At 41.0% G+C, this 58,635-nt stretch overlaps 7 protein-coding genes across 8 annotated transcripts; 2 read left to right on the plus strand and 5 right to left on the minus strand.

Moving 5' to 3' along the window:
- Window positions 1–5,207: 5,207 nt before the first annotated feature.
- On the minus strand, window positions 5,208–5,841 carry insl3 (insulin-like 3 (Leydig cell); the record flags this gene model as incomplete). Its single annotated transcript, XM_084547365.1, has 2 exons — window positions 5,532–5,841; window positions 5,208–5,410 (listed from the first exon to the last, which is right to left on the minus strand). The coding sequence occupies exons 1-2, from the start codon at window positions 5,722–5,724 to the stop codon at window positions 5,208–5,210; spliced, it is 396 nt and encodes a 131-aa protein (XP_084403491.1). The 5' UTR covers window positions 5,725–5,841.
- A 3,137-nt stretch (window positions 5,842–8,978) lies between these two features.
- Window positions 8,979–12,482, minus strand: LOC311488827 (potassium voltage-gated channel subfamily V member 2; the record flags this gene model as incomplete). The annotated part of the gene is made up of 4 exons (XM_084545678.1): window positions 8,979–9,546; window positions 10,839–10,964; window positions 11,185–11,818; window positions 11,944–12,482. 4 exons carry the CDS (start codon window positions 12,480–12,482, stop codon window positions 9,232–9,234), a joined length of 1,614 nt encoding a protein of 537 aa, XP_084401804.1. The 3' UTR covers window positions 8,979–9,231.
- A 1,148-nt stretch (window positions 12,483–13,630) lies between these two features.
- Window positions 13,631–15,571, plus strand: rps28 (ribosomal protein S28). Its single transcript, XM_084546102.1, has 4 exons — window positions 13,631–13,722; window positions 14,015–14,062; window positions 14,572–14,694; window positions 15,447–15,571. The coding sequence occupies exons 1-3, from the start codon at window positions 13,684–13,686 to the stop codon at window positions 14,692–14,694; spliced, it is 210 nt and encodes a 69-aa protein (XP_084402228.1). The 5' UTR covers window positions 13,631–13,683; the 3' UTR covers window positions 15,447–15,571.
- Window positions 15,572–28,793: 13,222 nt separating this feature from the next.
- On the plus strand, window positions 28,794–35,360 carry angptl4 (angiopoietin-like 4). Its single transcript, XM_084545711.1, has 7 exons — window positions 28,794–29,447; window positions 30,246–30,356; window positions 30,483–30,561; window positions 33,064–33,177; window positions 33,278–33,373; window positions 33,625–33,909; window positions 34,014–35,360. Exons 1-7 carry the CDS (start codon window positions 28,923–28,925, stop codon window positions 34,196–34,198), a joined length of 1,395 nt encoding a protein of 464 aa, XP_084401837.1. The 5' UTR covers window positions 28,794–28,922; the 3' UTR covers window positions 34,199–35,360.
- A 2,105-nt stretch (window positions 35,361–37,465) lies between these two features.
- Window positions 37,466–48,202, minus strand: LOC311489789 (dipeptidyl peptidase 9-like). 2 transcript variants are annotated; one of them, XM_084547057.1, is made up of 21 exons: window positions 47,802–48,202; window positions 46,358–46,448; window positions 46,008–46,246; window positions 45,677–45,789; window positions 45,322–45,495; window positions 44,691–44,859; window positions 44,351–44,461; window positions 44,132–44,260; window positions 43,982–44,043; window positions 43,787–43,887; window positions 43,420–43,597; window positions 43,176–43,335; window positions 42,964–43,043; window positions 42,225–42,377; window positions 41,604–41,739; window positions 40,576–40,721; window positions 40,190–40,336; window positions 39,943–40,095; window positions 39,414–39,556; window positions 38,804–38,915; window positions 37,466–38,594 (listed from the first exon to the last, which is right to left on the minus strand). In XM_084547057.1, exons 2-21 carry the CDS (start codon window positions 46,411–46,413, stop codon window positions 38,502–38,504), a joined length of 2,655 nt encoding a protein of 884 aa, XP_084403183.1. In that variant the 5' UTR covers window positions 46,414–46,448; window positions 47,802–48,202; the 3' UTR covers window positions 37,466–38,501. The 2 variants fall into 2 exon arrangements, with proteins under 2 accessions (XP_084403183.1, XP_084403182.1); XM_084547056.1 differs by having other exon boundaries at window positions 44,691–44,862; window positions 47,802–48,201.
- Window positions 48,203–48,431: 229 nt separating this feature from the next.
- Window positions 48,432–50,828, minus strand: rps15 (ribosomal protein S15). Its single transcript, XM_084546117.1, is given in 5 exon segments — window positions 48,432–48,590; window positions 49,497–49,731; window positions 50,179–50,264; window positions 50,671–50,757; window positions 50,760–50,828. Coding segments are annotated over 5 exon segments (576 nt in total). The 5' UTR covers window positions 50,814–50,828; the 3' UTR covers window positions 48,432–48,476.
- Window positions 50,829–52,752: 1,924 nt separating this feature from the next.
- On the minus strand, window positions 52,753–56,925 carry cnn2 (calponin 2; the record flags this gene model as incomplete). The annotated part of the gene is made up of 7 exons (XM_084547190.1): window positions 52,753–54,265; window positions 54,575–54,721; window positions 55,288–55,404; window positions 55,524–55,661; window positions 56,010–56,076; window positions 56,165–56,286; window positions 56,905–56,925. 7 exons carry the CDS (start codon window positions 56,923–56,925, stop codon window positions 53,960–53,962), a joined length of 918 nt encoding a protein of 305 aa, XP_084403316.1. The 3' UTR covers window positions 52,753–53,959.
- Window positions 56,926–58,635: the final 1,710 nt, after the last annotated feature.

Raw genomic sequence — 58,635 nt, forward strand, 5'->3', positions numbered from 1 at the left:
AAGTGCAATTTTCAAAATGAATGTCAGTAGCCTGCCAAAAGGCTCAAGGTTTTTGCTGTTATCCTTGTTGTTACTGATATACTACTATGGCTGTTATTGTCTTGATGATATCACCTTGGTGGCCATTTGTATTCTAGGCATTTATGCACTTTTAAAAATGTTTTTAATTTCTAGGTAGCAGAAGAAATTAAAGTGTTAAAGTAATGCACTACATGAAATGTTTGCCCTCTGCTGACTTTTTTCTGACACATATTAACAGAGTAACTACAGTAGATTGTATAATGGATTAGCATTTAGCAAACTAAAATTGTTCATAAATGTAGCTCATGTAATTAATAGTTCTTGTGTATAAGTCCAAATACAAAGTAATACAGTATACCATTCAAGTTGCCAGCCTGCAATTTATTGTTTATGCCTTAAAATGTCGTTTTGCTTAATAACCCTCAATGGTTACCTCATTCTGTTTGTACTTAAATTATCATAACAATAGTTAGCACCGCCCTCTCAAATGCATTGGCAGACAAGTTATCTCAGGAATATGTGCTCACCCACTGCCATCTATTGCATTTTAATTTCTTAAATTTTCGATCAAATAAAAGGGTTTTGTATTTTTGCTTAAGTTATGCTACCTATTTTGTCTACTTATCTACTTTAATTTATGATACAATGTGATACAAGGTGTTGATACAGCCTGCTAACTGGATTTAAATTTCCGCTACACATATAAGCTTAATTAAGTTGGTGTGAAAAGTGAGAAAAATTACGTACGACATATAAAATACAGTCGACAACAGACCTCGATACAATCTACAACAGACAGCTGAATATTTCAAAGTCCAGCGAACAGTTGATTCTACATTGTCCTTGTTACCCGGATCAATGGCCCAAAGAAACAGCCCATCACCCAGAGAGGAGTCTGCAATGATTCCTCAGAACGATGCCCCCACCCCCCACTATTCTTTGCCTTCACTGGGGACGGAACGCACCTCAACTTGTGTGTCTTGTGCGTCCGCAATCCGCAACATCAGCTAAAATCATTGCACAAGCAGAAAAATGAGCTTGTCTCTGAAAAGAACAAGCTCCACAATGACTGCAGCTCCATCAAGCGCGAGCATGACAAGGAACTGCTGGAGAAGTAGAAAACCACCGAATGAGCTGAAGGATAAGGCATCTTCAAAGAGTCCCAACAAGATGTTGAACAAGCTCCAGCTAGATGTCAATGACCTGAAGAAGGCACTCAGCCAGAGAGACCAAGAAATCCTGCAGCTCCAGAAAGAGAAGGAGAGTTTCTCTGCAAGGCTCAATTACAGCCTCAAAGAAAAGATAGAGGAAGATAAGAAGGCTCTGCTCTCTGGAAGAGCAGAAGAACCAGCTGATGAAGGAATGAGGAGAACTGCTTTACAATGAAGCAGGCAAGATGTATATAGAACAGGAAGAACCAGAGGAGAGGAACAAACAAATAAAATAAAGCTGGAAGACAAGAACAAAGAACTGGAGGAGAAAATGAAACAGCTGGAAGATACTAAGAAAGAAATGTCAATAATTAGAAGAGAACTGAGGCAGAAGAATATTGACATGGGGCTACAGATGAAACAAGTGGATAAGAGAAATAAATATCTGGATGAGACCAAGAGAAAAATGGTGTGGCAAGCTAAAGAACTAAAAGACAAGAATAATGTTGTGGAGCGAGAAAACAAAAAAATGGAGAAAAGGACTCTACGAAGAAACTGGAGAAAAAGAATGAACAAATGACAGAGAAGAATGAAGAGTTGGAGCAGGAGAAGAACAATCTGTAGACCAAAAATAAACACCTGGAGCAAAATAAAGTGATGATTGAGAGAAGTGAAGAACTGAAAAAGAAGTTTACGACTTAAAAAGAGGGAAGAAAAAACTGGAGGAGAAAAAGAACACAAACCTTAGGTTAATTGGACGCTCAGATTTCTCTCATCTGTCCAATCCTGCCTTACTGAGTTTTAATTTTTAAAAGAATGGTAACAATGAAATAAAAATGAAAGCAAGCAAGATTTTTGCGATGCACACAATGTAATAAATGTCTGTGAACATCAAAAAACTTCCATGAAAAAGTAATAATAATATTGATTTTCCATAAACATATTAATATGAAAATGAAAGAGCGGCTGAATTCATTATAAAGAGGTGTGTCTTCTTTGTCTAGTGTATTAGTATAATAGGGAATAAGTTTGGAATCACTGAGAAACCAAACTACCGTTAGCGTTTGAACAATGCAGAGGGGATGCGTCGTCCATATTTATATACAGTCTATGCATTTTTCATTGACAATCATTAAAAGGTGACTGTGAAGACAAGTAATGTTAAGAAGGAAAATATTTTCCCTATATAAGTGAAATAGGTGACTGCTTTATGGATCAGAAAATAATTTTTTTGTGAATGTAAGTTCATCAATGAATCTCTAATTAATAAGAGAGGGGCTTGAATACTTAAAAGGGCCTCCTCTAGAGTGGAGGGATGAGACTACACTACATAAAACTGAATTTTCCTCTCAGTTCTTGTGTAATTTCAAGTTGTTGCCTCATTTATTCCTCTCATTCACAGGCAGAGTGGACATGTCCAAGTTAAGACACAGACCCTGGAAAGTGAGGATTTCTGTGACACAACATCTGACAGTTTATGTGCCACAGAGATGCCTGAAGCCCTAACAATAATGGACACACAAAAACGGACGTGTCAGTCATCTTCCTGACTTCTCCCCCCTCCCTGCATCCACATGTGCTCACTGGTTCCAAAACATAACACGAATCACATGCAAAGAAAACATGAACGAGTAAAGCCTTCAGATAGGTTTGCTGATCTCTGCCCCCGCACTCATACCGCAACTCATGCGCACATAGAGTATGCAAACACATGAGCACATGAGATCAGTACACACACACATGAACATACACATGCACCACAAAAGGCATCTTTAGCCTTGACAATTTTACTGTTGGAGACAAGAGCATTGAGAGCCATTTCATTTACATGCAAATTAACACCCACCAGTCCACACACACACACTCTCCTGCCTGCCGTGTGTTTGTGTGTGTGCTGCTGGCACTCAGTAAAGGTGCTATTCCGCCCTGCTGCTTTTTCCTGCTCACTGAAACTAGACACAAAGAGATGGGAAGACAGAAAGAGAGATAGATGCTCTGATTTTGTTTTCCATATTTGGCTTAGCAGCTTTTCAGTTGACAAAACAGACACAGAGAGGAGCCCATCGGAGAGGCCCCACGCAGCCGCGCGTTTCTCATCTCATGCTGGCACTGAACGAGGACGGGCCGAGGCCTTCAAGTGTCCTCTGATCAGATTTCTCCTCTTGTCACAAGGAGGTGAAGGATCACTTGAGGTGATTGAGGATTTTACAGTAATGAGCTTCGAGAGACAGATCATCACAGCGGGAGAGGAAACGTGACGGAAATACAACTGAAATGACTCATGTTGATACGGTGACGGTGGAATCCAGAAGTAACACCCTCAATTTGGCAAAATTAAGAAGCTGATCCCGGTGTAGGCTGTGATAGATGAGTGTTCAGGCCAGGCAGGAGAAAAGCGATGCAGATATCTGTCTCTCTCTGCTGGTTAGCGTGAGGCACTGCAATAAACCTCTACATTCACTGTGCATGATTTAGATGCACTGGATCATGAACATATTTCAATTTCCTGAACATTTTGATGTTATCTGTTACATTTCTTATTTTTTTTTACTCTTTTTGTGTACTGGAAACTCTGTATTTATACATATATATATTTATATATATATATATATTCTTTCTTTATTTTACATTCTGTTGACTAAAAGATCTGAGCAATGATAATTGTAAATGGAAGTGTACAAGTGTCTCTATTTCCTCCTATAATTAATATCAAATTACGCATTTCTTTCCCAGAATTCCAGGGAAATTATTAGGACATCATATCCCTGTAAAGGAAAGAGGTGGACCATCTGCACTCTATTTTCTTACAGTTTTATTTTTTACACAAATACCCTTTCTCACCCTTTCACGTCAATGAACAGCATGCCCCAACAGGCTCGAGGAGACAAGCTCAGAAACAGGTTTGTTCAGAAAGTTTATTCAGAATCAATTCCACGGCCAGGAGCAGTTTGTTGGATTTAACCAACATTATCAGAGTTGTATCCTCTGAGTATCCATAGTCTTAAAACGAAAACCTCCAAACTAAATGATCTGCTAACAAGCTGTTCTAAATTTAAAGTTGTTCTTTGGGTATTTTGTCCGATACTGCAACAAATAAAACCAATTACGCAAAAACTAATTGTATGCTAATCGTATGTACAATGCAATCCATCTCTCCCCAGTTTCACCAAATTAACCAGTCAGTCACTGTGGGCTTATTCCATTTGCTATTAGGAGTCGTTTAGTGCAGGCTGCAGTACGGAGTGCAGATAATCAGCATCGCATTTGATTATCCATTGAGAGAATTATGCACTCCTCAGTGTGAGGAACTGGCCGGGTTACAGAGATTATTTCTGTTATTATGAAGCCAATAGCCTCAATCCGATTTAGCTATATCAGAGAGAGCAGCAGTGTTGGACTGCGCACACACTTCAGTCAAATGTGGGTCTTGTAGCTCATGTGTGTTTATGCTCACACATGTTTACACATTTATTTTTTTAGTTGTCACTGGTTTTTGAAAGGGAAAAATGTATTACAGACTGGGGCATGGAGTTTTAATGAAGTGGGAGGCAACGTCTCTGGTTTCATTCAAGGCCTGTGTGACCTTTCTAGGACAGTTATTTGTCTCTCTCTTCACTTCCTCTATTCCTCTTCTGTAGTGACTGTCCAATAAGGTGGAAAAAGCAATGAAAAAGAAAAAATATATAATTAGGCTACTCCTTTTATGAAGTTACACTGAAGAGTTTAGGTTCCCACAATGATCGAAAAGATGGGAAAACAGACAGTATATCCAAGTTTGTAATAATCATTAAAAGCTTTATTACAGTTAGGTTGCTAGTTAATGTAGCTCCTTTTTTCAACAGTTATGGAGATGAATAAATTATATTACCGCAATATAAACAATCATTTCAGTGGTATAATCCGGTATCTATAATTATTGCTGTGCAGTGTTTCCGAATCAATGCAAAATTATTTTAGCTTGAGACCTCAGAGCACCGAACAAAATCCGAATTATCTGCATTCATCTTGATGCCAGTTGTGTGAGAAGTGGAGCATCTAGCAAAACTGTATCAGCTCTTTCATGCTGCACCCTTTCTCACAGCAAATGTCAGACATTGTTTTAGCGCCTCGTCTGAGCCGGGAGGACATGCGGTACCAGTGAGGAGCCAAGGAGAAGGCATCAGCCTGCCCATCAGACTGTGGAGGGCTGTGGGCTCTCTCTGAAGCCCTGTGCTCTCCTGTGGAGGTGTACTGCTCCCCTGGGAAGAGGTGATGGAGAAGTCAGGAGTATGTTCTCAAGTTTGTCTCTAAACCTTTCAATTATGAAACTTATATTCATGGTGTAAATTATTTAAGCATGGTTAAACATAAAGTACTTACAGAGAGGAATGTGTTCAGGTTGGCCCAGCTGTGTGTCCGGGATGCTTCTCCTTAGCCGGGAGTTACCACAGGATGACACAGCCAGACGAATCAGCTCTCTCCCACACATTTTAATCCTCCCCTGCTCATGAGCCGCATACGGCGCAGCCAGCAGCACCACCATCAGAGACACCAAGCACTTAGCCACAGACATGGTACGATGTGTTACTGCTCCTTAGCCGGTCGGTGGAGGCCGAAAATTAGTGGGCACAGAGATGAGAGGTGAGGATGGGAGTGTGGTGACTTCAGAGGTGGACTTGAGGGGGTTTATATAGTCAGTGTGTGGTAGCCACAGCACAGCTTTCCAAAATGCTGAGGCCACAGACTGCTCAAAAAATGCATTCAGCCTTGGTGAGGGAAAAGCATGTTCTGATCTAGAGATCAGCATGAAAGTGGTGGGAAGTCTCAAGGTTGACAGATAAAATCTGTCCTGTCAGTGATCTACGGCTTAAATACTGCAATCTATCAACCGAGGCTCATGTCAGACAGTACATTAGATCTAAGTTTGAATATCTGAGGCTAATAAGCCTTGTTCTTAGATATCTTTATAGGATTTTAGGGTATATATATTTATTTATTTTCACATCTCCAACAATATGATTTGCCCACTCCACTGAAGTATGTCTGTTTGAAATTGTCAGAATGTCAGAATTTATGTTATTACAGTGAGTAAACAGTTTTCCTTGAATATTGGTTGATTTTGCACCTTATCTCAACACATCTTGGAGCTAATTGGAAGAGAACGTAACTGCAAAAGATGTCAAGGCTACTGACGCAACCATTCACACACATGGTCACCCCGGGCCGTGCTTTAATTACACAATCATGCCAGAGATGGCTGCTTCATATTTTCATACTTCTGGCTATGATTAGCATTTTAACCTCTAATGACGATATCAGTGACGAGCAGCGACTGGTTTATTGCTCTCAGCTGCTGAGAGCAAAACAGACCTGTTTGTTCTTTTTTTGCTTCACTGATTCTTTGTCTTTATTTCTTGTGGATGGTGTTAAAGTTGATGCTATTGAGTATTCACCATTTTCTAAGCACTCAGTTCATGTTCTTATTCATTTATTCTCCAAAATTATGTTTTAATATGATCTGTCATTCTCATCAAAGAAAGGAAACATGTTTCTAGCTGGTTGGTGTGCTTGGTGTAGTTGTGCTGCTGTAAAAATAAAGTTTAAAGCTTCACTGTTTCATATTTTTACACAAAAAAGGATCAAATGATCATGTGGATTACGAAAATAGTGGATCATAGTGATGAAAACGCAGAATGATCATTCAACTCGTAGTTTCTCCCAGTGTTTTTTGTGTCTTTCAGCTCATTGTTTTGGTTTAACAGCTCACACCTGGTTTGCAGCAACAGCTTTGATAAAATGGCTGCACCCAAAACCCAACAGACAAATATTTTTGAGACCAAACTAAAGGAGAAGGAAGGTTTGCCACAAATTCCAAATACATGCTCCACCAGACATTGCTTGGTGTCTGATGGCGCTGAGAGCAATCATGGGTTCACAAAATATCAGTGTTTACAGATTAATTCTGCTGCCTCTTATTGCTTTGCAATTGCATCTGTCTCCTTTGAGTGAAAGAAATGTCACATTAGTAGAGTTGTCAATACTGCATGTGAGCATCTGTCACATGCATTCAGTTTTCCTCGATGTCCCTCTTGACTCCATCTGTTCCTGTCATCCAGTCCCAGCTGAGTCATGTGACACAGCTAGAGCCTCTGAGCTGAGCGCTCTTGAGTTTTAATTGATGCTGACGACGCCATTAAACCATGGCATCTCTCCCATTACCTTATCCTGTAATACTATTAGACAAACAGCACCGCCCCTCGGAAATAAGTCTCCGCTAACAGATACAGGCTTTACGCTGTGGAGGACAGGAGAATAGTTTTGACAATACAGGCATGGTGCACAGAGGACAATATTTTTTATTGAACAAGAAACATCTGGAGAACATGTACATATTGTAAGATATCATACGATTTGTGTTTTGGTTTCGTACGGTTGTGTAGCGTTTCACAGTATTTGCAGAAGAAAACCCCTCATTTAATAATCAAAAATGTCTGTGCAATGAAATCCATACTATCAAGAGCCCTACTTTTGTCAACTTCTGTTTGCATGCTCATACATCTACATGCATGAAGTAGTTAAATTTAAAATGTTTTTGACATCATGTCATATTCTCTTTCCAGTCCCTTAACCTCTGAAATGATAATGACAATAAATTAATGTTTACAACTGTTGTGCAAATATGAGAAGAATGTCAACATAAATTGAAAAATATACCTCAAATGCTATTTCTGCGCTTCATCAATACAGTCAAACATGGGGTTAAGTCGTCATGATAAAAGACATACAGCTTATTTTTATTAGAATCAATCATTTTCCATTTGAAACTAGTGCAGCAAACAGAACAGTCTAGAGCAGATCAAAAGAAACATTTTCATGACAAATTTGTTGAGTGTGGTTGGGAGGAGCTTATACCTTTCTTAACAGGCTGCCACCCTGATGCCAACTGGTTTATTAATACCAACAGCTCAACACAGCTAGCAGCAGAGTGCAAGGACAGTTTGACTACAGGGCTGGACCATGTTTGATCTTGACATCTGAGAGTCATGAACAAAGAGCCTCATCCCTGCAGGGATCATGCCAAATACTGATTTGCTGGATAGCAATTATAAGCACATGTCAGACTAAGACTGAAAAATTGTCCTATTTGAGGGATGCATTGTATCTGAAAGCATCATTAAAGCTGCTCGTAATCGTCTTAGGATGACCTGATGGTGCACACCTGATCAGAATCTCTGCACCACCAAAATAGCTCAGTACATGGCTGACATTTACCCTTCTCTGACTGGACAGGCAGGAAGCATGTGCGCAAATCCCGGTAATCCTTGACAACAAAATTACACCATGGCTCTTGATCGCCACTGGCACACCTTATGTTGCACCTTTCGCCCTGCTTAGGTATCTTTGAGACTATACGCTGAGTAATTGGGCAAAAAACAAGAACGCCACTTTGCTGACACATAATGCATGGCACATGGAAGAGCGTTGCACTGATGATATTGAACTTCCTCTCAGATGCACAGTAAATGTTTTCATTGCTTATATTTCCTTAGCCTGCAAAAGTGGAACACACCGACTACACGGCATGTGACTGTCTTCTGTGCGGAGAATGTAAAATAAAATATAAGCAACCAGGTAGTTTTACAAAATAGTTCATTAATAGCACTTCCAATGAACACAGTTCTTTACAAGCATAACGCTCCTAAAGTGATTAAAGTGTAACATTGTTTTATTTATAATGTTGCTACTTGACCTTCTTGTGTCAAACCAAACTATTTTGGTTCGGTCAGATTTAGTTGCAGGCGGGTGCTATTCATGGTGACAGATAACGAGCTGTCCAGTGCGAGCGTCTTGTGCATTTGACAGAGGAATAGTCGCTCATAGCGTGCAAACACTAGTTTGTGTAAAGCTGAAGCTTAGAGCTTAACTCAACTTGCTGCTGCTTCCATCCCCCTGTTAGATTGTTGATCTTAAACCACGTAGTCTCAGGGTTGGAGGCGGAATGGGTCTTATACTTTCTCGAGACCCATGGGTGATAAGGCCATTTAGGGTTAGTGAGGTCACAACTAGGCGGTTTTTCCCACTACTCGATCTCATAGGTAGTTTGCCGTCCGCTGGGCCGATAATGTATCTCGTCATCTGAGTCCTCTGGCTGGGGGGCGAAGCAGCGGTCAAACTTGCGCCTGAGGCGTTTCTTTAGCTGGAAGGTGCGCTCTGTGTTTGAAAACGTGTATTCCTGTTCCTTTAGTTTGGCGTAGTAGTCGGAGAACTTGTTGAACAGGATGGAGATGGGCATGCCATTGAGGATGATCCCAAAGGAGATGCAGCCAAATGCCACACAGCGGCCCAGATAAGAGATAGGGACAACATCTCCATAGCCCACAGTGGAGATGCTCACCTATAGGAAGAAAAGAGTCAGCTTACATGCAATTCCTCAGAACATTGAATTTTGTTTTGTTTTTTTTTAGATTTTCCATGATTCCTATTTCCTATATTTTTATTTCATGGTGCCTGCTTTTCACGAGTCACAAAACACTGTGTGACGGTTTGTTTATAAGAATCCAATAATTTTGAAAGTTGAGAATGAAGGGGATCAAATAACAGCCCCCAGGAATGCACTGATACAACTTACATCTCCAGAACGCAATCACTGCGTCTGGGCACAAATGAGACGCATTACACCGTATTAGAGGGGATTAGACAGATATAAGTTAACAGCTGCCACCAGATAAATAGAAACCATGTCCTTAAATGAGAGTGAGAGAAACACTGAGAACCAGGCTGATGACACTGTGAAGTCATTAAAACGAATCCATTCTCAAAGAGAAATGTAAAAATGGCAAGTTGTGATTTTAATAGCTAAACAATCTTTGTAGCTTCTGCAATATGTCATGGGGCAAATGTTACTCATAAGAACGTTTTCTGTACATGTGCAGAGGTTTAATGGTTTTATTCATTGAGCTAAACAGAAGTTGGTGCTTAACAATATGAAACTCTCACTAGTCATGTCTCATAAAGACGATTCAGCCAACCATTTATTTGTCACACAGGACTGTATGTGGACCCCTGAATACATTTGTGGTGATGGGTTTGTCCGCTGCTTTGCGGAGCCAAAAAGGTAGAAGCAGAACATGACTTTGACTTGTGCTGTGCACTTTATCTGGGTCTGACAAGGCAGACAGCACAAATCCCGGCAGGCCTAATCCTCAACACCCGAAATGCACTGCCCTGCTTGATCATACTGACACACCCCAATCTGAGCTCCGCTTCAGCACTGTAAAGAGGAACAGCTTACCGGAATTCACAGCTGAGTTAATTGAGCCAGAAGAATCTGAGTGGCACCCATAAGAGCTGGCCACCAAACTGTATATAAAGTTCACTATTTCACTATTAATATCTTTGTTAATAATGACAAGATGTGAAACGTCTTAACCATCTTGGTTAGTCTCAGTAATGGACTTAATGATCTATTATAAGTCTGTTTTTCTTAATTCATTCCAACAAAGTCACAGATTCATTCTTAGCAAGCAAAAGCTAGCAGACTTTTGCATTAACTGAATCGTCAAAGTTGATGGCAATGACGCTGAAATACCAAGTTTTGGCGCAAAGGAAAACTAGAGCAGTCTGGTATTAAGGCTAAATTCAGAGCCACAAACTTGACTGATCTGAAGACTGAGGTCTTATACTCACCGCAGCCCACCACCAGGCATCTGGTATGCTGCTGAACGGTGTTCCTGGCTGATCCACCTCCACAGAATGCATCAGGGCAGAGAAGGTGAAGATGCCCATGGCAATGAACAGAAACAGACAGCACACCTAAAGTACGACAGGAGAGTATATGTGAACGAAGTTAACCGTGTAGTGTAGCTACATGTTTGTTTGACAGATCTGACAGTGGGATCATTTTCTCTGAATTGGCGTGGCTTTCACTACCACTAGCACCTCTCCTGTTTCTCAAGGAGCATAAGAAAATGGTTTGCAGGCTATTTCATGATGTGTCCTATGTATTTTGTGTTTCTTTGACATTCCTTCATACCTGCTCAGAGCACTGGCGGATGGTGAAACCAAACGCCCTCATGCCTGTGGAGTGGCGAGCAAGCTTCAAGATACGGAAGATGCGCATCAGCTTGACGACCTTGAGCACCTTGCTGATTTTACTGACTCTTGCCATGGCTTTCAAATCTTCCTGCGCGCCTAAATCTTCTGAATCGATAACAAACGCCTCAAAAACGAGCTGGACAAAGTAGGGCATAACGGCCACCACGTCAACAAAGTTGAGGGCGCTCTTCACAAAATGTTTGATGTTAGATGTGGTGAGTAATCGCAAAAAGTACTCCAAAGTGAAGAAGAGGATGGAACAAATCTCTACCCACTCCATGTACGTTTTTCCTGCAAGTTTATACTCCCTGAGTTCTTTGACTGTATTCATTGTCATGGCAACAATAGAGATGAGCACAAAGAGACTGGAAAACACAGCAAAGGCTTTGGCTGCCAGTGAGGAGTATGGATTCTCCATCAAGTCCCAGAGGGCTTTCCGGAAGTTTCCAAGAAACATGGCCTTGTAGCCCTCGTCATCCTGGTGCGGCTTAATCTCATCAATCAGCTCCTTGTTGACCTTCAGTTGGTCTCTGATGTCATCCAGTTTCTCCTCGAACAGAATACGGCAGCACCTTAGAACGAGAAGAAGGGCGTCACTACCAGTTTCTACAGAAACTACTTTTTGTAAAATCACACTTAAAATGCACAAACACCAAGCCACAATATGCATAGCGAGTATCAAGTATCTAAAGCACACCTTGGAGTGTCCTTCAGTTTGAGGCCCCAGAATGATATCTCTTCCTCAAAGTTGACAGGACAAAGACTATCCATCACCCACAGGACATTACTGCAGTAGAAGTGAAATATGTAATGGAAAAACATGGGGTCCCTGTCAAAGAAGAACTCGTTGTTCTGAACATTATAATCGTCACAGAGCGACAGACGCTTAACTGGATCATCACAGAGAGCAAGGACTCCAATCCTGGTTTTTGGATATTTGAGGACCAAATGCTTCGGTATGTGGAACACCTTGCCGCCCACATTCAGATTAACTATGTTCGATTTCCTCGGGTTTGGTGCTTTTTTTTCCTGATCTTCTGTTGCAGGCAGATTCTCGTCAAGAACGTCAAGGTTGTCCATAGATGTCCATGGTTTCACTGAGCTGTCCTGTGAAAAAGGGAATTCAAACTCCTGTTCTTCAACGCTTTTTGAAAAGCTAACTTCTCGCTTTATGGTCGCAAAAAGACTGGAGCGACGCTTTTTCAGCACTTTCAGCTTGGGCTTCTTATTCTCCATTGTGGCAGTCCCTTTGATGACCAACAAAGACAAAAAATTAGCACCAACTTGAAATCAAGTCAATAAAAAATGATTGCAAAAATATTCCACAGAATCTCCTTTTGAGCAAAGCACCATCTTCAAAAAAAAAAAAAAAAGCCTTCAGGTTGAAATAAAGATAAAGAAAGCGCTACTGTGCTTTTCAGTCAGCGTGCAAGAAGATCAACTACATGAGTTAGGGATTCAGCCTCTTCACTGATTCTCTAATCCTATTGCTGTTCTTTCTGTCTCAACGCAAGTTAAAAATACTGTTCACAAGGATTAGCGATGTGATTTAAGGCTTTGAGTTCTTCTGAGAGAGGAGGAAAGGCAGAATGAGTGGTGTGATGACAGTAGTGCATTGCTAACGAGAGCTTTCACACCAGATGCTCATACTAATGCTACAGGTAGATTGATAGTATAAACTTTAATTTATATATTTTATATATACAGAAATCAATATATTGTTTGACATTTTTTTTTTGTATTATTATTATTTTGTATATGCCTGAAGTTCTCTTCTATCTAGCCTCTATCCTCTTCTCTTTATAATAAAATCCTTGTTTGACATTGTTCTCTTCGCAGTAACTCAATACCATGAACAGTTTGTGTCCATTTAAAAATCAAGCGAGGTGAATATAAAGTTTTAAATAAAAAAAAAGAATGCAAAATCATGCTATGAGTGTATAGGTCATATTAGGATTAATATTATTGAATGGGCATTTGATATTGCTACTATTATAGCAAAATACTGTACAAATTATGAGTATGTTGAAGAAATGAACAAGGAAATATGCTGCCTGATGAGGCCTATTATCTACTGTACTGTACTGTGGAAAGATTGTTTTAGTTACTCACATCCCAATAAGAAAGCTGGAAATGGAAATGGATAATATTGGTGTTCACATTTTGAACAATGGTTTGGCCCATAGGGTTTGGCCCACGACTTTTGTGAATGGTATAGCCCAATCTACCGGAAAGGGAAGTAGAAATGTAAAAAATTAATTTAATTTTTATTTAAATGCTTGGTTATATTTCTATTTTGTCTATGTCGTGTTTTTCTGACTGTTTGTATGATTAAAATTAAATTAATATAGCAACATTTATTAAGAATAAAAGAACACAGCTCCCATATATGCCGTCCGCGCACCACGTGACTTCCTTTCCGGTCTAACCTGACAACATGGACGCCAGCCGCGTGCAGCCGATCAAGCTTGCGAGAGTAAGAACATGTCTAATATGATGAAAATAGTCACATCTATGCGGATACATAGTTACATTAATAGTCAATGTTTTAAACGGTACCAAAACTTCGAGGCCAAATTTATTTTAACGCGCCGATTAGCAAACCTCTCTTGGCCTCTCGTTCTTCCATCATGGAGGCCAGTCCATGCTACAATGTCTGCTAGCTCTTTCACTGTTAGCCTGCTGCATGCTCCACTTGGAAAAAAAAAAAAAAAAGTGATATTTATTATCCAGCTGTTATATTTATGTTCTACGTGTTTTCTTTTCAGGTCACCAAGGTGCTCGGAAGAACTGGTTCCCAGGGACAGTGTACACAGGTATGCTAACGTGGCTAATGTTAACGAGTTAACGTTTTATGTTAACTTAAGGGTCATGTTTGTTTCCATTGATATAATACTTTTGACACCAACATTACATTGTCCTTGAATATCTGTTATATCTCTATGTAGTCCTGGCTGTGGGACTGAAAACCACGTTTGGAGACAGTTCTGAATAAAGTGTCCAACATTTATTCATGCCTTAATACCACGTTCATATGGTTGTAACTATGGAACTATTAAAGCAGTAAACCGGTGCATAAATTGTCAGTGAATCAAATGTTTACTTAACGTCACATCTCTGAACTAGAAAATATATATTTTTTAAACGTTGTTGGCAACATTTTGTCCATTGACCAAATAAACAGATCGCATGTCCTTATACTTTGAAGCATGTGCAACCAGTGCGCTGCCTTTTCTTTTTTCCCCTCTTAAACTTGTTTAAACACAAAACCTGTGCCATATAAGGTCATGTTAATGCAAGTCCCTGGGTCCTTCCTTTCCTCCAGGTCCGTGTTGAGTTCATGGACGACAGCAACCGCTCCATCATCAGGAACGTGAAGGGCCCAGTCAGAGAGGGAGATGTTCTGACACTTCTGGAGTCTGAAAGAGAAGCCAGGAGGCTGCGATAGGTGAGAAGACGAACAATCCATTCATTGAACTGACAGTAAAGCCTCCCTCCAATATGAGGACATTACTTTGGGCCTTGGTGTGTGATAGGGTTTTGAACATCTCTTATCAAGAGCTGTGAATAATAAATTGTAATCCTATGAATACGTACAATGTTATTTTAAATATGGTAGATGTATGGCATTGGATTAAAATAGGTAAAAAGATATTCTCTCTCCTCGTGTATCAAATGGGGTTTGGACAAAAAATATTACAGCTTACAATACACTGAAGTATAAAAACATAGCATGGCCTTAAACTGCCATGTAGTTGAATTGATTGCTCTTTTACTCATGGTCTATTAAAACTAAACAAAGTTTAATCTTTGGTTGTTGAGCCTGGTTATAAATTCTGACCACTGTGTGTCCTCGTCTTTGTGCCCTCATGGTACATTTTGCCCAATACTGATGAAAATGGTTTTAACTCCACTGAAACACCATGTAGACTTCAAATGACCATCACAAAATTAAGGAACTCGCATTTTAAATGGCTTGAAGCTCAAGCTAAGTGGCTTTAACCGTTTCCTGGTGTCGAATTTTGTTACTGTAATCCTGTAGCCAAATTTTTTATTTAAGTCAGTTACAGCGGAACATAAGTGACTTGCAAATGTCTTCAAGTAATGTTAGTTCAGTGATACGTCTTCAGGAGCGGCGCAGATTTATTTTTGCAGTCGGTTATCTTTGCAATGACGTGTAACTGATCTGTGTCTTCACAGTGCCCACTGGAACTTTGAGGTGCCAATCCAACGCTGTGGAGCAGTGGACACCATCAGTTCCATGTGCAGTGGATTACGTCTCACTTTTTCAGATGTTTTGAAATAAATTTGGGTATTGAGATGAATTTTGACTGTTCTGTGTTTATTTGGCAATACTTAGTTGTGCTTTTTTTGGAGGTGGCAACAGGTGTATAGGCTTTGCTTGACACAAGAGATAGATGGCTCACATGTGCATTTCATTAGTTTCCTTACTGCAATCGGTGTGTTTGCTGATTATCAGTTAAAACACCAATCATTTATCAGATGACTTTAATAGATGCATTAAACTCCAATTAAGTCCACTGAGTTTATATTGGGTCTCATTGGAAGAGAAATGTTTCTAATACTTGAACAATTATGTAATTAGAGTTAATACCATCTAGAAAGTATTAAAAATGTAATAAAACCATTTGTAGTATTCCCTACCAACAAAACATTAAGGTGACCTTTTTGCCCAGTGAATCTGTTTGTTTTAGATGGCTGGATGTCACAAGGACAAGTATAAACTAACTGGTGAATAAGCAGTTTTGCTGCACCTGTGTGAGCTAAGTTGCTTGATGAAGTCGAAGTTCTGATGTCTCATCTGGTTCTTCATCTCGAGGTGAAGTGATCGTTTCTTACCTGTTTGTGAAGTTTACATTCTGTTCAGCAGAGGGCAGCATCACTCCAAGTTTAGCATCATGTCTTCAGTACATCTGTTTCTTACTAACACCAGAATGAAAGACATTTTTCTTCTCACATCTGTGGACATTAACAGCCCAGTAAATGAAAGGAAATCTTGACTTTCTCCTGCTGCTCACGGTGTGTGTTTGACTGAATTCATACACATAAGTATTATTTTGATTAGTTGATCATAAAGCGATGAAACGTTTGTTCAACTCACATGGTGCCCATTTGCAGTATTTTCTCATATACATTTATATTGGTAACATAAAGTACTGGTTAGTGGTTTTCCAATTCATTTTATTATATTGCATGCCGTTTTCCTTTGTTCTTTCCTTAAATCTTTCCAGCTCTATGCAAAGTCAAATCTGTTCATGAATGCTTGTGATCCTAGCTTAGCATTACCTTGTTTAAATGCTCAGGATCAAACAGATTTAAGTGTGCTTACTTTTGCACTAATGACCTCTTTCCATCAGTGTGCAATGGAACACTTTAGGGAACTACTAAAGAGTCTGTAAATCAACACCGTGGGACAGTTGTGAATAAATCACCATGAAGCGATCAGTCCACATCTACACATTTAATATTTTCTCGTTTCTGTAGCAGAAAGGCATTTGACCGAATTCCATCTAAAGGTTCACGAAGCAGTCGAGAGGCTGTTTGAACGGGAAAGCAGGTCAGTTTGAGTTATGTGTTGTGATGAGGCTCTATATGTACACTGTAGGTTTAATGACCTTGTTTTTTACAATTTACTCTGACCTACTTTAAGCAATATTTGAGTAATAGTACTTATATAATCTAATAGTCGCACAAACAGTGCTCAGAATAGATTTGTAATTGTAACTAACAAACACTAAATTCTTAGTCACAACAGGTATTTCAGCCCATTTTTTCTGAATGAAAACCTACACATCAGGATTATACTGACTGTTAAATGATTTGTGTAAATGTTTTTTACCCTGCAGGTCAGTTAAGCTTGCTTTGGCTTGCAAACGGTGTCAACTTTTGCAAGTCCGCAGACACTAAATCAGCCACATAGCACATTCGGTGCAACCGTTACTGACTTCACCTGCACCAGACCAGATCAAGGTAAGGCCAAACCCAGTAAGACAACATAATAACAACGTGTTGGGCTGTCGTGGAAGTAGTGGAAAAAAAGGGCTATGTTTTTATTTGTGGTTGTTATAGTTACAGTAATACCTCTGCTTTTCAGTTCCAAGAGCAACACGATCGGACCCGATCTCTCGTCATAGTGCAGATTATTTATGGTCATATACCATACAGTTTTCCAGGTGCAGTTCTGTCAAAAAATCCCTCACGGCTTGTATGCAGTGAGGGATTTCTGTAGCTTCATTCAGGAAGGCATCGACAAGTGCGAAACCAAAGATGGAAACTGACACCAAGCCACAAATTAATTCCTGGCAGCTATTAAGTTAAAAGTATGAGCATGTCTGCACTTGACAGTAGAAAAAAACAAAAGGGAACCAGTAATATAGAAACACAGAAAGAAAACAAGCATTTTCCTATCTATGCAAATGCAGCAAGAAATCGAGGGAGCACAAATGCATGTAGAACTAGACCGGTAGAGTGTGGTTGTCATGCTGCACCCTCATACACATTAAATCCCATTGCCACCCACAGACCTCTGAGATGAGATTAGACTGTTAGTCATGAACAGAGACTGTTCCATAACCTCTACCTGCTTTGTTCTCTTTGTTCTCAGTTTGATCTAAAATAAACAGAAAATAAGTTACTTTTATGATCCTCCTTAAAGGGAATTCAAATTGACTTTGCAGCCACACAGGGAGTTAATAAAGAACTTTCCACATAAAAATTTGTGTATATGCTAAAATAAAGGGAATACATTTGAATGAATATATTAAAATAATTAGAAATAGAGTATGTGGAAAAATATCATAGAAGAGAGAGTAAAAAAAAGAAGAGAGAGAGAGAGAGATTTGAATAAAATGCGAGAGGTAACAAAAGAAGTACATAAGAGAACTGTGTTATTCAGCTGACTTCACAGTCAACAGCAGCTCTGTGCATGAAAACAACTCAGTCACCTTGACCCCACTGTCATCATCACTCCACACTCCTCCATCTCTCTGCTTCACCCACCCACACACCCATCCAGACCTACGGGTGGCATGTGTTTACCGTTCATCCATCTCCCCGTGTCTCGCGCTCCTGAGAAACATATCAGGTTAGAAGCAGATCCATCCCAAGGCCACTCCTTGTTTGTCTGCGTGCCACCAAGGTCTAACTCTGCCAGAACAAACACAAGCATGGGACCCGTCTGTCTTTCTGTCTGTCTGCAGTATCTAGGATATACGAAACAAAATCAAAAATAACGTAAGATTGTGCCTTAGAGAAGTACAGCAGCAGCAATTATAACACTGTCGGTGTGCTATGGAGCTAGGGGAGCGGGTGGCAATCCTGAGAGATGAGTGAATATTTATATGAATATAAATTAATTGTTAGTTGTAAATAAATTGTTCTCTAAGTGCAGGTTTAAGCAAGAAATCTAAAAATGATTACCTGTTACTAAATAAATGAAGTGTTCAGTGTCTTCTTAATTAAAATACATACATTGTAGAGTAAAAAGCACAACATTTATCTGTGAAATGTTTCAAAGTATAAAGTACTGGCCTAAATGTGAGATTAGATTAGAAAGGCTTTATTGTCACTACACCAAAAATTTCTGTTAAAATAACACACATTAAAACGGGCAACAATAAAAACAGCTTTTAAAAACCTGACACTTAAAACGTGTCCAAGGCAATCAAATCAAAAGTAGCAGCAGGCTGTAAATACTGTAGTGTCAGTACCTTTATGTATACTTGAGTTGCTAAGTAACTTTCCACCACTTTATCATTAACCTGACAAATACCTAAATTTCCCTCAGGCCGTGGCTGCATTTTAAAAGTATGATTTGTAATACAGTATTTACTGTAAGATGACACATCATCGCGTGGCGCTGGTTTGATAGGACTCGCTTGAAATGGAGGTATGTGGCAGGAGGTTTTATGCTGGGTAACAGGATGTGCAGCAGGGAGGTCATGGAGCCTCCAAGGGGAGAGAGGCCTCTGATTTACACATTCTGAACTCAACTACGACCTGGGTCACGGCCCTCAGATTTACGAATGGGGCCCATAGGACGCAGTGGAAGACAATCACCCCAGAGGTAACTAGGAGTCATTCCCTGCCCCACTCTTTCTGTCCCTCAGTTGGTTTCTGTCCTCTTTCTCACAGATTGTAAAACATGTTCGCCCCTTCTCTTCCCCTCCATCCGTTCTGATTATTGAACTTTAGTACACTCAGCCTTTCTGCACTCCATCCTTGTTTTCTGCCTTTAATTGCAGTTTGGTTAAATGAGGTTTCAGTTCACAGCAATGAGAGGAAGAACATCTGGAAATTAAAGGTTAAAGAGCATGCACAGCCCGTCTCTCACTCAAAACATGCTAATTACATTTGTTTGTTTGCAAAGGCATTAATCCACTGTTCTAACCGTAAGAACTGCATCTCACATCCAGGAAACATATATCAGTGTGAGTATGGACAACCTACTGAAGAAACAAGAAAAAGCAACGTGAAGAGAAGACCGTCTGAATGATGACAGCAGAAAGCTGAACAGAGTTTGGACATTCTTGGTTTGCTTTTATGTAAGCTAAAGTGCAAAAGGCAGAGACTCCGTGGTGCGAAGGTCAGAAAAACAAGCCATCCATTTATTTTTTGAAGGCGCTATCCCCTGCAATGCATACGACTTATAAAATATCTTCTCTCACAATTCACTGCACAGCAGTGTCACAGTGCCGACAGCAGGTGCGCAGGCTGACAGAAAAAGTGACGAGTTGAATCACAGGGTCAGACTCTTGGCAGCTGATGATAAAGAAGCCTGTTGTGGAGGGGGCGATGAAGAAATACTCGTTCTGAATCTCTGCAGCCCCTATCCTTTAACAAACACTGTAACGGCAACGCTTTAAGGACCGTGTCCCCTGGACTAACAAGGATACTGGCACAGCTAACTGGCTACGCTGCCAGGTTTTTGTTGAGGTGAAAATGTTTGTGCAGTGCTGATGTGATCAGACTTGTTTCATAACGACGATCCTGTACATGAGGTTGGGCAATTTTAAGGTAGATTCAGTTTCAGCATTTCTCATTTGAGAGAAAAAGCACCTTTACACCTGATAGAAAAGCTCTTTGCAGTGTGATCAGTTTCCTCTTCAACGTGATCCTAAAAGGTCCGACACTTTATGAAAGAGAGCCATTTTCTCTTTTTTTTGCATTAAATAAGAAGCAACTTAGCTTAATACAAAGACTGGAATAAAGGGGGATTATCCAGGCTGCCGTTTTTAGACTTGGTTTCATGAATGGACTAAAAAAAGACATGGGTTTACTAGTTGCTGGATCGTGTGACCAGACAGATCCTCGATCCCTACAGTGTTGAATTGTTCCTTCAAATGGGTCAACTTGCCCTCATGACTGCTTGTGAAATATTGCGCAACTGCTTCTTTCATTATAGAGTAATATACAGTACACAACATATTAGCTAGCAGGCATAAACATTACAAAACCTTCTTGAGAAAAGGATGTTATCTGGGATAAAGGTTGTGTTGATGTTGCGTCTGTTCTGTTTCTCTACTGAGTGCTCAGGTTTGTTCTCTGTAATAAATAAAGGAAACAGATTATGTCAGCCTGAACGCAAAGACACTTCTCTGAAATCTCACTGCAGAGCTACATGTTTTTATAATATGTTCCTGTAAAAATGCAGCACGGTTTTAGTTAAATTTTAAAGCAATGTAAGAGTAAAATACAACAGTAAAGCTCTGAGCTTGTGACACATCAAACGAGAAAGCATCTACTGTACACACTCAGGACAACAGCTGGGACAATGTTTAACCTGAACAAACCTTAATGGAATTTGACAAGTTGAACTCCATGGCAAGCTGTGCTATACTTCTAGCTTTGAAAGTTCTCTTGGTCTGCTTAGAAATGATCAAATGTATGTCAACCTAAGAAAACAGAGTGAAACGAAGTGACACAAAATACCACCACAGGTCATTTTAGCTGGACAGAGCTTGCTGGTCATGTTAAATTAATAGCTGCAGTCATAGGATAGCTTCTTGAAATTCCCCTAAGAGACAGCTAAAGAGGACAGCAAGGATTCTTGGCCTGCTTTAAATCCAGAGCTTCCAAACAACCTGTAGCCCGCATTACTTGTGAGAACACGGAAAAATACAAAGCTGGAATCACTCTCCGACTCCACTCAATTTAAATTAGGATTCCAGATTTGAGATTAACATGGATCAAGGCAGTCATTAGAGATTATTGGGGTTTTAATGACGCTGATCAGCAGATGGGCATGGATTCAGGGTGACAACATTCTTGAAGCGCGTGGGTGGCATTTCCTTTCAATGTCTTTTTAGATTTTTAGAAACTATTCATTTTCTTGCCAAGAATTAGATAAGAACAACATTACAACTCTCTTGTTTGTACAACCAGTTTAGATTAGCACAAACACTGCAAACAGGAGAAACTCTGAGCCCGGCTCTGTCTGAAGGTGACAAAACATCAACCATTTACAAGTTATTGTTCATATGTAATGTACAAGAGAGTGGTGTCAGTGTTAGGACTGGCTCTACAACAGAAATGCTATTTGGCACTGCCTTCTTCCAGAAGGCGGATGGTTTCCAAACAAACCATCCACCTTCTCGCAACAGGAATAGGAGACATTAGAGTATGATTTCTGCAGATATGTGTGTGCTGAAGTGTGCACAGCTGCTGTGGTACAGTTATAGGTCAGAACCCCCACTGTTCTGGAAGAACATTTTGTAATTGAAGCCTTCTTTCCTTTTCCGTCTCCAAACCACCAGCTGCATAGCACTTGACGAAGGTTGTCTGCCAATACCCACATATTTCCCAGAACAGGACTCTTTTGCAGTTGGATCCCTCTTCTGTTCAAGTGTCCCCTTCTACCTCCACTTCTGTTGATTAGAATTATTGGGGCAATGAATAAGTATCATTGTGATCAGTAACCTCCGCCCACCAACCTAAAGTGCTTCTCACACTGTAGTAAACTCAGTGTGCGTGCTTGACTGCTTCACAGGAGGCCAATTAGTTCATGGGAATCAGGCTGGGTAACTGGGGTACACACCATGGGGCTCATTTTGGGGACAAACAGGGAACAAAGCTGTGTCTTTAGAAACTCTGGGGAGACTAAATGGCTGCTGCTCATCGTGTTTGAGGTTTAGGTTCAGGAAATGTAAAAGATGGGTTCTGGAGAGCTCATTTAAAGAATCCCCAGACAGCATAAACATGTGTTTGTTTTATTTACAGAAACCACATTTAGCTTGGAATTCATCCTTGACCTTGACCACATGTTTTGGCCTCCAGTGCTTTTTTTTAAACAGTATATTACAGCAGAGTTTCTTATTGTATAAGAACACTGTTAGTACAGAGTACTATGGAATACTTTCACAATGTGAGAAACACGTTCATTCACTCTCTTGCTGGGATGAGAAGGGACAAGAACTATTAAACTATTATAACGAACCTGTGAACTAATGGTGAAGCTACAGCCAGGAGACTGTTAGATTAGCTTAGTTTAGCAAATGACACTGCAAACTATAGTCTGACATTTTAACAGTTTTCGTACAGATTAAACACACAAGATAGAAAATGTGACCTTTGCGTAGGAGTATATTTTTCCTTTTGGCAGAGACAGGCTAGTTGTTTCCCTGTTTCCAGTTTTTATGCTAAAATAAGACAAACTAATCTAATCTAATCTAATCTAAATGAGGCCTGTTTGTTGTTTCAAATAAACAGATAAGACAGATAAGTAAAACGTTTCCCAATCCTTCCTTCGAACTATCCATTTTGGAACTGGAAATGGAAATGAGACATTCAGTGGAATACACTAATGCTCTTTCTTGCTCAGAGTTACATGGAAAAACAAATCAATGATGCTCTTGTTCAGTAAATGTGTGGCCGCAGCCAGGAGCTGGTTAGCTTAGCACAAAAACTGGGAGAGCAGTTTGCCTGGCTGTGACCAAAGATAAAATAAACCACTAACATGACACATCATCAATCATCAAACTGTAAAACCATTTAATGGGCCGTCATGGAAGAGGTATTTCTCTTCTAAGGAACTTCTCTGCTAACACGTGTTAAGAAAGCACAGCATTTACCCAAATGCCCAACACTTCCAAACAGTTCTAGTTTATTATCGCCTATAGTCTTCTTTGGTGTCTTGTATAAGAACACGCTCATGCTAGTAGTTCAGTCTGACCAATCTGTTAACTGCACTGATATTAAAGATTAGCATAGGGCATAGTTCTTCCTCATATGTTACTAAATGTGGCCTGAGGATCCAGTGTAATACTGTCTGCAGTCATACACGTGTAACATATTTTTGTTCAGTGTAGAGGGTCTAACCTAAAAATCACTGCAGATTTCCAGCACCACAAAGAGCTGACAGCAAACACAGCTGCTGAGTTGAACCGCAGTCTAAACCTATTTACATACTGAATACAGGACTATGTGCACATTCTGTACTTTTCTTCTTCCTGACAGCTGGGGCCCTCATTCAGTCCACGAGCAGTGAAAGAAATGAAAGTATGCATGCGTGTGTCTGAGTAAAGATAAATCTGGGTCGTCTATCTGCAGGAGTTTGTTCCTTGTTACCAACCTGAATAGAATAGAATAGGTCTTTATTGTCATTGTCACAAGAACAACGAACTTAAAAGTGCTCTCCTATCAATAGAAGAAGAAATATTCAGGAACACGTTAATTTGTAGCAAGCAGCGCATGTCTGTGCAAGTGTATGTTGAGCATGTGATGTAAGGAATGTAAAGGGAAACAACCGTGTACATCTCTCAGCATGCAAGAAAGATACATGCATGAATGGACTGTGTGCAAATGTACTCTGTATTAAAGTCTGTGTTCAGCAGCACAAGCACTGGACCACATACATAGCATTTATGCCTTCTGTTGCCTTACGTAACTTACGTAAAATCTTATATCACAAAGGTTTTGACCTCAAACAGATGATGTTTCTATAATACTCTAATGTGAGCAACTTGGATTGCCGATCTAAGGTAAGCTGTTTTTTTAAAGTACATAAAAAGGAAGAAATCAAACATTTGTGTGGGTGCTCAAGGGGCCTCATGAAACGTGTAGATTCAAAACGTGGATGAGGCAGCATGTTGGACTCTTTACAGGAAATCTTCCTCATCCTCTTAGTCTGCACTCACTGCCTGGAGCCGGTTTATGATGAATCTATACAGAAGTGAAACAAGTCACACCTCATCTCTCAGGACAGCTGGAAGCTAAAAACAAACCGCAGGATTTCATTCGTTTTGCTGCCATGTTGCATACACTATGCGGTTCCTGGGGCAACATTAGTATGAATGAGTGCAGGTCGGGGCTGGACAAATCTCCCTCTCTTCAGACCACAGGGAGGCAGTAGTGTGTTTTACCTGGTGGGCTGCTGCCTCCGTGGAGAATGTGAAATATAAAACAGGTTCAAGTCATCTGTGTGGTGCATGCATGAATCGGGGCGCAGGAGTCAGGAGTGTCAGCAGGATTGCCTGTTCTCACTGATGTGTTTGCTTGATAAAGCTGTAACCTTCTCTATAAGATGGTGCGTGTGTTTTGTAAAACGTAGCGCACGCTTTCTGACTCAGTGAATCAGTGGCATTTATAGATTAGCAAGGTACAGGTAATAACAATAATTAAGTCTGCATTCCATTACGTGGTTCAGGTTTTGAGTGTTGACGCATTGTCAGGGTTCACTGTTACACTTACTGGAACAAAGCCAAGGTGTTATTTGTGACACCTGTGCTTTTCCTGCTATGAGAGTAAAAGCTTAAATCTAATAATAATCTAATATACCATACATTTCAGAACACATCCGCACCAACCAAACTAAATCTTGCACTGATTAAACCTCTGGATACATCTCTCTAATCCGATATTGACTCATTCATGAGCCTCATCATTATGTGCAGGCGTCTAAAAAAGGTCACGCGCGTCTGCTCCTCATGAATATCTCATGATATTAGAAATGAGAAACATACTGTGGGGCATGTAAATGGGTGCCTCTATGTGATAATAGCTGGGTTCCAACAATAAATATGTTTTATGTGTTCCGAGGCTGAGGTCTCACTTGATCTCAGCCCTTCCTTTCACAGCCCCTCTTTTCCTTTGTCTGAATCTTTATTGGAGATTTTTTTATTAGAGATTTTTTTTTTTACTTCATTGAAATATATTCAAATATGCCATTCTGGCAAACACGAGTGGAAAAATCAGTTACTGTAAGCTCCCAAAAGAGCACAGATCACAGTCCATTCATGGGAACCAGAGGTTTACAGTTCCAGAAGCCTCCAGCACCTGTTTTTTCTTCCTTCTTTCCATCCCCTTGTACATGACTAAGTCTGGGGGCTGCACTGGGATTTACAGATGTTCTGCGTTTGGAATCTGGGTAAAAGGTCACAATGCCGGCTAGGGATGGGAGCGGCCATTTTGGGAAATTGAATAAGCAGCTGTTGGCGAGGTGTGGATCCGGTGATGATCAGTAACATATGACTGTCCGGCTTGTGAGCCTGGCCGAGAGGATATAGAGGAGACGTACTGAAAGCCTGGAACATTTTTACAGACATTAAACAAATGAGACTCATGTTTATTTAATCCACATGTTTAGTCTTTTCTAAAGTCAATATATTGTCTGCTGACGATGTGACGAGCAGCATTTTGTTTGAGCAGATTTTATTCCAGTAGTGGAAGGTAACAAAGGGAATTTACATGTCTGTATTTAAGTACTATTTTCATTTGTATTTTATTGAGTATTTGGCGCCGCTTCATAATTGTACATTTTCATGAAGTATTGTCCTTTTCTTTGTCATACTGTGATGTACTTTGCACATTTTACATAGACAACATGTCAATGAAAAATGCAGATTTTAAACGTTGTTAATGCACGTCTAACAACAATCATAATCTGAAAGACTACTTTTGGCAGTTAAAGGACATTTAGTGACAATAACTGCATTTTAACTTTTATTTCAGTGAAAGGTCAAAATAAAACAGAATGTCTTCCAGTCTGCATCGTCCCAAACGTAGCATCACACCACACACTCTACTACAATTTCCCAATACAATGTACGTCAAGCTCCCAACCAGCTTTTCCTGACTGACACACAGCTGTAATTCATTCAAACTTTGCTTTGCGTCACATTTTTCTCAAAATCTGAGCGACAGAAGGCTCTTTAGTGCTGCCTCAGAGAAACAGGTCATTTCTGTAAGCCTGATATGGCACAGACATCGGTATGTTAGTGAAAGCCAGATTTTGTTTCAATTGTCCTTACTGTACACGACGCTAACGTCCCTGCCAAGTTCTGCAATGTCTCAGAGGACTGCATCAAGGCTCGCACATTCTTTACATGTACCATCATGACACTATTCACCAGACAGTCATCAGGTTCAACAATTACTGTATTTGTGCCAAGCGTTTTTTTTTTTTTTTGTTTCCAATAATCACGACACTACAATCAGACACCTTTCAACTACTTGGCCTTTCATCACACATGAGAAATAAAAACAGCAAATGAAACAAACATGTGTATATTCACTGATAAACCTGTTGTACTGTAAATGACAGTACATGAGTCATCACTGCAGCTGAAACACGACCAGTCTACAAGTCTGAACAAACAAAGGTAAACCTGCCTGCATTGACCTTAATGTCCCCATTGAACAGAAACGATTTCTTAAAATTCAACCTGAAAAACCTATTTTTAACCAGAACACGTCGGTCTTTGAGTGGAAACCCCTCCCTGTCGAGGCTTTCAGGCAAATAACGCATGTTTGTCACATTCCACACACATAATTGAGGGAGCTGACTTTCCCATCTCAGCACTGTCAGCAGTCTCCCTGTTACCTTTCACCTACTTAGTCTGGGCTGCAGACAGGAGAGGGTTAACCCTGCTCCTTCTTTGTGGTCTGGCTCTGGCTCACGTATGGCTTGCGAGCAACCCGGCAGAGGCTCTTGAAAAACCCTACGCCCCGTAATGTGGGCATTCTCTGTGCTGTGAACTTTCCCCTAATTCTCACAGTCCTCAATGCCTCCCAGCAGCAGATTTTTTACTTGCGAGCACCTCAGGCCAAATCGTACGCATGTTCCCCTCCTGACGACATTCATTCCTCACTTTATCCAAGGAGTGATGATTAAGAAATGCTGATATGCTCTTTCAAATGACTCTCCTTCTCTGTGCATTGAGAAATCTCTTTTAATCATGATTTCTGACCCAAAACAACTAGATGATTAAGCAAACCTTTAACTGTTTAGTTAACTAATTAATTTAATGAAAAATACCAATTCTCTGGTTCCAGCTTGATAGGGGAGGATTTGGTGATTTTATCTTTATCTTTATATATAATTTTAAACTGAATTAGTTTGTCTTATTTAAAGAAATCACCTTAATAACTAAAAATAATCTAGTTACAGCCCCTACAATCTGATTTATCTATTTCAGTTAACATGTCTGTGGTATATAATTCATGCCTTACTGATGTTAAAAAGAATAGAAAGCTACATAATAAGTTTAGGTTGGACATTATACATTAAATACACTCTTACTACTATTTTTGCATATTAATTTATATTCCCTGAATTATTTCTAAGTCTTATGAGTCTTGATTTGAAAATCACGGTGCGTCTTTCTTCAAAGTACGAATGTTAAATACACTAAAATGTAAAATACTTCCTTTGTTTAACATCACTTTATCTCATTATTTGTCAAATTAAGAGCAGCAAGATAGCACATGATCCAAACAGGGGAGTACAGAGCATTGTGGAGAGACTATGTGGAGAGACGATGGAGCAATGGAGTGATTCATATGCTGAATGACGGGGAAAAGGAGATTTCATCAGACTAGTCTGGGTCAGTAAAGGAAAAATTAAAACATGAAACATCAAGTTACGATTCTGTGTACTAATAAAGTAAATAATCCTCCACCCAGAAGTTAATGAGTCTTTCCTGTTAAAGTATGGAGCTCATCTTTCACTGATATCAGTGTGTGTGGTCCCCATAATGATACTTGGCACATCCATTTTCCTAAGTTGGAAAATGATTTTTTCACTTCAAATCGCTCTAGTTTATGGTAATTAGTATTTATTAACTGATGTCTTAAACGTTATGGTTAGGTAAGGTTGCATTCACATGTATTTGGGAATAACTTATCCAATGAACTCTCAAATCACACAGAATATCACACAGAGTATTGAAGAATATCAGCAATAATTTAGCTTCTAATATCATTATCTATACATTATCATTATTACACTTGGTGTGAATTCAACAACACTTTGCTATAAAGTCATATATAAAGTCATATATTTGTTTCTCTGCATGAGATATCAGCCGTTCAGTGTCCACCAGCTGATAATGTGGTTCCTGTCTGCCAGTGTGCAGAGATGAAAAACGATCTTTTTGTTATATCATGTCCCTCCTCCGCCTCTGGCATGAATAGTTAGCGGAGAGGTGGAGGAGGGACAGAAACCTGAGAGTAACTGCACCCCTCCCTCTCCCCAGCTGGCCAATAGCAGACAGCTTACAGCGTAGGCTTGGGGGCTGAGAAACTATATAATAGTGTGCTGTGCCTGTTCAGCCAGGAGCCTGAGCTCTAAGATCCAACTCTTCAAGACAGGGCAGGATACTGCAACAAGAAAACACACATTTTAAAGCAAGATTTCAGCAGTTTCAGACAACAGCAGCAATGAAGACAACGCTGGCAACTCTGACACTCTGCCTGGTGGTGCTCTTAGCCACAGGTTTTCCTTTTGAGAGGAAAACCTCACCCTCTGGAGGTGCTGCCAAGGAGAAGCGTGTCCAGTACGCAGCCTGGGATGACGTTAATGTCATAGCCCACGGCCTGCTGCAACTGGGCCAGGGGCTGAAGGAGCATGTGGACAAAACTAAAGTCCAGATGAGGGACATGTCCACCAAGATGAAAGTCTTCAATCGCACAGTGACCGAGCTGGGAAGAGAAAGTCAGAGGCTGCGAACGGAGGGGGAAGCCCTAAAGGCTCGAGCCCAATCACTGGAGGACAGAGAGGGGCAGCTGTTGAATGTCACGGCCGAGCTGAGGGAGAAAGCAGAGGAGATGCAGCAGGAGAAGAGGACAATGAGTGAGAGAATGAACCGGCTGGAGGAGAAGGTGGACAGCATGCTGCAGGGAGACGCTGTCCTGCCTGATGGGAACGCCGGTGCCAGGAACAGCAGTGATGCTCGCAACATACAGGTGAGCAACAGTTTGTGTCTGTGGTCTCACTATGATCATTTGCTCAGGAAAGCGGAGGCATATCAAGATAATGGCTTTAGTTAGTTTGGGAGGAAAATGTAGGTTTTCACTGAATGCAGACATCATTCCTTCACTCATGCTTCAAGACATTTCCAGAAAACCCCACAAAGTAGGAGTGTTGGTGCAATGCTTTACTGTATGTGAGGACTGCTGGCTTTTATGGTGCACTCACAGACACTAAATCAAAATGCACAGAAGGCCAGCAGTGGGTGGTGGGTGGAGAGGTGGGGGGTGGGTTAACGAGCTCAGGCATGGAGTAGTAACGTGCAGTACGTGCAGGGAAACACTAAAGACTTCCAGACAAAGGAATCTGCAAACATCAGCTGCAAAAACGTGTGTATATTTTTTTCCAGGGCTGGCTCATTTACAACCTGGAGAGCTTTATGATCTGGGATGCCATAGACAGAGTTGAAGGGGCTTATGGAAGTTGTGCAGCGCTCCCTTTAGAAAGCATTAGACCACAAGAGCCTGAAAGGCTTTATAGTGGAATGGAAAATCCCGCGCTGAGAGGGAATTACATAACCACACCGCTGCCTGTTGTAGAGAACAAATGCTTGTCACTGAAGGGTGAAAATGTGTCTGCGGTCTATGTCTCCTTCTTTTCAATGAACCTCTGCAGGTAGCCCTCTTGTTGTGTTAATTATAGGGGTTCTGTGGCACCATCGGCTCACTTTACGCACAGGCATTATGCTGACAAAATGCAAAACACGTGTTACCTTTGTGTTATTTTTCTTTTAGCTGTTGTTGGAGGCTCAGAATAGACGCATTGACGACCTGATGGAGCGCATCCGACTTCAACAGGAGAAGCTCGACAAACAAAATACGCGCATCAGGACCCTGCAAAGTCAAGTAAGGAAGCCTTACATTATACGCGCATATAAAGCTACTAAATAGACGTTTGTGTTTTGCTATGTTAATTGTTTTATATATATATTTTTTTTCTGCAGTCTCATCACTGACTGTTAACTTTTTCAGGTCCAACAGTCGAGACTGAGACTCTCCCCCAGGAGCGACAACACTGACGGCTTCGTCGAGCAGCAAGACTCGCCAGTCGGTAAGTAAAGGCAGAAAGCGTCCGAAATCCTCTCCTGACACTACCTTAAGTCGACTTGGCAAAATCTGACGCCAAACGTGGCAGGCCATCTGTTGAGTGTACGGCTACAAAGAAGCTTAAATCACTAGCAATTAAAATCAAAGAATCTAATCAATTTGCGACACGCTCCTCCGCGCAGCGTGACTCCACAAATAGCAACGGGCGGACGTTTTGGCAGGTGCGTTCAGGCCTCTAAACCTCTAAATCATACATTCTCACTAAATACAGGATTAACAGCATTAACAAAATAAAACATTGAGCAATTAAATAAGTTGCTTAAAAGTGTAAATCTTAACATCCAATGTTCAAAACTGTAAACTAAAACATTTAGCTAATCAAATAAATGCGTAGATTTAGAGTCTGGTTTCTGTTGCATTGCACTCAAGAGATACTACTGTTGAAAGTCAATATATTCAGAGAAGTCTCTGTCTCTCATACTGTAGAGTACAGTAATTGTATCAGGCAGTTAGTGCCCTCAGTCTATAGCCACGCTAAGCATGGTGTTCCTACTCTTACCAGAACTATGACTGTACCAGCATGAATGACCACTTTCATCCAGACTGTACGGGATTGGATGCCAACCAACTGGGGAAAAGTTTATAGTCTTCACTTATTAACCGTTTAGTCATAAATAGCATAAATAAATAAAAATGCAAACACAGATTAGGTAGATTATGACGAGTCAAAATTAGTCAGCAGAATAATTAGTCAGATCTCAGTTTCTAACGGCTATGAGTGCAAACTAGGTGAAAGGTGAATACGGCTGAGGGAACACTAGAGTTCAGTCAGCCAATACAAATCACAATAATACCTCAAAGCTCTGACATCAGCAGCATTTGAGGAAAAGGAGGTACAAGTTCTGGCGAGGTTTCAACTGGGGGAAAGTTCACTGGTCTCTCAGAGCATTCAGACAGGGTCACTCAGCTCAACCAGATTACTCTCGCCGATCATTTGTGTGGTGGGGTGGAGGGATCAGAGGAGGGGAACTGGGAAAAGGCAAAGGGAGGCATTGTGCGTTTTGCACGCTGTCTTCCTCAGATTACTACCCTCCTGCGTGAGCCAAGACAAAAAAAACCAAAGGAAAACAAGAGGGAAATTGGACAAGGCAGTCTAAATTTGTCTGTGAACTTTGTACAGATATCCTCCACTGTTTTGAAGACACTCATCCCCTCCCCTTTTTTAAGACATCCCTCCTTTTGGTGTAAAACAAACATTTGTACATCCCTCACTGAGCAACCTTTCCCCTAGATCTGTCAGTCAGACCTCCCCCCTCCTCCTCCTCCTCCTCCTCCACCACCTCCTCCTTGGTAATCCTCCCCCATCCCTGTGCACAATACCTCCATCTCCTCCTTCTCTTCCATTGTAATGAATTAGAAGTGTGCCAAAGTTCAGGAAAACCCCTGACCCCGAGGCAGACCGCAGCCACAACTAGTCATCAAGAGTTCATTCCTCTAGGGGAAAGGTCGTTACACACAAAGAACGATTTGTAATTTTGTGATCAGCTGATGACCAGCCTTTGAACAACAACAACAAAATAAAAACATTAACAACACATTTCCTTTGGCAGGTAAAGATTTTAAATTGCACCACAGAATGTCATCCATGCTAAAAAGGATTACTGAAGGGGTGCTATTAGTCTCGTGCCTCATAAGGCACATGACAGCTCCAATTGGCTGCTTTGTGTGGCTGCCTTCTTCTCATGTGTCTCTAAAGCAGGAGCCCCTACCTCCACACACCACCATGTGATCACTCTGCACGCATGCACTGGCCATGCACATTTTCGTCACTAACTGGCTGCTGTGCACGTGAAGGAGCTGTGATAAGTCAAAGAGGAAGGAGGGGATGGGGGGGCTGAGGAATGTAAAGGGTAGTAGTGTGTAACTCAATAGGCTGGATGGCCAAGCATCTGTAAAGAGAGACGTCTGCTTGGGAACTGGGAGAAAGGTCACATTTGTAGCAGAGAAAGCAGTCGAAAGCTTTATCTGGTACACATTTATATCTCCAGACTTTGTGATAAGCTTTGCTTCACTCCCTCAGAGCGTTTTATTTGCAAACACGGCGCGTCTGCGGTGCAGAGAAACACGTTGCTGTGAGGTTCCCTAACAGTGAATGACCTACTTATAAACGCTGTGTGCAGTAAACAAGCTCAGGATTACAAATGCCACTTTAAAGTAACATATGAGGGAATAATACCTAAAATGCCTTCAAAACAGGAAACATACAAAAACAGAAATAATCCGTGTTTGATTCCTGCAAAAAAGATGCTCTTAAACATGACAGCAATCCGGTAAAGCTCAACTTTTTATAGCTGTTTGAAGGAGTAACACATCTGTTAAATATGCCATGTATAAGCAGCACGGCTAGGGGGAAGGTGATCACACTGTTTAAACTGCCATGTTGTGATAATGTAGTGTCTAAGCTGTTTGTTTTAACATGTTTTCCCTCTTCTTGTTCTTCTTCTAGAGATGGCATCAGACTGCCATGAGCTGTTCCTAAGAGGAGAGACCTCCAGTGGGGTCTACACCATCCAGCCAGTAAACTCTGAGCCCTTTAAAGTCTTCTGTGAGATGACAGCTGGTAGGTGGAGCAAAACTTTTTCCCATTTTGAAGCTGCTGTTTTGCATACAGAACATTGTCTGATCAGCCCCTCTCTCTCTCTCTCTCTGTTTCAATCCAGATGGTGGATGGACAGTAATCCAAAAGCGTAAGGATGGTTCGGTCGACTTTGACCAGCTATGGCAGGCCTACGAGAATGGCTTTGGCAACCTGAACGGTAAATGCTCTTTTGAGTTTTGTCTCACTCTGACTAACAGGACAGGTGCTAACTGTCAGGTCCAAGATAAGATTAGTTTACACAGCATTACTGATTTTTACTACCACTGCATGAGAGGACAGGAGATAGCCTCCAAAAGCATCTTAGCACTGATTAGCTTATAATGGAAGTGCAAGTAGAGGTCAAGGCACTGGTGGAAGTTTCTCAGCTCTGCATAGTTTTCTTACTCTTCTCTTTTTCTTCTTCTCCAGGAGAGTTCTGGTTGGGTCTGGAAAAGATCCACTCTATTGCTAAAGATGGCGGCTACATCCTCAACATCAAGCTGTCCGATTGGGGGGATGACCTAGCATCTGTCCGCCTGCCCTTCAAACTGGGTGGAGAGGAAACCAAGTACTCACTACTGATTCCAGAGACTGGCACTTTCAGTACCTTGGAGAGCTCCCTGGGGGCAGACGCCACCGCTGGTCTGCCTTTCTCTACCAGTGACCAGGACAACGACCAGAAAGCTGATATCAACTGTGCTAAACACCTCTCTGGTAAGTAAAAATGATGCATGACCTCCAGACACAAACTTATTATACGACTCTTATGTGGTCTGATAACAATGCAGCAACTAACCTTGTGTTATCATGTTTTTTAGGCGGTTGGTGGTTCAGTAACTGCGGTCGCTCCAACCTAAATGGTCGATACTTCCAGAGCCCTCCACCCAAGCAGAGGCACCAGAGAAAGCAGGGTATCTTCTGGAAGACCTGGAGGGGCCGCTACTACCCTCTAAAGTCCAGCATGATGATGATTGCACCTGCCGCAATCGAGAACAAGTCATAAAGAATAGAAAAAGACAAAGTGAAAATATTTGGGACTATTCCCTCTTTTCTTGGTGCTTAGTTGATGAGGTTTCCATTTGCTTGGTTGTCTCCCTGTGAAGAAGACTTCATACCAGACCCTCATAACAGAGTTTCCATCGCTGTGTTCTCTGAAAAGATGACCAGATTCCTTCCCCGAATATGAAGCCACAGAGACAAAAATAAAACATGCATTGGATTTTTTTTAAAAAAATGTTCCATTGCAGTCTCCCTGTGTTGGCATGAAGCAGGTGCCCCTAGTCTAGAGGGCGTCACAGAGCGAGTCCTGGCCTGTCCACCACGCTTCCAGCAGCACAAGCAGTTCCAACAAGTCGAGACACCTCACCAGGTGTCAGCTGTGTATGCGAGCTGATGTTGAGTTTAAATGTGGTTCTGTAGCAAGCAAACACCACTGTCGGCTCAGACAGTGGCTTATTTTGTAGAGGATGCACGTAGGAGTGAAATTCAGGCTGATTAAGCAAGCCTTTTAAGCCAACGGTGCGGACCAAATGGTGACTTAATTAAAACAAAGAGTCATTTTCCACACAAATACGATGAGATTAGTGTTGAAAAGCATTATGTAAACAAAACTAGGATTACAATGCAGAGACTGTGTTAACACTGATTCTATCGACCATTCCAGCCTTTTGTACAAATTACTGTATTTTCTGTCTGCAGATTTGAATCGAAGCAAAAATAGTCTTCACTGATTTCAGTTTTCTGTGGAGGTATGGATGATATTAAGTCATATTGACTACTATTGAGAGGCATTGTTTTGTACATAGTATTTGAAGGAATGTTGTCTCGTGTTTTCCAAAATATAACTGTTACTGATTCCTCGTGATATTATCTGTGTCCGTTTGACTTGAGAGTTCGTTATTGTGGATGTGACGTTTTCTTATTTAAATGTTGTAAAGAATCTATATATATATATATATATATATATATTTCTGCTGCTTCTTGTTTGTAATTTATATTGTTTGTGTTTGTTTTTCTAAGAGAAATAACAATTTTTGGCCAATAAAACTGATTTAAACTAATATTTTTTGGTATTTTGTCTGTATTATGTGCCACCCAGAAGGTATCCACAAGTTTGCAGCAAACACAACATAAAAAATGCTGTAGTTGCCTGATTTGTTTGCTATTAATGGTAGATACATCATACAGTACTGTTCACAAATGGATCCTTTCTCTGTCATGCAGTAAAGGTTTATTCATGACTTACTGTATATTTCATCAATTCAAATCAAAATTCCTCCGTTTTGTTTTTTTAGATTAAAGTAACCGTCTGAATACACCTAAATATAAAAGTTACCTATAAACCACATCCCTAAACACATAGTGCAGTGCTAAACCATTTCATTTAGCCACACGTGTTTTGAATCTTAAGGCCCTCAGCAGCTTACTCATACAGTATTACCTGGAAGCGAACTTTAGTAGCTTCAAGGTGTCAACTTTGATTTTCACTGAACCACTTTCTACTTCTTTGTTGGGCTTACTGTTAAGTTGCTTCATCCTCAGTAGTCCTCCAGGCTCCGACAACTGGTTCAGGATCAACCTCTGTGACAGCTGATCTAATCGAGAGTGATCTCAACTAACCTCCGTCTTGGTGTAGCCAGTGAAAGTCAAGGCCTCGCTGTGACATGGCAGGTGATATAAAAATGAGGGTGCAGCCGCACTTCCTGCGGGTGCAAATGAAAAGCACAGAAGATTACTGCAATGGGATGGGGATGGTCATGGTCATAAATATATGATGTGTACATAATAAGTAGGCTATCCCAAATCTTCCACACTTTGGACCAAAATTGATTTCGGGGAACTGAAGTGAACTACTAAAGAGCTATGAGACCAATAAAGAGTTAATTTTCAGGAATTACATACAGCTCCATAGCAAGTAAACACAATTTGATAATATCACATTCAGTTTCAAGTTTATTTATAATTCAGTTCAGAACTAAATTCTGCATATACACTGCTCAAACTTGTGGGATATTGATCTGGTCAGTTAAGTAGCAGAGGGGGTTGTTAACCATTTACTTTGGTGTTAATGAAATAAACAACAGGTGAAATAGAGGGTCAACAATGGGACGACCCCCAAAACAGAAGTGGTTTCACAAGTGTAAAACTCAGGTAAAACATCTCCACTAATTCTCTCTCTAGCGTAAATACTGCTTGAGAAAAGTGGCGCCACTCTCATGGTTATGCTAGCTAGCAGTTTAGCTTAGCCTGGATAATTTGGCCAGCTATCTTGCTTTATAATACACTCACCAGCACTCCTTATAGTCGGTTTGGTCTGTCCCAAAGCTGAAGTGAAAAAACACCAACTTTACATTTTACCAGGAGGCCAGGAGACATGCGGAGCACTGTTTCATGAAACCAGCAGACTTCTCGAAAAACCTCCCAGCCAAGGAAAAGTCCAGCTTCTAAGCCCCCATAAAAAAATAAAAAATAGCTGTTTTGGCACATTTAATGTCGTACTAATTAAACTTGGTTGGCATAAATTATTACAGAGCTTTGTAGGCTCATATTTGCCAAACATAGCTTTTTGCTAAGCTAAGCAAACAGTCTCCAGGTGAAGCTCATAGAGGGTGTAGCTTTATATTTGCTAGGTTTGTGCTAAGCTGACTGGCTTCCAGCTATAGTCTTATAATTGCCATAGATAGCTTTCTGTTAAGCTGAGCTAACTGGTCTCCAGCTATAGCCTTGTATCAAACATAGCTTTATGAACAGCTAAGCTAGCTTGTCTCTAGCTTTTGACTTGACAGTAATAAAAGCACAGGTGTAATACTGATGGTTGCCTTTGTGCATGCTGGTTCAGTGTCATGGCTTCCTGGGCTAGCCTTATGAAGCTGTCAACATTAATATAGTGTGATTTACCTGCAATGACAAAGAGCTCTCTCCATTCTCATTTAACTCTCTGTAAGTCAGCACATTTACCCAAATGTTGTCATATTGCCTCATATCTAGCACTGACATTGCCTTGTTTGTGAAGAGTGACTTTAAATGAGGGCAGCCTGGTACTTGTGGTGTTATCAGATCAGGGTGAGGAATCACTCTCCTTGTTTATCAAAAGGGTTACCGTGGCAACCGTGCTCCTCACAAAGGAAGGATAGAAAGGCAGCTTCACTTATCTGGATAGCTTCAATGTACAATGTAATGTACTTCAGGTGCAGCTGTGATGTGAAGAACACGCGAGAGCCGGTGGGTATAAACAGAGGCGTTGGGAGTAAGAAGACTGCAGCAAAAGAAAGCCTGTGATTGATTCATACATTTATTCATTATCATGTACAAATTGTATTTCGGTGGTACAAAGCTGTTGTAAGACTCCAGTGCTCACCCTCCGGTTGTCTTTATTGCAGTAAAAAAAGGAAATACCAGCATGATCAAGAGTCAAGAGGTACTTTGGCAAATATAAATTATGTGTTAAGAAGGCAAGCAGACATCTCGAGCAATGTGATGTGAGGGAAGAAAACGGCACAGAAATATCAATGAGCGGCCTCCGTTGACGCTCATTAAAAAAAAAAAAAAAAAAATCCATAAAAATATCTGATTTTAAACAACACACACTTAAAACAAGTGGACAGAGGAAGAGCCTTGATTTTCTTCCTTTTTTCATCGTTACACTAACTGCGAGGTGCAGACTCACAGTATGCATGGATATTGCGATTCTATATCTTTATGAGTGTCTGTGTTTTTGTATGAAATAATCTGTATTTTACATATGTACGTATAGTGTGTGAGTTCATGTCTGCACATATGTGTATAGATTCCATTTCCTATCCATGAACTGTAACCCCATTCCTACCACTGACTTAAGTGAATGAGACAGGGAGGGGCGAAGGGGAGAACAACACGATAACATTTGGCAAAAACCATCATGGCTGTAGAGATGAGGACGCGGGTGAGCGATGAGTCAATGTGACACGACCTGCAAATATTTCTCCATATGTCCTTGTCTTTGTTCAGCTTTCAGGGTGAGACACCAAATCTCTGTGCTCGTAAACCATACCCCAGACTGTACACGGGGAGGGAGGGCATAGAGGAGACAGAGCAACGGGCGAGTGAGTAACAGAACAAGACAGAAAGAGCAAAAGAGGGAATATAGTGAAGTGAGATGACTAGTCCACAGGAGAGAGTGGCCCTGTGGCTGATGTGTTTCTTGATGACAGGGTGAACGGTTGGCGACGGGTTGGGGTGGGGAGGTCACAGAATAAAGATGGGCGGACAACTGGAGGAGTAAAGGAGGAAAACTAGACGTCGCTTCTCCCCTGTTGTCTCATTTAAATTCAGAGGTATTGTTGTAGAAAGTGCAGCAGCATTATCTCGTAGTGCTCTCCAGATTCAGGGCAGCGAATACTGTGCCGCTCATTAGGGTAAACCTGAAAAATAGAAACAGAGTGCTCTAGATGTTTATTTTTTGATATATTACTCAAATTCTGCATGGTGTCAAGTTATTTAACAGCCTTAAACTTTACAAAGTCTAAGCCAATACAAAAGTCTGAAAATTAAGACAGGAATTAGTAAATTCCTTTTTTTGGAGTGTAGATTTATGCTCTTAAAATATAAGAAACAAGCCTCTGACACTAACCTGAAGCTGGTAAGGCTTCCCAGCACGGATTATCTGTGACACTAGGAAGTTGGTGTGGAAAAAGTGCACGTTCTCATCTAGAAATCCATGAAGAATAAGCAAACGGTTGGGCCTGGAACAACAAGGGTTACATGGTTAAAGTTCTTAAAATATGACAGGCAATAATAATGCATGCAAGGCATCTCTTGAAAGAACATGTGCTGCTCAACATTAGTAATGGGTCTTAACTGTCCAAAAGGAATTAATAGAAAAGTTTAAATAGTTCAGCTGCTAGGCGTCAACACCCAAGAGCATTGCTCCAACACGCTGCTTGTCAGCTTAATCTCACCTGTCACTTCAACACTTAATAATATTACGTCTGTATGAAAGATGTCTTCTAACAGCTTTTAAAAGCTGCGTTGTTTTTAAATTGATGACAGAAAGACAAAAAAATATATAACATATGACAGCAGGACAATAAAATACAAGTAACAGGTAAAATGCTCAACTTGTCTTTGGTGCATTCAAGTCCAATAAAAACAATCAAGCACAAAACATCTCTGGAGTTACACGAGCATGACTACAAGACAATTCAACCCTCAAACAAACAAAAGTGTGTGTTTGTACAGACTCGCTAGGCAGCTTGTCCACGTGCAGTGCCACAGATCCTTCCTCGTAGCCCTGCTGGTTGTTCTCAGGCACGTCCATGTAGCGCTCTGTGTAGCCTGTGTCGTAGGCCATCCACACAGTCACCGGGGCACCTGCAATAGCCAACTGACGGGGAAGATGTAAATAAAATACATTAGTTTCCCCACAGTATATTGTTACTGTGATTGTTTTAAGTCTAAGTTGGACGTACAAGGTTCAACTTTAAAATTTCCCCTGCACAGGGATGAACATATCTGCAGACATCACTGACTAAAGACTAATGGCTGAACTGTTGACTAACACAGACACCATGTGGACATAAGTGGCAACTGCAACACAAATTCAGTTTTTTGAACAAGCATATAACCAAATAATTCTCCCTTTTTGGCGCATTAAATGGTGATAAAAACAACTGCTTTCTTGTTTCTGGCTTAAGGAGACAGCAGAGAAAGCCTGCTCGAGTGTGGCTTAACGGTAATAAATAAGGCTGAAGGACAAAAAAGCCTCCTAACCTTGAAGACGTTGGGCCGCTGGATGAGGCCCATGAGGGAGAGGAAACCACCATAGGACCAGCCATGGATAGCGACACGGCTCAGGTCCACAAAGTTAAACTTCTCCGCCACATACTGCAGCCCCTCCACCTGGTCTTCAATCTCCACCTGACCCTGGTGAGGCAAAGAGACGGCGATAAAAACTGGCACTTGCACAACGTGTAACCATATATTTCATTCTCGTTTTATTCTTTCACTCTTTCTTTACCATTTTGTTTTTCAGAGCTCCTTCAAATTCAAGGCCCCTCTGACAGGAACCCCTCCCGTCGATGACGACCACAGCATAGCCCAGAGAAGCCAGGGTGTTCAGACGGAGGTACTTCATCCCCTTGAAGGAGTTGTTGACCAGCTGCACCTAAATACACAGACACACCAAATGTTTCCCAAAAGGCTTTTTCTTTTACAGTTATATGAGTTCAAAGCAACATTGCTGGACACAAAGGGACAATCTGAGTAGATTTCAGTCTCTCAGATTGATGGTCAATGGTGAAAGTCTGCACTTACAGTATATAGGCTTTTCTACCTTAGTGGCACTCAAAGAGCTACGATATGGTAACGTCATAGACTGAAGCAGTATGGAGTACAGCTACAAACCTGTGGGCCTCCGTACACAAAGAGAACCGTTGGGTGTTTCCTGCCAGGCTGCATGCTGTGAGGCTTGTATACCATGCCATACAGACGGAAGCCTGAGTTCCCTGGAAAGTCAAAAATCTCAGGTGGATTGTAATCTCCTGGGCAACCTGGAAGAAAGACATGTGGTGACTGGTTAAATACAAGTCAAAACCACCGGAGGTTGAGGGTCAAATCAAGTAGAGTTTGACCTTAAAAATATCTGAAAAACCTTTGGATAAACCACTCACAAAGATACAGAATAAATAGCACCATATTTGTACATGGCTGACATCATGACCAGTAAGTCATTGGAAGCTGCTGCACTGGGATGTCACTTTGACACCGCCTTTGACTCTGACTCACCCGCCAAAGCAGAAATACTCGTAAATGCAGCCGGTTCTTTTATTTAATCACAAGCGACAACAATCACCTCACACAAAGCGCCCAAGATGACGTACATGCCTGAGCACCACATTATCTGATTGCTGTCCAAGATGTCTGGAGGACGCCACTGTAGATCAAAATGCCTGTCCTTGCTCTAATCAAAACCAGACTGCAACCTTCCCCTCCAGACTCCACTCAGCTCTATTGATTGTGTGAAGATATTGAAAATAAAAGCACAGACAGGTGGACAACCTTCACACATGCCTTGTGTGATGTTTGAAAAATGGATAGCTATTTTCATCCTTTTGTTCTTGTTAGGAACTTGATAAGCCGTCTGATTTTGTAAGAAATTAGTAGGACAGCAAGTATGTCATGGGGTTGAGATTCTTCTCTGTTGATATCAACGCTCAGAAAAACTGAGGATACTGAATTCAAGCTTGTCAGTTATTCTCAAGTGTTGCATTATTAATTTTGAAACAAAAGTTATTCTTTAAAGAGCAACTTTTCCTATCATCTTTAATATCCTAGTGCAGCTGGTGTGTCTTCTGCCACTTTTATTAATTTGATTTTAAGGAGTCACGGCAAGAGGAGATGTGCTTTGGTATCTATGTTTTATCTATATTCACCTGGTGATTCCATCATGCTGGCCCAGAACTCCGGTACCACACGTAATGGGTCGCTTTCTGAGCTGGTCAGTTTGTAGACGTGAACACAGGGGGGTGTGCTCACGTTACTGTAGTGGCTGACAAAAAAGTCAAAGTTCTGCAGAGTGAGAGAAAAAAGATTAGGTGCCAAAACTTATTAATAGAAAGAAAATAGATATGGTAAACACATAGTGTAAGAAAAATTAAGAAAATGTGTGGAAGGGATCTAGCTTACGAAGTCCAACATGAGATATTGTAAATTTGATTTGATCTATTTCATAAAGTTTTTAATGTGCCTTAATGAAAACAGTTGTTTCTGTCTTGCAGTTGTTGTTTTAGCAAGACAGAAACAATTGTTTTCATTTCTTTCAATTGTAGGTGAGTTAACATTTCAAATTTTAAATATACCACTGATAAAGATATTTAATCAAGAGCAGTTTTTGAACAATGCGGTTTACAGTGGCTATTTCTTTACTCTGGACTAGTCAGCAAGGGAATACTGTATGTGTTAAAGTAAGCAACCTTGAGACAACATTGAAAATATGGTTAGATAAACAGATGTACTGATGGGACGTGCACGGAGAAATGATAAGATGGTTATACCTGACTAACAGAGCAGCTGTGAGAGAAGCCAGGTTTGGTTAGTCTGACCACATCTCCAGGCGACTCATAGCTGACCACGTAGAGGTGGTGCTCCAGAGGAGTGTCTCTAGTGCCCTGGAAGTACACCAGCTTTGTTGCCTCATTCACCCAGATCTAACGAAAAACAGAAAAATCAAAAGAATGACGGTCAAGGCATGACTGTGAGAAATAGTTGCATCAACAGCCAACATCTAAAATGACTTCTCTAATATCAAATCACGGCCAAGCTTTAGTTTTTGTGCTGAATCCTGTAGTCTCTAAAAACATCAAGAAATTTGTTGACGATGACGTTTTGTACTATTTTGGCTAACTATGGTTAACTTTAACAGCTTTAACAGTGTTTGTATCCATACTGCGTGATCAATGTGAACCTATTTCGGGATATTTATGATTTAGTTTTACGACACTGCAACGGTCGGTTGCAGTTGGCTGAGGTACAAGCATAACACAACCTTTCCTGGAACAAGTGTTTGCCGACATCAATCAGCTGTATACTTCAGTGACTGGATCTGATGTAGATGTAAACGCCTTCAATTACAGCTGAGAGTCAGGGCTTTATAGTCATTATTGAATTTTAAAACCAGCATGCTGTAGTCAATACATCGAAACTCCTCAAATACTTTCATACTGCCCTGTAAACAACTGTGTATATTTTAAATGTGATATTTTATGTATTCAGCACTAAGAAACTTTGTCTAACCTTGGAACCATGTCTTGCCAGCACTTCCCATTCTCCACTGGTCAATGTAATCTCCTCCTTGATTGCACATTTGAAGTCCCCTGAGAAAAAACATAACTGAATCAACATGCTATTTGACATTCATAAAAACTCAGCTATAAACCCATAAAACGAGTGGGATAAAATAATATTTGCTATAAGATCATACTTAATTACATTTCCTGGTCTCTTACCCTCTACGTGTTGGTAGTCATCTGTCCAACGGTAGCAGCCCACTTGTAAGAGGGATGTGATTTTATACAGATGACTGAAACCCGTTTTTGACTCATTTACCCAAATGAAAGTAAACTCATCTTCTGTTGTTTGAATAAAAGGATAAAAAATGTCATGAACCTGTGGAAAGAAAAAAGACATCAATTAGAAGTGTGCTTGAAAGGCAGCCAATGTAAACAAAGACTTGTCTCGAAAGAGATTTACATTTATCCAGACATCTGTGGTCTCTTCATAGATTATGTACGGCTGAGCGTTGCTGGGCACGGCCTCCAGACTCTCCTGCCTCAGAGCTGGGTCATCTGTCACAGGGATGAAGAGGGCCGGAGGCAGCAGAACCAGCTGTAGTTTCCTCTGACTGCGGTCCAACAGCACTGCCCAGCCACTAGAAGGACACAAAAGATTGCTTTAAAATGGAAAACAAAAAAAACTAACAAAGATATCATTAACCTCCACAGTAATTTCTGTAAAAAATAAAATAAAATAAAAAATAAGGAAAATTGTGTGTGTTAATCCATCCCAAACTAATTGATATCAGAATCCACAGAACCAAAGTTTGGACTGAAACACTCACTATTTGCCGTCACTTGTCCATCCTACTCTTGCAATGTACTCTGTCCCAGGAAACAAGGAGGTGAAGGGGACAGCCAGCTCTTTATCTTGTGTGCTCACAATCTACAAGTACACACACACGCACACTATTAAACACCAAATGACTGTGCTGAAGAGTAAAAAAAAAAATGACTAGAGAAGGTAGTGAAAGACTTACTCTTCCTTGATGGTCCGTCTTGATCTCTGCCAGTTTTAGGGTAGCCTGTGGATTTTTGCTACCTGTATAGAAAACAAGAGCAAACTATAAATGTTGGAAATAAAACATTTCCCTACACCAGATCCGGTGTGTGTGAAAGGCTACTCTGACCTGTACGAGGATATCTGTAAGCGTCTGCTTTCCGCTCCTCCAGCGCCGGAGATGGAACATGAATAATTTCCACTTCCGTCTCATCCACCTCTTCATACAGAAGGTACACCGTTTTACCTCCACTGGGGTCTGACGGGACAAAATTATTAATTTGCTGAAAGTGTAATGTGTGGGCACTAGTTTGAGTACATTAACAATAGTAAGTAGCATAATGCTGACCTTCTACTGCTGAGGGACTCCACCAGTATCCAGTGAAACGGTCAAACTCCTCCTGGATGACAAATGTTGCTACACCTGCAGACTTAGGGTCCTCCTTAACATTATCTACACCTGAAAGAAAAGAATCAGTAAAAAGAAGCTTACATCCATGTAACAGTACATTTATAGCCCTACATACATACACATAAACTGATACTGTAATATCAAAAGACTGAATGTGGAATCTCAATGTTGTAATATGAAATGAGAAATCAAGAAGGAGAAAGTGAAGTGATGTATAACAAGACGTTTTCTATATTGCCGTCTCAAATGACTGAAATGAAATATAGAGTCTTCTGACCTTTATGACAGTACGTGAGTCTCCTTTCCTCGCCTGTCTTAATGTTGGCTATCCACAGGTCGTTGTTGTTGATGAAGGCTATGAAGTCAGGGTCTCCGGGGCAGATCTTTGGGTCCATCCGGGTCCCTGAGCACTGGGTCTTTATTTCCACAGGCTTTACAGGTGCAGACTGCTAAAACCAACATGAACAATATTAGTCAAAGGCAAACTGAAAAGTGACACTGAAGTTTGTTAGGTTACACAACAAATATCCATCATGGCCAGATATGTTTACTTTTAAGTGATTTGCTTGATTTAAAAAATTGGCCATTTAGTTATCATTTAGTTTCATTTACCCAGAGTTTTTCTTGTTAACCTATCAATACCAACAACTACCTACCAAAAAGGAGCTGAAAATCTAATTATTTTCAACAGTGAAACGACAGATTCAGTGAGAATTCAGAGAAAGAGCTCTCACTATCAGATGCCTCTTGATATCCTTCTTCCACTAATATGGATGCAGAGTGTTTATAGAGTATTTACATTTAACTTGCTAGATTAAATAATATTTATTAATATTTAATTAATACATTTAATTAAAACATTAATTAAAACATTCCAACAACTAGAAAAATAACAGTGGTGTACTCACAATGAAGCCATTGTTCCCTCCGTCTTGACAGTAGAAGAGGCTGTTGCTGGCCTGGAAGAGGAACAGGCCTGTCTGGGAATGGTAGTCATAAGAAGTGATACCAAATGCTCCCAAACGTTTACGCTCTCTGAGCAACTCCTCCTCGCGGGAGTAGGCCCCTTGGTGCGGCGTAGCCTTAGAGAAACAAAAAGGAAATTTTATGTAGGAAATTAGGATTCACTGAAGAGATGTTTTTTTAAAAGATTTGCTGTATATATTTTATGATTACTGTAAAAAACAGATTCTGACCCAATCCCCCAAATCATTGCGTGTGTGGTGGTTGCACTGGACAAACAGGAAGAGAAGAGGAATTCACCTGGAAGTGATCCAGCATCTGTTTCCATGACAACACTAAAAGGGCCTCTTTGCGTATCTTCTTGGGAATCTCTGAGTAGAGTAACGAGTTCTCTCTGCTTCCGTAAGGCATTCCTGGAAAGAAAGGCAACAGATGCAGCTCCAGAAAAAAAAACAGCAAACAGAAATCCCTGTGATAACTGCAAAAGGAGAAGTTTAACACAGCGACTGTGTTAACGTCATGAGGCAATCATATTCTGCTGCCTAGAGCAAGTCGAGTGAAAGGAATATGTAGAAAACAAAAATCATGGGCCTGTGTGTGTGATTACACAATCACACTTCAATCAGCTTACCGAGGTAGTACAACCGGTGGGAGTGGGGCCCATTGTCATCCTTCTTCTGCACAAACTGGAAGTCATGGGGGGCCTTGTTGGCGATCATGCCCGAGTACTTCCTGCTACAGTGGATAATATCACGGAGGCCCTCCCAAGAGTGTTTCTCCACAAAGAACTGCGATGGCACATCCTCCATCTCCACCACCTCTGTGCTGTCCGAAAGGCCGTCCACAGCCGTCATGCTCACAGTCACACAGCTGGATAGGGACATCAAGAACTGGTAAGTGGTGGAATGTGCATTCTTTTAATGGAATTGGCTACCATACTATTCATGCATCTCCCTGACCATCATAACATGAAGACTGTACCTTTTCCAGATACCCTCTTTATTGTCACAAAGTTTGACCTTCTTGACTCTATGCATTCACCGGTCAACACGCCTGACTCCAATCCTGTAACCTAGGAACAAAGTACATTAATAAAATCATTTTAAATTCATAATTTTTGGATTGGTGGGTTATAAAGTCTTGGAAATGGGGGCAGCAAATCCTCATAGACACAGCTAGATATGGACAACGGATTGACAGCACCAGCCCTGTCTTATAAGACATTAGTGGCTGTGGAAAGAACGGTTTCACATTTTTTTCTGTCACATCAATTCTTAGACAACAACACAAACATTCAGAAGAGACATCAAAGAGAGAGGAGAACAACACTGGCAAATTGTTAAGATTTTTTAGGATAATGACACAGAAACATGGAGCCATGTATTTTAAGAGTACAGGCCTAAGCGGTGATAAAAGATTACAATTCCCTTTAAACTTCTTTGGCAGCACACACACAGCTGATGTATTTACTTGTCCTGCAGGTGACTTACAGGATTCAGGGAATACCCCACATTCCTTTCTTTATAATCTGTGCTGAGGATGGGATTAGTGTGACGCAAGTAGCTGTGGGAAAACTCATATACAGCTGGTCTGGTGATGTTGTGAGGCACCTTAGAGCTCACCACAAACACCATCATACACCTTAGCATAGGTCACCATTCCTTAAGAGTCACTTCGACAATTACCAGTACCCTGGTTTATATGACATCCTTTTCCAGCTGGAATGCTGTGTATGAGGAATTATGAATGTAGTTTAGCCAAAACGTCTGACCTTTTATGGGTGTGTTTTTATGTGTAAGAGGAGGTGTATCTGTAATATTAGTACTGGCTGCCTTCTACTAAAAAGTACATTACATTTAACTTTAACTTAACCTGGGCTCTGCCTTTATTAAACGTGTTCAAATTGGACAGAGCTGCGGTTCTAGCAATAAAAAATAAAAATAAAAAACACATCTGGACGGTCACTAGGTTTTGGCAAGATAATTTTAAGAGTGGGGGATAAATCGAGTGAAATAGCAAAACACCGGTACCACTGACGTTAACGGTAAACGTAAGCTAGCCTACAAAAGATCTTTGTTCTCGGGTAGGAACTCCTCAGTCACACCGGGGAAAAACACCGGTAAATTCATTAGGGTTAGCCTATTAACCAAACCGACCTTATTTACATTTGACAGCGATTGAAGAAAGCAGGCGCAGTTGGAAAATGGCAACTATCAGACGATATCTGTTTTAAAAAATCTTGCTCTGCTACGTTTTGACATGACAGCTCCCCTCTGTCATTTTCGCTCTGAAGCTAACTCGCTAGCTACAGGGAACCTAGCAGTAGGCTAGGAAGCCGTTAGCTAGCGGTAGCTGGTTTTCTGTAAAAACAGACTAGCAGCCTAGCGTCACTAAGAAACAAGCTAAAATCAGGGAAAATACTTACCAATCTGGCCACTGTTGCTCCAACCAGGCTGTAATCTTTATTAGCTTGGCGTCAATAAACAGATTTTGCGACTGTTAAAGGTTGTATCCATGGCCCAGAATGGCCACACACAAAATGTAGCTGGATTTCAGATAGGGAGGAGACGGAACCTAAGTCCCGACGGTATGCACGCCGGAACCTTTTCAGAGCTGCACTGCTGCTGTGGCGTCAGCGACAGATCTGATGTCAGCGCTTATTTTAAACATTGCCCTTATTAAACCATTTCATATCACATCTGTATATTGTTTGACAAGTCAGGTTTCGGTAGAGCAAAGAAAAGCAGAAGACCGTTACCATGGGATACCAATAATTCGTCCAAATTTCAGATTTGTAGGCCAGATCTGAAATCGATTCAGTGCTTTCAAGTCAAACCAGTATTATAATCAATATTTTGATGAACATGTGGATCATACATATGCTCTTTACATAGGAATTTAGTCATAGTTCAGTAATTCAATTCTATATTTTTAACATTACGTTCCTTCTTTACTAAACACCATTGAATCAACGCCACATAACAGGTTTGTGTCCATGTGATCCCTTTAAACAAGCATTTCATTTTGTTATGAAAAAGACAGCAAGACAGTCAAGTTGTGTGGAGCACCCAGTTTTTTTATTTATACAAATACAGCCATTCTACTTCAGAGGGATGAAACGAGAAGAGTGTGTGGCTCCAATACCAGGGCGACCGTGCTTGACTGGTTTGTAGGTGATGGAGAACTCTCCCAAGTAGTGACCACACATCTCGGGCTGTGGAGAAGACAAATAGCATTCTGTTAGTAACCAGTAGCACGCTCTAATCCACAGAGCATGAGATGCATGGAGTACAGGCCACAATTCTCTTTATTGATCTGTTGAAAATGGAAAACATTAAACTGTAAGAGGCAGATGGTAGCAATTTTGAGATATGGTCCATTTAATTTGTTTATTTTAGGGAGGACTGCATGGTGTAAATCTAAAACTACAAGAGTTTAGTGTTAGTCCACTTTGGAAATGCTTCTGAAGCATCCTGCATCCATGATGGCTTTAGTATTACTGCTGGGCAGTTTTATCGAATGTTTTTAGTACTGTGGTGGTGAAGGTGATGTTTAAGACTGTTGTACATGAGAGAATTATATTGTTTCCTTATTTCAACCAAGTGGATGGCATCACTGGATTATATGAATGTGGAAATGTGCAACGCAACACAAACACACTAATGAAACTAGATGTCAGTTGACGTTAATATTTGCCCACCTGTTTGGATTCCATTAAGAGGTACTTAGAGATCTGTGCTTCAGTGGATTTGTATCTTAGTATGAATTACAACTGTATTGATAGACTTATACAATGTTTATCATAAACAGCCATGTTTCTATACTGAAATGACTGTTAGCTACAAAACGAAAAACATTCGGCCCTGATGAGCAGAACATGTCATGATTTCACATTAACAGAATGACATCAGATCACGTGAGTGAAAACCAAACCATCTTAATGGTCTATATATTACTGAAAGTACTGTAGCATAACATCATTAGTGTAAAGCATGTCAGACATGCTTCCTGGAAACAAAATTATATCACAACCACTTCAACTTAATCAGAGAGTGTGAACCTAGAAAGTTTGTGTTTCCAGTTCATACATATCTGACCACCAGGCTAAAAAGCACCTCACCTTGATTTCAACCTGGTTGAAAGTCTTGCCGTTGTACACTCCAACCATGGACCCGACCATCTCAGGCAGGATGACCATGTCTCTCAGGTGGGTCTTCACCACCTCTGGTTTCTCCATGGGGGGAGCCTCCTTCTTTGCCTTGCGCAGGCGCTTCAGGAGGGACTGCTGCTTACGGCGCAGGCCACGGTTCAGCCTCCTCCTCTGGCGGGCGCAGTACAGCTGCATCAGCTGCTCACTACAGAGGAACGACAGAAAGGACAGTGACGTCAATACAGTCTGTGGCCATCACAAAAGTAAAGAAATACTGGTTGGGCCCAAAAAAAATAAAAAAAATAACTCTTCACATGCAGCCACACCCTGACAGTGAAAAGATTTAGTGGAGTACAAACAGGTTACATGACAATGCCATGTTTCCCATTACTTTAAGAGCAAAACATCTGGCCCCAGCAGTGCCAGTGTAAATGCAGTCTCCTGCAAGCATCCGCCTTGTACAAGTTAACTGAGTTCACTTATAAAACCCAATACGTTATGTTATAAAAGTTTGAGGACCTCAATTCCACATTTTAGTCGTAAGGAAAAAAGGACTGTCAAAACACTTTCTCAGTATTAACACTTTTATTTGTAGCTCCACTGGGGCGAAATACAGGCCCAACCACTAATCCTCAGCAGTGTTGTCACTCACTAGGACATGTCCAGAAGCTGGTCCAGGTCCACACCTCTGTAGGTGAACTTCCTGAAGGTACGCTTCTTCTTGATCTCGGTATCCGCCTGGAAAAGACGCGCATTGCCTTTGGTTAATATGTAGCTTCAACAGCTAACATTTACATTAAAGCAAATATGTTTAAACCACAACTGCGCAAAATGTCACTATTACGCACCGACATAGTCAGTTTATGGTTTCTCTACAACAACCACAGTATTGGTACAAAGACATGTTATATTTAGTTCGAATCTGAAGCATTCAACCACCGGTTTAGCTTAGCCACGGCTATGGCTAATACGGAGCACATAAACATAGCTTTATCTGTAATCCTGAATAGCCATTTTTCACTGAAAGGTTACAGGACATGTGTAACTGTCTGGTGATATAGTCGTCTGTCCAAATCTGCAACTTTAGAGCTCCGATGCACGTAGATTGAGATTCAACTAGCTTCGTGATCGGGCGAACACCTACCATCTTGCCTGATGTTCCGGGGAAAAGAACGGCCAGAAGTCTCGTTTGGCCTGATATCGCGCGATTTAAGTCAAACATCCGGTGGTGTTATTTATCCATCCGGCGTTGGTACCCTCTGTGAACGGCAGGTGGAGCCGTTTCATATCAACTCCATAGCGGTTTTACCGACGTGTCCTGATTTCATTTTTAGTTCGTTTTACCAAAGATTTCGCAGTTTAAGATCTGCATATCCGGAATATAGACAGTAACTGAACAAAAAACGACATTCAACTGTATTATTAGCGTATGACGAAAAAAATTATAACTGGACAATGCAACACAGCCGTGGAAAGTAAAGATAAAGAATTTTGAGGGACTTGTATTTTCTAGTTGATGTAACTTCACCACCCCTATTAACCCTTATAAACCTATTAGACGGTTTAATTAAAAAAAAAAAAAAAAAAAATATATATATATATAATAAAAATAGCTTCCTCATTCCTATTCCGTCATATATTCCCACTTTAAGTCCTCATTTATCTTGTGACCCTTTGACTCTGAAGCCAGAAGCCTTGCATGGAAGCCATATAAATGATGTGTAAACCGTCATTACAATTGTAGACATGAGCTATTGTTTAAAATCTGTAAATTATAAATTATGAATGTGCCTTAAACTAATTTGCCCATGTGATTTACGCATATAAATTCTAATTTAGACCAACTTAATGAGCCATGTTATAAAATAACCTATTTGCAGCCATTTTGGTTTCAGCTGTGTCTGATACAACATGGCTTCACACGGTAAGCAAGTGCCTGAATGGGCAAGAAATCACAAGGTGAGTCTTCATAAAGCTGGAGGGCAAAAGTACAAAAGCATCGGCCTAAACTGCTGAACATAAGATAGAAAACAGCTGCCACACTGGTTAGGTGACTTAAACTAAGAGCCACACTAACAATAACAATAGTTGTAGTGGTTTTCCTCCTGTTGCGCGTGGTAATTTGTCGAGGAAGTTGTGGTGTTCTTTCACAACCTTGTTCATGTAAATGAACTTACTTGGAATTTAGATGTGCAATCACCTTCTTGCAGGTAAACAGTTGCACTGGGGTTGTGAGTCACCGCATAAATCATATTCCCTACACTTCAACATAATTCTGTTATTGTATAGTATAAATTAACATTTTAGGGATGTATTTTTGCCCTGCGAAAGACTGGCAACCTATCCAGGGTGTACCCCGCCTCTCGCCTGATGACAGGATAGGACAAGTGGATACAGGCGATGAAGATGAGGGATGTATTTTGCTTTGTTGTATTCAGAATTCTTTATATTTATGTCCCACAACAGTGTCTGGAGATGGATGACTTACAGTATTTAGACACAGTCTCAGGCTATGATTATAGCTCTCTAAGCCGGCCCACTGAGAGTTAATGTTTCACAACACTTCCTGTTTGTATCATTTTGTGATGGACTTGTAGGCTTACATAAAGCATATATTATATTTCTTAGTTACATCTAAACAATGCTGCTCTATTCCCATTAAGTGGAAGTGATAGATGGAGGACTACTGGAGTTCCTCTTTCCCATCAGCACAGTCTGGCTTTCCTCCACACCTACAGGACCACCTAAATCCGCTGGACAATATATCTGTCTAGGTCTCAGAACCTTTATTTATCCATCCAGTCACTTCTATTTGTCACTATTCATGATGTCTGTAGTGTATATTCAACTTTCACTTTAGTTAGGTTTGGCACAGCAAATGCACATATTTCCCTGCACCTTTAATGTTTTTAAACCAAGTTGTTTTTCTGCACCCTCTTGTCCAGCCCTGACACCTAAATTTCCCCTTGAATGGGGAATTAATAAAGTCTTATATCTTAGACAGACCCATCCTTGTGCCAGGTGTTTCCCTTCGGTTTCGGTTTGTAAGCTTGATTGTTAGGAAAGCTATCGCGTGGCATACTGTAATGCAAGTTTGGTCAATGAATGTTCAAAAAAGATCAGAGCCTAATAAATTTTTGATTTTTACAGGGTGCGCGACAAACAGCGACAACTAGTGGCCATAATTCGTCATCGCAGCAGCACGTTTCCATTCACAAACAAACATGTTGAATACAAGTTTTTATTACAATGTACTCGCAACATCATAACATCTCAGTTCAAACATTTTCCCCCCCTCACTGGCATACAGATTATCCCAGAGGAAAAAAAAAAAAATGTATAGTCCAATACCAAATGTAATTCAAAATCAAGGTACAAAACAGCCCCCCTCCCCCCCGTTCAAATCACAAATAAGCATAAATAATCATCATAAATGATCAAATATAAATTGTATGATTGGTTCGCACATCAACCAATATTTAAGAATGATTCACTTAACACATTATTAATTCACCGTCAAAAAAAAAAATATAAAAGAATCCAGTATTCTTGCTTGGAATGTTCAAAACTTCACTCGAGTATTATTTTATCTACTCCCCCACCGTCTTAAGTCCAAAGACAACAAGCCTCTCTCCAGTTGGACTGGTTATGCAAACAGAGGAACTATTTCCTCCATTAGAGGATAAAAAAAAAATAAAAAATTAAAAAAAGAGAGAAAGAGTAAAGGCAGAATTCAAAAGGTTAAGACTGTTTGTTTGTTCTAAGAAATCTTTTCTGTTCCCTCATCTGTCTCAACGACCAAAACTGTTTCTAGCCACACGAGTGACCAACACTGAAGGGATGATCTGAAGTAACCGAACAATAAGAAATGTACATTCTCATTCAAAGGAATTTTTAACACAGCTACAAAAGAAACACAGGTGTTTTAAGATAACAAAACAAAACAAAAAAGAAATATATAAATCTCCCTATTGTTTCACTTTTATTTTCATGTTACTCTTGCAAAGACCTCGGGATCTCCCTTAATACAGCTAATGAGTCAGCAAATAACACTGGAGGGGGAGGGGAAGGAAACAAAAAAAAAAAAAAAAAAAAAGAAGTAGGGGTTTGGCACGTAAAAAAAAATCCCTGGGATAGAGAACTACCCAAGCCAAAGGATTGGCTTTTCATGGTCACTTTAAATATAAAAATCACAGAAATACAGTTCATCATGATATGTGTAACAACGGCTTTGCACAAATAAGGGCAAGAAAACTATTTCTTTCAATACTAAAAAAAAAGGACATGACCTAAAAAAAAGGTGCAACATCCCATGGATATACATATAAAAAAAAAATAAAAAATAAACCACCTGCCCGCCTTGAGGTTTTCTTGCAGAACATGCCACCTTCATACAATCTCCCTTTCCCCCTTCCTCAGCTCCCTCTTTGCCCTTAGTAATCCGTCCCTTCGTCTGGGTACACCTGCTCCTCTTCCTGGTAACCTTGGTAACCCTCATCTTGGTAATCTGGGATGTAGTCGCGGACACCACTGGCTCCGTTCTGCTCCTCCGGGACCTCTCCGGCTTTAGGACAGTACTTGGCGTCATAGATCTGGCGCCCCAGGCCAAAGTTCTGGCCGCTCTGGTTGGCTCCCTGGCTGTACCCCATCTGTAGGGACATGGTGCTGTTGTCGCACTTGTCTGTGCCCAGCTTCTGGTCGTAAATGGCACGCCTTGTCCCCGGGGCCGTCATCCCAGCCTACGGTCAATAGAGGGGAAAAAGAAAACCACATTTAAAACTGACTTTGTCCCAGTAACATTTTAGGTTATTTGTCATGTACACAGATTAAAAAGCTCCAAACAGAACGTCTGATTTCACTAAACCCCCATGATCAAGTGTCAGCCCTGCCTTGTTGACAATCCAGGAGTTCACAGCTTTCTACAAGACTAAACATGACGCTCGTTTACAGCAGCAAAAGAACTAGGAACAAGCAAAGCCCTTGAGCTCATTTCCACTGCAGTCCCACAACATTTAATTTACGAGGAGTTTTAAAACGTGTTTCTGTACCTGACTCGCCCCCTTGTTGGTTCCCATTTGCAGACTGATGGTTGTGTTGTCCATTGGGGGCTGGATTTGAACTTTAGGGTCATATAAGTGCCTCCTGGTGCCATACGCGTTCATACCAGCCTGACTGGCACACTTGTTGGTTCCCATCTGAAAACAGAAATGTAAAATTAAACCCCGGATACATCAAATGTATGACTTAAAACAACCTGACCGCACCACTGGTTACATAATCATGATGGTTTCAGTCAGCTGTCTGTCCTTGCTACTGTTCACTCACTCAAAATTTCAATACAGTGAGTCGTATTGCAAGTTTTCCTCACTCACCGTTTAGGCAAGCCTCATATCTACTTGACATCCTCCCTGGCAACGGAAACGACAGCAAAACAAGCTCGAGAACAATGACTGCCTCTTATACACAAGAATGCTACGCTCGACACGGATCGTGTTTAGTTTAGTTTCGCCCCGTGAAGTTGTGATCTCAGCTTCTCGAACACGTGAGCTTGAAAAGCAGCCACAGTCTTCACACTAGTAAAACGGATGTCGTAGATTTTAAGACATCTTTGCTAAAAAACTTGGGTAAAATTTGATCCGACCTAGCTCAAGTTCAACATAAACTTCACTCTAAATAAAAAGGTGGTCGTCTCATTTAAAATAAACGTTTAAATGGAGGCAACTCATGTTTTTTAAAACGTTTTCATCTAAAAGAAGTCTACCTGTAGGCCGATCACGCACTGTCCAGCCTTCATCTTCTCCTCGTCGAACATCCTCTCCTGCTTGTCGGCATACTTCACTCCGATGTCCACCCGTGACTGGCAGCCCTTGGTCTTGGCCTGAGAGAAAAGACGACGCAGATGTTTTTCCACGTCAGACGGACTAAAATCCAACCAAAAGCAAAACAGAAACAGTAGCCGCGTGCGGCAGATTGTGTGCCGGACGGGTGGAGGCTCACCATGCTAGCGAGGGCGAGCAGCGTCGTCTGGACCTGCGTCATGTTGCCGTTCTCGAACAGGTCGTTGGCCTCGAAGATATCGTGAGGCTTCAGGCCGTAGGTGGTGGTGGCTTTGATGAAGTTCGTCAGGTTCTCCAGCTTAAAAAACAAAAAACACACCAATATAAACAAGGTCAACCGCCATGTTTGAACAGGATTTATGCTGATAGCCGTGGGATTTTTGAATGCCACCTCATATCTTTACTGATAAGCTATAGCTGTATAAACAGCTGTCCGAATTTAAAGAGATCTCAAATATGAGTGTGTATAACCATGAGGTGGCATGATTCAGTGCACCGACAGCACAGGGAAATATTTGTGAACTATGTGCAAGAGCAAGTCACAACTGCATGCAACGTCATGCATCACTAGTTTCAAAGAACTGCTACCAAAGGAGCCCGTCGCACCCTTAGTAGGTTGAAAAGCATGTGTCATCAGCCAGCTCACCTGATGCCAGTTCAGTGCTGACTGGTTGATCTTTCTCACAGAGCCTGGCTGAAGTTTGTTGATGAGTCTGCAACACAAAGGAAAGGGAAAAATAGACAGATTAAAAACAGATGATAGAACCACTGGCGGCTGGGCGTGAAGGACTCCCTGCTTACTCGCACAGGATGACTCCATTTTTCAGGCCTTTCTGGAAGTCGGCCCCGATGCTGCAGCCGGAGATGTCTTCGATCCAGACCCGGAGCTCCTCTTCTTTCTGGTGGTCGTACTTTTGCGCAATCTGGTCGGAAAGAGAAAGAGAAAGAGAGAGAGAGAGAGAGCAAGAGAGAAAGAGGGGTCAAAGGTCACATGTGTTCCACAAGGTGGCTTTTTAAACAAGACGTGCATTCACACTGCTTCTTTGTTTGGCTAGCAGAAGAAAGGATAAGGCCCGTCTTGGGTGAACCCCCACTTGAACACACACTTGATATTTGAAGTTCTTTTAAAATCCAACAACATTTCACAGAAATTGTTGTGGTTTTTATTTTGACAGCTTGTTATCGTGTTCCACGGCCCTCCTGGAGTTTCCATTTGCCTCAGGGCAACATGCTGTGTCTGCAGAAGGGATATGGTCTTACTTAGCCCTCAAATCAAATTTAATAAAATAAAAAAAAAATAAAAAAGCGACATGACCCAAGACACACACACCGACGACGGACATCCTGTTCGGTAAACTGCTGAATTCTCCACAGGAAGGCAGCTGCTGCAAAAGGCCAAGGATTTTTGAGGAGCTTAGACACGGTACAAAGGCCGACTTTTTGGCAAACGTGTCCCTTTCAAGGTGTTATTCCCATTTACAAGCTTTTCCAATTGATAACGTAAGAAACACCCTACGCCGCCCCTGAAAGAGGCCATTCACGGTTCCGATCACGTAAACCATGGTCGTGTGTGACAAGATGGAGAGCAGACACTGGGGTAGAGTGAAACAGGTAAACGTTTCTTCTCCAGTAAAGAAAAAAAAAAGAAAAAAGAAAAAAGTATTGAATGACAAACCGACCAACAATGTCTCTCTGTCCCGAGGGCAAGCTCAGCCGCAGAGTAACCTACTACATACACAGAAGCCGGCTGCGCTCCGCTCACAGCTGGTTGCACTCTTCAGGAATGTCAACCTTCTAATTACATTTCCTTCAGTCACTTCTCCGCATATTAAAAAAAAAACAACCCTGGTTATTTTAATTGCCCGCAAAGAATCCAACGCATGCGATTTTACAACGAGCGAGGAATGCAGCCCACGGAGCATGAAAGAGATGAATGAAGCGGATCCAATGAATGAATATAAACTCTGACAATATACAAGTATATGACAACTCTTCCCTGTCATTACCTCATGTCTCTTTCGTGCAACTCCTACTGGAGTTTGTTTTATTCAGCCTCCTTACCACCTCAACCCTCTATTTACACCAGTTGCTTTTTTCAACTTTTGGTTAGCTACTTAAACCATGAGGTATTTACTTTTATACAGTTTCTCTTTTCTATCTTATTCTATTTTTTGTATTTCGCACTGTTGTTCCCTGCCGCTGTAACACCGTAATTCCCCCACAGGTATAAAAAAAGTCCCATTCTTATCTTATCTTATAATAGTTACTGCAGCCAGACAGAGAGTTACGTTTTCAGCAAAAGGTAAAAAAGGGGGAGGGGGGGGTGAATTCCTCACATTTCACACTGTAGTTAATACGCCACTGATGGCAGGAAATGCCAAAGAAGTGAGCTTCTCGCCCCCCCTCCGTCTTGAAGGACATCAGCGGATAACAGACAGAGGAAATCTAGGCTTTTACGTCAGGCATGAGTCGTTTCGTGGAGATTTGGGGAGGGGACACGACCCTCTCTCTCCCATACAAGGGCACGGCTAAGGAATGCAGAAAGGAAAAAAAAACAACAAATCAGCTGAAGGTGAGAAGCTCTGAGACTGTGTCAAGGGTGAGCAAGACCGCAGCCAGATATGATGCCAGTTTAAATGCCCTTTTTAGAGAGGAAACGGCACAAAGTCAGAAGCCAGCAAGGTGGAAGTCAAACCAAGCCCTGGCCCCACAAAAGCTTTACATAGTAGCATTATCTTCTCGGTTAAAAATGGAAAACCCATCTTGGCATCAGCCCTGGTATTTTAAGTGGATCAGGATGTGCAGAGATGTGTGCAGACAGGCTCAAACAAACAAGGTGTTTCCCCTCCACAAGATCCCCCCCCCCCCCAAAAAAAGTTTACACATTACCTACAGAGGGGAGTCACTCGTCTGGTTTGTGTGCTTTCAGTTGATACAAGGGGGATTTTTTTACAGAGGAGTAAAAGTGGGGGGCGGGGTGAGGAATTATAGGGGACAGCAGAAAACCGTAAAAAAAGCAGCACCTTACCACAAGGGAGGAAGTAGGAAACTATTCTTGCCATTTAAAAGGCGGAATGAAAAGACACAAGGGAGGCCAACAACGGGGATGGATTGAGACTAATGGGTGAATTACATTATCTGCTAATGCGGGCCACAACGCAGGAAGCTGCGCAGGGAGAAGAAAAATTGGTGGAAACGGGGATCACAGATTTTTTTTTTCTTTGCCACAGCGACAGACTTCTTTGCCAAACGGGGCAACGCCCATAGCGTAT

This window comes from Chelon labrosus (genome assembly GCF_963514085.1).
Source record: "Chelon labrosus genome assembly, chromosome: 6".
NCBI classification, from domain to species: Eukaryota; Metazoa; Chordata; class Actinopteri; order Mugiliformes; family Mugilidae; genus Chelon; species Chelon labrosus.

What these genes read in the sequence shown, in the direction of transcription:
- rps28 (XM_084546102.1), top strand. Translation starts at nt 13,684, where the DNA reads ATGGACGCCAGCCGCGTGCAGCCGATCAAGCTTGCGAGA. An exon ending in AGCCGATCAAGCTTGCGAGA is followed by an intron (nt 13,723 to 14,014) that starts GTAAGAACATGT and finishes TTTTCTTTTCAG; the next exon opens with GTCACCAAGGTGCTCGGAAG. An exon ending in CCCAGGGACAGTGTACACAG is followed by an intron (nt 14,063 to 14,571) that starts GTATGCTAACGT and finishes CCTTTCCTCCAG; the next exon opens with GTCCGTGTTGAGTTCATGGA.
- angptl4 (XM_084545711.1), top strand. Translation starts at nt 28,923, where the DNA reads ATGAAGACAACGCTGGCAACTCTGACACTCTGCCTGGTGGTGCTCTTA. An exon ending in GTGATGCTCGCAACATACAG is followed by an intron (nt 29,448 to 30,245) that starts GTGAGCAACAGT and finishes TTTTTCTTTTAG; the next exon opens with CTGTTGTTGGAGGCTCAGAA. An exon ending in TCAGGACCCTGCAAAGTCAA is followed by an intron (nt 30,357 to 30,482) that starts GTAAGGAAGCCT and finishes TAACTTTTTCAG; the next exon opens with GTCCAACAGTCGAGACTGAG.
- LOC311489789 (XM_084547056.1), bottom strand. Translation starts at nt 46,413, where the DNA reads ATGCATAGAGTCAAGAAGGTCAAACTTTGTGACAATAAAGAGGGTATC. An exon ending in AGATGCTGGATCACTTCCAG is followed by an intron (nt 45,496 to 45,676) that starts GTGAATTCCTCT and finishes TGTTTCTCTAAG; the next exon opens with GCTACGCCGCACCAAGGGGC. An exon ending in ACAGCTGCTCTGTTAGTCAG is followed by an intron (nt 41,740 to 42,224) that starts GTATAACCATCT and finishes CTCACTCTGCAG; the next exon opens with AACTTTGACTTTTTTGTCAG.